The sequence below is a fragment of the Dasypus novemcinctus genome, chromosome 7, assembly GCF_030445035.2.
Source record: "Dasypus novemcinctus isolate mDasNov1 chromosome 7, mDasNov1.1.hap2, whole genome shotgun sequence".
NCBI lineage: Eukaryota > Metazoa > Chordata > Mammalia > Cingulata > Dasypodidae > Dasypus > Dasypus novemcinctus.
The window spans coordinates 25,124,327-25,196,415 of NC_080679.1; the positions used below are offsets into that span (position 1 = coordinate 25,124,327).

Genomic DNA, 72,089 nt, shown 5'->3' on the forward strand with positions numbered 1-72,089 from the left:
ATTACCAACTACTAGGGAAATGCTCATCAAAGCTACAATGAGATATCATTCCATACCTCCTAGAATGGCCACTATTAAAAAAACAACAACAGAAAACTACATGTGTTGGAGAGGATATGGTGGGAATGTAGAATGTGGAATGTGGAAGTCTGTTTAGCATTACCTGAGGAGTTAGATATAGCTCTACCATGTGACCCTGCAATGCTATTGCTAGGTATATATGCATAAGATCTGAGAGCAGGTACACAGGCACCTGCACAATCCAGGTGTCCATCAACTGACAAATGGATAAACAAACTGTAGTATATATATACAATAGAATATTACTCAGCTCTAAGAAGAAATGAAGTCATGAAGCATATGACAACATGGATGAACCTTAAGGACATGTTCAGTGAAGCAAGCCAGGCACAAAAGGACAAATAGTGTATTAATTTGCTGTTATGAGCTAAATATAATGAGCAAACTTATGGAGTTAATAGCTAGAATATTGGTGAGAGAATGTGGCTAGAGAACGGAAGGTTGAGGTTTAATCTGTACAGAACTGGTAAAAAGTTGTTTGTAAATGTTTGGAAATGAATAGAAATGGTGAAAGCACACCATAACTTTTGTAATTAGTAGCACTAACATATAATTTTTTTAAAAAAAAGATCTATTTATTTTTTTACTTTTTACTTATTTTATTTTTAATTTACCACCCTGCCGAGATGGTTCTCTTTGTCTGCCTGCTCATTGTTTGCCTCAGAAGGCACTGGGAACCGAACCTATAACCTCCCACATGGGAAGGAAATGCCCAACTGCCTGAGCCATACCTGCTTCTTGCAGGCTGCAGCATCTGTTGCCCAGTAGTATGGGCATCTAGCTCTCATTGCTGTGGGTATGGACATCTGCTTGTCTTCTTCAGGAAGTGAGGGACCTGAACTGGTATTTCCCATGTAGTTGGCGGATATCCAACTTGTTGAGCCACGTCTGCTTCCCTAACATATGGTATTATAATGGGTTTTTTTCTTCTTCTTCTTTTCAGAGCAGTGTAAATGCTCTAAATTTTTTTTAAGATTTATTTTACTATTTATTTCTCTCAGCTTCTGCCCCCGACCCCCACATTGTCTGCTCTCTGTGTCCTTTCACTGTGTGTTCTTCTGTGTCCACTTGCATTCTTGGCAGCACCATGTAACTGTGCTTCTTTTTGTTGTGTGATATAGCTGTGTCTTCTTTTTGTGTGTGCAGTGCCACTCCTGGGCTGGCTGTGCTTTTTTTGCATGGGGGGCTCAATTCAGGGTGCACTCCTGTGTGTGGGGCTCCCCTATGAAGGGAAAACCCCTGCATTGCATGGCACTCTTTGTGCGCGGTAGCGCCGCATGTGGACCAGCTCACCACATGGCCCCGGACCTACTATATGGTAGGTGGACAATCTATTAGTTGAGTCACATCCCCTTCCCTAAATGCTCTAATGTTGACTGAAGTAAAATTCACAACTAGATGATTGTACCAAAAGCCACCGTTTGTACACTTTAGATAAATTGTATGGTTTATGAACAAAAAAAAAAATAAGAGGAGTTGTGGATCGTGTCCTCTGGAGTAGAGTAGTTTTAATTCTTCTTTTCCAGTTTGGATGCCTGTTATTTCTTCACCTTGCCTGATTGCTCTGGCTAGAAGTTCACATACAATTTTGAACAGCAGTAGTGAGAGTAGGCATCCTTCACTTGTCCCTGATCTTAGGGGGAATGTTTTCAATCTTTCTCCACTGAATATTATGTTAACTGTGGGATTTTTCCAAAAATACTCTTTATCATACTGAGGAAGTTCCTTCTGTTTCTTAGTTTTTGTTTTTGTTTTTGCTTTTGTGTTTAGTGTTTTCATCAGAAAAAGTGTAGGGTTATGGCACATGACTGTTCTCCATCAATGGAGGTTATTATGTGAGTTTTTCCTTTGTTCTGTTAATGTGGTATATTACATTAATGGATTTTCTTATGTTGAGCCAACCTCTTTTTCTTTTAACCACATTCATATATCTTATTCAGAGCTGTTAAATACATTCACAATGCTGTGCTACCATAGCCAACATCCATTACAAATGCTCTTCCATTACTGCAAATAGGAAGTCTGCACTACTACTTACACATTAACTCCCCATTCTCTACCCCAACCCCAGCACTTGATAACCTGGGTTCTAGTTGCTCACCCTATGAATTTGTTTATTCCATTTATTTCATATCAGTGAGATCATACAATATTTGCCTTTTTCAGTCTGGACTATTTCACTCAACCTGACATCTTCAAGATTCATCCATGTTGCTGCATGTATCAGAACTCCATTCCTTTTTCTGATTGAATAATATTCTATTGTATTTATATACCAAATTTTGTATATCCATTCATTTAATGACAGACACTTGGGCTTCTTTCATCTTTTGGCAATTGTGGATAATACTGCAAAGAACATTGGTGTGCAAATATTTGTTCAAGTCCCTGCTTTCAAAACTTTTGGTTATATACCTGGAAGTAGGATTGTTGGGTCATATGGTAAATCTATACAAAAAATTCTGGGAACTGCCAAACTGCTTTCCACAGCAGCTAAACCTTTTCTTTTTTTTTTTTTTAAGAAGCTACCTGGGATTGAACCTGAGACATCATACGTGGCAGGCAGTCACTTAACCGCTGAGCTACATCCACTCCCCAAAACCATTTTATATTCCCACCAACAATGAACTGGTATTTCTATTTCCCCACATCCTCTTCAACACTGGCTATTTTCTGGGTTTTTAAAAAGAGTTAAAATGCTTGGTAGAAAGCACCTGTGAAGCCATATGGTCCTGGACTTTTCTTTTTTGGGAGATTTTTGATGACTGATTCAATCTTTTTTAATGTGATTGGTTTGTTTAGTTCTTATATTTCCTGCCGCATCAGTGTAGGTTGTGTGTTTCTAGGAAATCTGTCCATTTCATCTTAGGTTGCCTAGTTTGTTAGCATATACTTTCTCATAGTATCTTCTTATAATCTTTTTTACTTCTGTGGAATTAGTCATAATTTCACCCCTTTCATTTCTGGTTTCATTTACTTGCATCTTCTCTCTTTTTATCTTTGTTAGTCTAGCTAGGGGTTTGTCAATTTTATTGATCTCATAGAATCAGCTTTCAGTTTTGTTGATTTTCTCTTGTTTTTTTTTGTTGTTGTTGTTTGTTTTTTGTTCTCAATTTCATTTATTTGTGCTGCAATCTTTATTATTTACTTCCTTCTGCTTGCTTTGGGATTGGTTTGCTCTTCTTTTTCCAGTTTCGTTAGTTGTTCAGTTCGATCTTTGATTTTAGCTCTTTCTTCTTTCTATAAATTTCTTTCTATAAATTTTCCTCTCAATACTGACTTCCCTGTGCCCCATAAGTTTTGATAAGTTGCACTCTTGTTTTTATTCATCTCAATATATTTACTAATTTCACTTGCAATGTCTTCTTTGACCCACTGATTATTTAGGAGTGTGTTGTTTAGGTTCCACATGTTTGAATTTACCACTTTCCTGTCTAATGCTGATTTCTGTTTCATTCCATTATGATATGAGAACATGCTTTGGGTAATTTCAATCTTTTTATATTTATTGAGTCCTGTACTGTCACCTAACATGTGGTCTATCCTGGAAAAACATTCATGAACACTTGAGGAGAATATATAATCCACTGAGTTTGGATGCAAAGTTCTGAATATGTCTTCTAGGTCTAACTCATTTATCATGTCGTTCAAGTTCTCTACTTCCTTATTTATCTTCTGTGTAGTTGTTCTATCTAATGATGTGAGTGATTTGTTGAAGTCTCCAACTACTATTGTAGAGATATCTAGTTCTCCCTTCAGTTTTGTCAGAGTTTGCCTCATGTATTTTGAGGTACCCTGAATAGGTGATAGATATTTATGACTGTTACCCTTTCCTGGTGGATTGCTCTTTTATTAATATATAATGGCCTTCTGTATCTCATAACTTTTTAAAAATTTTAAATTCTTTGTACTTTTATTGAAAAGGTACATTTAAAAAAATACACAGACATTTTACCATTTACAGATTGCAGATACAGATGCTCTAAAAGAGTTCACTCTATTTTATTGTTTTATGCTACTTCTTGCCCCTGATTTCACAAATATTACAGTCTTGTTGATACCACCTTAGAAAGAGAGGCATTGGGGCACGATCTGTAATATAGTCAGTGAACAGAAAGACAAATTGTTCAGTTATAAATTTTTTTAATCTCCTGTACATTATTGCATTAGGGAGCCACAAAATTATGTAGCATCATTACATATGAAAACAGATTAAAAATGAAGGAGATAATTACGTAGAAATACATGGATTCATTGTCTTCTTGCAGGATACACGAGAGGTGCAAAAATGTGCAATTTAGGAAGCTCTTTTTCTGTGTGTAAATACTCTCTTAGCAACTCAAACTGGTGAGGCAGCAACAAAATAAGTTAAACAAAATTAGCAAACAGGTGGTAATTATATAATAGCTATGGTACATGGCTTTCTAGTTCTTTTAAATATCTCCAAACAAAATGTGAAATAAAGAAAACACTTTATCTTTTATTCTCTGAAAGAGAAAATTCAAAGCTACTTTGCTTCCTAACATTTACACAGCAATTAAAATGTTTAATTCAGACAAGAGATACAGATCTAGTACTACACAGGATACAACAGCACTTGGGTCTAAAACAGTACACAATCCCTGTCAACAATAGTTCAACAGAAAGAAAACATTGTGATCCGTTGGTAAGATGGTATCCACTTGTGCTCATCTGTGTTTGTTCCATGCTAGAATGTGCCCAGTTGGATTTACAGACATGTGAGGAAGACCCCAGTTTTCAAGTATGTCAGGAAAATACCCCATCTTGTTTCTAGGCCAGATCACACCCATGGAAAAGTAATCAGAGAATGTGTTTGCTTGTTTGTTTTCCTGACCAATACAATTTCAAGAAAGCAAGTATCCCAGCCACACATCTTGAATGGGAGTAGAACGAGAGGGAAGAATAGGAGTCCCTATGCTCCTCACAGATCCCTAAATTATAGGAGTGTTCCTATAATTCTTGAATTATAGGCTCTTGAAACTAGTGATATTTTTTTTTCCTTTGGAGTTGGGGAGAAGAGTAGTTTGCTACATTTTGTAGGTGGGTAGGGGCACTGCAACACAAAATGCTTAAGTTGCTGACTCCTTTTGGCTTTCCTTCTCAACTTTTCTACAGGCCTCAAACCGTCTTGTAGATTGCAGACGTTATCATGGAGCGAAGAGGATGGAAGCAGGAGTGGCCCGGATGGGCCCGTGCCCGGACCTGAAGAGGGCTGGAGTATGGCTGGAGCCTGGAAGAGTGAGGCAGATGGTCCTGGTGGTAGTGAGAGCAAAGAGGACACTGCTGCAGCTGCTGCCAGGGGCGAAGACAGGAAGGTGGGGGCGAAAGGCTTCATCATATCTCTCTGGAATGCAAATTTTGCTGCCAAAATACTTGGGCTCCTCTGGAGTTTGTTGTAAGGACTGTATTCAGCTTCAGTGGTTTCCCTGGAACTTGATCCTTAAGTCTTTGGCTAGAAAAATGCTGCTTGAGCTGAATTTCTGAATTAACATGTACATCACAGATTTCACAATGAAATGTCTTGTTCTGCAGTCCTGAACCCTTACTGCCATTCTGCATCTTTAATCTTGCTCCAGGTCTAGGATAGGACTTAATTGGACCACCCCATTACGAGCTTCAACCATGGTCTTGTGTTTAGATCCTGTGTTGTGTGCGTCTAGCTGTGTCAGGGAGTTCACAGTCACTTTGCATAGTAAAAAATAAAATACATTTTTGATTTTTCCTTCTTCTGATTCACAAACAGTACCCGCAGCTCCATTTGCGCTCTTGGAGGGAGAAGTGGCTGTTCCAGTTGGCAGGGGTATGGTGCCAGGTTAGCTTTCTGAACTTGACAGCTGACTGCTGCTGATGGCTTTTAACTTCCCTTCATCTTCTGATTTGTCAGAGCTCTGCCTGTGATTGGCGTGATGGTGCAGCTGGGATTAACCTTTGTCCTGTCCTTGGAAGAAACCATTTTTGGCTTATTATTCGTTGCCTCTAATGCTTCCCTTCCCCCCGAGTTGTCTGCTCTCTGTGTCCATTCACTGTGTGTTGTTCTATGTCCGCTTGGATTCTTGTCAGCAGCGTTGGGAATCTGTCTCTTTTTGTGGCATCATCTTGCTGTGTCATCTCTCCATGTATGTGGCGCCACTCCTGGGCAGACTGAACTTTTTTCATGCTGTTCGGCTCTCCTTAGGGGGCACACTTCTTGTGCATGGGGCTTCCCTATGTGGGGGACACCCCTGCCTGGCATGGCACTCCTTGTGTGCATCAGCACTGTGCATGGGCCACCTCATCACACAGGTCAGAAGACCCTGGGTTTGAACCCTGGACCTCCCGTGTGGTAGGCAGTTGCTCTATCCGTTGAGCCAAATCCGCTTCCCTACTTGAACCATTTATTGCTTGGCTATCATATGTCATATCTTATTTTTCTCTGTCTTTTTACTCTTTTGGTTACCCTTTCTGCTCTTCTTTCTTCTATACTCTCCTCCAATCCCCTCTTCTCTGTCTTTTTTTTTTTCATGCTATAAGTCTTCCTTTAATATTTCCTGCAAAGGTAGATTCTTTTTTATGAACTCTTTAGTTTCTGTTTGTTTGTGAATATTTAAAACTCATCTTCATATATGAAGGGCAATTTTGCTGAATAAAGAATTCTTGGCTGGCAGTTTTTCTCTTTAGTATCCTAATTGTATCCTACCACTGTCTTCTCACCTCCATGATTCCTGATGAGAAATCTATACTAAGTCTCACTGGGCATCCTCGTATGTGATGGTTTGCTTCTCCCTTGCTGCTATCAGAATTTTCCCTTTATCTTTGACATTTGACATTCTGAGTAGTATCTATCTTGGAGTAGGTCTATTCAGATTTATTCTGATTGGGGTGCTCTGTGCTTATTTAGACACGTAAATTCATTTCTTTTGTGAGAGTTGGGAAATTTTCAGCTATTAATTCCTCAAATACTCTTTCTGCCCTTTTTCCCTTCCCTTCTCTTTCTGGAACACCCATGACATGTATATTGTTGCATTTTGTGTAATCATTCAATTCCCTGAAACCCTGCTCATTTTTTCCCCATTCTTTTCTTTCTTTGTTTTTTCCTCCCTTCACTTTCAGCTGTTCCGTCTTCTGTATCACCAATTCTTTCTTCTATCATGTTGAGCTTGTCTCTGTATGCCTCTAATGTGTTTTTTATCTCACCTATTGTGTCTTTCATTCCCATGAGCACTGTTACTTTTTTATTCAGGTTTTCACATTCTTCTTTATACTCACTCAGTGTCTTCTTGATGTCTTTTTATCTCTTTAGTCATACTGTCTTTCAACTCATTAAGATTTTGGATATTTGTGCACATATCATTTATTAGTTGTCTCAAATCCTGCATCTCTTCTGGGGCTTTGATATATTCCTTTCTTCAGCCATTTCTTCCATTTTCTTAGTATAGCTTGTAAACTTTCATTGATGTCTAAGCATCTGATTAGAATGGTGAGTTTACTCAGATACTTGATTTCACTCTCTTTAGTAGGGTTTTAGTGGTAGCAGTTTGCCTATTACTGCTATTCCTTGATTATTCTCTATTGCACCAGGATCATTCTCCAGGACAGACAAGTCTGTTCTGATTTTAAGGATTGTCCATGTTGGCTGCTCAAATCTGGGCCCTGTACCCAATAATGGGCTACAGATCTGCTTCCTAGGGCCTAGGGAGGGACATTGTAAAAGTTGGAAAAACCTCTCTTGCTTATTTACTTTCAATTTCTTCACATGCGCTTCCTTGGTCTGCTAGCAGATGACACTCTTTTGCGGCCCTCTCAGTTCAATAACTGGTGGCAGTGTGTTTGCTGCAGCATTCACTGGATCAATGTGACAGAGGTTCTTGCCTGAATGCCAAGAGCCTCATAATTCAAACTTTCCCAGAAACAGTCCTCCAACCTTTGTTTGCTGTCCCCTCCCTTTTCCCCAGTTGGAAATAATTCCACCCCCCTCTGTGTCCTCAACAACTATTTCCAGTCATTTATCTCCATTCAAATCTTTGTTATTTCCTTCCTTCTGCTGCTTAGGGTTTAGTTTGCTCTTCTTTTTCCAAATCATCCAATTGTGTTATTTGGTCTTTGATTTGAGATCTTTCTTCTTTTTTTACGTAAACATTTTTAGCTGTAAATTCCCTGCTCAGCAATACCTTTCTTGCATCTCATAAGGTTTGGTATGCTGTGTTTTCAGTTTCCTTCACCTCAAGATATGTCCTAATTTCCCAGGTGAATTCTTCTTTGATCCATTAATTATTTAAAGGTGCTGTTTAATGTCCAGATATTTGTGGTTTTTCCACTTTTCCCTATTATTGACTTACACCTTTATTACATTGTGGTCAGAGAAGATTTGATGTAAGTTTCAATATTTCTGAATTTATCTAGACTTGTTTTGTAACCTAACTTATCATCTATCCTGGAGAATGATCCATGTGCACTAGAGACGAATGTGTATTCTACTGCTGTTAGGTGAAGTGTTCTTAGGTCTATTTATTTTATTACTATTTTTCACATATTCTATTTACTTAATTGATTTTCTTTCTGGATATTCTATCCATTATTGAAAATGGTGCATTGAAGTCTCCTGCTATTAATGCAGAACCATCTGTTTCTCCCTTCCAAACTGTCAATATTTTCTTCATATCTCTTGGGGCTCTGCCTTTATATCTTCCTGTTAAATCGGCACCTTTATCAGTTTATAATGACTTTCTATGTCCCTCCTAACAGTTTCTGACTTAAAGTCTATGTTTTAGTTTGCAAAAGGGAAAACTAAAGTACCAGAAATGGGTTAGGTATTATAGAGGAGATTTATTTGGGGGTAGAAGCTTACAGTGCCAAGGCCATGAAAATCCAAATCCAGACACCAAAGACATGCTTTCTCACCAAAATCAGCTGCCATGTGTTTGAAGCAAGATGGCCGTTGATCTCTGCTGAGGTTTGAGCTTAGCTGAGAGCAACCCGGCAGAGGTCTTGCCTTTTTCTGGGCCTTCTATATCATTCTTGGTTGCTCTGATTTCTTCCCGAAGTTTGAGCTCAGCTGAGACAATCAGGCATACAGCAGGGCACAACTCCTCTGAAGCTGCTCTGTGGGTCCAGCCTCTTTGGGCTTCTTGGGGATTTCTGTTTTCCCACAGTCCTCTCTCTCATATTGCAGAATCAAATACACTGGCTTCCTTTTCCTTTGTCTGTCAGTCTGTCTGTGCCTCTAGGTTTATAACAGACCCAGCAAGGAGGTGGAGACTCAACCTGAGTTGCCTCAGCAAAGCCCCAAATTGATCTTATCAAGTAATCTAATCAAATGCCCCACCACTGAATTTAATGCTATCAAAGGGTCACACCCAGAGGAATAGATTTATTTACAAACATTATCTTACTGTTGTGGGGACTCATAAAATAATCTCAGATTAATGCAGTCTATTTTATCTGATATTAGTATACCTCAGCTCTCTTTTGGTTACATTTGCACAGTGTATTTCTTCTAAGGTTTCACTCTCAACCTACCTGTGTCTTTGAACTGAAGGTGAACCCCTTGTAAACAGCATTTTATCCATTTTGCCTATCTCTGCCTTTGGCTGGAGAGTTTACTACATGTACATTTAAAGTAACTACTGAATGGGAAGCAGACTTGGCCCAGTGGATAGGGCATCCATCTACCACATGGGAGGTCCACAGTTCAAAGCCCGGGCCTCCTTGACCCATGTGGAGCTGGCCCACATGCAGCGCTGATGTGTGCAAGGAGTACTGTGCCATGCAGGGGTGTCCCCTGCGTAGGGAGGGTCCCACACGCAAGGAGTGTGCCCCATAAGGAGAGCCACCCAGCGTGAAAGAAAGTTCAGCCTGCCCAGGAATGGTGCTGCACACACGGAGAGCTGACGCAGCAAGATGACCTAACAGAAAGAGACACAGATTCCCGTGCTGCTGACAACAACAGAAGTGGATAAAAAGGAGAACACAGCAAATGTATACAATAAATAAAATAAATCTTAAAAAAAAAATAAAGTAACTACTGAAGGAAGCGAATTTGGCTCAACGGATAGAGTGTCTGCCTACCACATGGGAGGTCCGCAGTTCAAACCCCGGGCCTCCTTGACCCGTGTGGAGCTGGCCCATGTGCAGTGCTGATGCGTGCAAGGAGTGCCATGTCATGCAGGGGTGTCCCCAATGTAGGGAAGCCCCATGCGCAAGAAGCGCACTCCATAAGGAGAGCCACCCAGTGCGATAAAAGTGCAGCCAGCCCAGGAGTGGCGCCGCACACACATGGAGAGCTGATGCAGCAAGATGATGCAACAACAAAAAAAAGAAACACAGATGCCCAGTGTCGCTGACAAGGATACAAACAGACACAGAAGAACCCAGAATGAATGGACACAAAGAGCAGACAACCAGGGGAATGGGGCAGGGAAGGGGAGAGAAATAAATAAAAAAATTTTTTAAAAATAAAGTAACTACTGAGAATGCAGGGCTTTCTTCTGCCATTTGCTATTTGGTTTTTGCAAGTCTTATTCCAGTTTTGCCCCTCACTCCTTCCATTAATTCCTGTTTCATATGTATTTGATTTTTCTATTGTACCATTTTGAGTCCTTCTTTTTTCTTTCTGTATGTATTTGTCATATATTTTCTTTGTGGTTACATATTCACTGGATGCAATGCTTGCTGCGTTTCTTAGTCATGATTGTGTTGGTGTTCAATGCAGCATAGATATGTTTTCAAATAAAACAGATGTTTGTGTACAAATATAAGTTAACATCCTAAATCTATAACAATGTTTGATTTAATACCAATTTATCTTCAATAACATGTGCTGTTCCTAAACCCTCTATGTCCCATCACCTTTTTGTTGTACCTGTTGCAAAGTAAATCTTTATACATTATATATCCAGAGACATTGATTGGTCATTATTTTTTATGCATTTACATTTTTAGGACCTCTATAAAGTAAAATGTGGAATTACATACCAAAAAATGCAATAAAGGGAAGCAGACTTGACCCAATGGATAGGGCATCCATTTACTACATGGGAGGTCTGCGGATCAAACCCCAGGCCTCCTTGATCCGTGTGGAGCTGGCCCATGTGCAGTGCTGATGCACGCAATGAGTGCCGTGAAACGTATGGGTGCCCCCCGCATAGGGGAGCCCCACACACAAGGAGTGCGCCCTGTAAGGTAGCCACCCAGCACGAAAGAAAGTGCAACCAGCCCAGGAATGGCACTGTACACACGGAGAGCTGATACAACAAGATGATGCAACAAAAAGAAACACAGATTCCTGGTGCTGCTGATAAGTATACAAGTGGTCACAGAAGAACACACAGCAAATGGGCACAGACAGCAGACATCTGGGGAGAGGGGGAAAGGGAGTAAAATAAATAAATCTTTAAAAAAAAGCCAATACAATATGGATGGCATTTATAATTACCCACATGGTTACCTTTACCAGAGCTCTTTATTTCTTTATGACACTTCAATCCACTGTCTAGTGTCATTTTCTTTCAGTCTGAAGAAGTCCCTTAGCATTGCTTGAACGTGGTGATGAAGTCTTTCAGCTTTTGTTTATCTGGGAATATCTTAATTTCTCCCTCATTTTTGAGAGACGGTCTCAATGGATATAAAATTCTTGGTTAGCAATTGTTTTCTTTCATCCCTTTAAATATTTTGTACCACTTGCCTTCTTGCCTCCATGGTTTTTCTGATGAGGAATTGGCACTTAATCTTATTGGAGCTCTCTTGTACATATATTTTACTTTTCTCTTGCAGCTTTCAGAACTCTCTCCTTGTTCTTAGTATTTAACAGTTTGACTACTATGTGTCTGAGCATGATTCTCCTTGCATTTCTCCAATTGGGTATTGTTGGGCTTCTTGAATGTGCACATTTGTGTCTTTCATTTAATTGGGGACTTTCTGCCATTTTTTCTTTGAATATTCCTCTGCCCCTTTCATTCTCTCTAGGACATGCCATATTGGTATGCTTGATGATGTCTCACAGATCTCTTAGGTTCTGTTGACATTTTAATTCTTTTTTCTTTCTGCTCTTCAGTCTGAATCATTTCAATTGTCTTGGGTTTGAGTTAACAGATTCTTCCTTCTATCAGGTTCAATCTGCTATTGAAGTCCTCTAGGGAATTTTCCATTTTGGTTATTGTAATCTTCAACTCCACTATTTCTATTTGGGTCCTTTCTAAATTTTATATTTTTTTACTGAGATTCCCAAATGTTCACTCGTTATTTTCCTGATATCCTTTAGTTCTTTCTCAGTGTTTTCTTTATCTTCTTGAGCACATTGTAGATTTTTAAAAACAGTTTTTGTCCAGTATACTCCAAGTCTAGTCTTCATTTATGGTTTCTGGATATTTTATCTTGTCTCTTTGGATGGGCCACCATTTCTTGTTTCTTTGTTTTCCTTAAAATATATATTTTTTTGGGTACACTGTATGTTTTAATATTTTAAGTCTTAACTTTGAGAATTAGTCTCAGGGTGTTCACTTCCTTATTTGTATTCATCTAGTAATATGACTGCTATTTCCTTGAGTGCCGGGAGCTAAAACAAACCAACCAACCAAGGCAAAAACACCTTTCACAGTCTTTACAAATTAGCTCTGCATTGGCTGGTGCTCTCATTTAGAGTGTAGTCCTCCTTTCAAGAAGATCAGCCTGGTGCTCATGTGATGTACAGGATCCTCTCTGTCTTTTCTGACCTGAGTTTTGACCTGGGTTGGTGCTTCTCATGGCCTAGGGAATGTCCCTGATTACAGGACTTTGAACACCCTCACGACTCCTTGTGGACTTCCTCCCTGTTCTCGGGGGCTCTACTGTATGGCTTAAAGCAGGTAATCTTGTGCTTCAGTCCACTTAATTGTTTCTTATACTTTATAAGTATGCTTAAGCTGTCTACAAGTGGCTTCTGCCTGCAGTAAAAGTTCCGGGAAGGTCCAGTCTTCGAGGCACCTATACAGTAGGCTGGCATAAACATACAGTCACCCCATATGCACATAAAGGTTACTCTGCTCCTTCCAAAACAGAGCCAGAGATTCAAAATGGGAGCACAGGCAGCCTCCACAGTTCCTGGGATGGGGGTGGGACCACAAGGGTGCCACAAGCTTCTCCTACTGTTTTATTAATTAATTAATTAAATTTTTTGTGGATGAGGGTTTTGTTTAAAGATACACAGATCACACAAAATGTTACATTAAAAAATTTGTGGGAAGCGGACTTGCCCCAGTGGTTAGGGCATCCATCTACCACATGGGAGGTCCGCAGTTCAAACCCCAGGCCTCCTTGACCCGTGTGGAGCTGGCCCATGCGCAGTGCTGTTGTGTGCAAGGAGTGCCATGCCATGCAGGGGTGTCCCCACGTAGGGGAGCCCCACGCGCAAGGAGTGCGCCCCGTAAGGAGAGCTGCCCAGTGCGAAAGAAAGTGCAGCCTGCTCAAGAATGGCGCTGCACACACGGAGAGCTGACACCACAAGATGACGCAACAAAAAGAAACTCAGATTCCCGTGCCACTGACAACACCAGAAGCGGACAAAGAGGAACACACAGCAAATAGACACAGAGAACAGACAACTGGCTGGGGGTGGGGGAATTAAAAAAAATATGTAACACCCCACTCTCCACCCCCTCCCACTCCTCCCACTCCTCCCACATCAACAACCTTTTCATCAATGTGGCACATTCACTGCATTTGGTGAATATATTTTAGAGCAATGCTACACAGCATGGATATAGTTTACATTGTCATTTACACTCCTCCCCCAGACCATTCATTGGGTTATGGTAGGATATATAATGTTCTGCAACTGCTCCTGCAATATCATTCCAGACAACTCCAATCCCGAAAATGCCCCCATATCACACCTCTTCTTCCCTCCCCTGTCCTCAGCAACTCCCGTTGGCCACTGTCTCCACATTAATGACACAGTTTCTTCCATTGCTAGAGTCACAATAATTCTATAGTAGAATACCAGTAAGACCATTCTAATCTATATTTTATTCCTCCATCCTGAGGACCCTGGGATGGCGATGTCCTCTCCACTTCTAAATCGAGAAGTGACTTAGATCCCACATGGCTGATGGATTGTTTCTCCTGCTGTTTTTAAAGCTGTGTTTTCTTGGCTCAGCACTCAAAGCAGTTACTGCAATGCTTTTGCGGTCTTCTGAAGTTTGGAGGAAGATGGCTCTGCCGTTTTTTCTGGTTGTTCACAGATTCTGAGGAGTGTCTTATGTACCCGGGAGTGTCTTGTGCCTCCATCAGCTTTTCCTACAGCTTTTAAGTTGCCTTTTTCTGGATTTGGCATTTGCCCAGTTAGTAAAACCACCTAACTTTTCCAGATCTCTGAGGAAGATGGCTCTGTCTGTTTTTGCTACTGTTCAAAGCTTCTGTGGGGGAATGGAATCCTGGAGTGTCTCACACCACCGTCTGAGTTGACTGAAGTTGCGCTAAAGTTTTGAATGATTTCCACAGTTCTGAGAAGATTGGTTCTGGGTGCCGTCTGCTTGTTTACCATTGTTTCTGTGTGGGGATTAGAGCTTGGACCTTCTTACTCCATCATACTGCCCTTTTATACAGGTTTATTTTGCTTTTCTCTTAATATAAGTAAAGTTTAACATATTTGCATAAGATTGAGAACCACATATAATTTCTCTTCTATGAATTGTCCACTCACTATGTTTCCATTTTACTTAATTTCATTCACTTATTTTAAAATTTCATTCAATGATAAAATTAATATAACTACTTAAAGATTCTCTCATGAAGTAAAAATATGTATCTCGCTACATGCTATTTATGAGATAATTCTTAATCAAATTAACACAGAATGATTGAAAATAGAGGAATGAATGAAGAAATATCATGCAAATGATTACAAAAAATATAATAGGAGTAGGAATATTAAAATCTAAGAAACTAAATCCCAGGCAATTGTATATTTCAAATTTATAAAGTTGCAATCCATCAAAAATATGTAATAATCATGAGCCTTTATATACCAAAAAAACACAGATCTTCAAAATACAAAACAAAAACAGTTGGAAATCAAAGCCTATTTGGCAAATCCACAAATTCATTATATTTTTGTAACACTTGAACATGAACACACCTTTTTCAGAAGTTAAGAAATAAGAGGACAAGTCTAAGTAGAGCTATAGAGGATTTAAGTAACAAATTAATAAATTAGTGAACAAACAAGGCATACTTAAAAAATACACATGGATTTGCATTAAAAAAAATAAAGTTTTAAATCATCAAAAGTAATTCAATTATTCTAAAAAACTGCACACACACTTTGACCACAATGTAATATCATTAGAAATTAACTGCAAAAGAATGACCACATTCAAAACAAAATAATTAATTACTTGTAAATCAAAATAATTTTCTGTATGACTCAGATTAAATAGGAAATCACAATGGAACTTACAAACTATTTGGAAATGAATGACAATGAGGGAAGTAATGCAGCAAATACAGTTCGATATGGCCAAAACAGTTTAACAGGAAAATGTGTACCCTTAAATGCATTAAAAGGAAATAAAGATTCATTAGGCAATCAATTATTTGAAATGTTTAAAAACAGAAAGTATCAGTAAAATGGATCCAATAGGGGATAAAAGAGAGAATTATTATTTTCACATTAAAAACAGCATATATTTTATTTTCAAGCACACGATAAATACTGAACTTTTCCAATGACACCTTACCCTCCATGAATTCTTCTCGTATAGAATTGGGTATGTTGAAAGCAAGTTCTTTCTGGTGAGGTTTCTGATGATCAGGAATCAAGGCACAGGAGCCTTAAAGGTAATAGCTTTGTAGCTAACATACCCCAAACCAAAACAATACATCTTTTACTTTCAAAGTATAGGATAAATATTTTACCATATCATTTACTCTGGATTGGTCCATGTTGACTGCTGAATTCTTCTCACACACAATTCACTTTAAGCCAAAGGAAGTTCTACCTATAAAATGCAGTTTTGAATGGATTTTGCATTATTTGCAATATTCAAGGATGAAAGAGTAGAATTCTACAGCTTATCTTAAAAAGAAATAGCAACTTGCAGGATTGTTTTATTGTTTGATAACTGGACACTCAAAACCAGGCTGAGGAGTCCCCAAAGAAATGAGAGTCAGGTTTCACATTATTGGCCCTTTGGTCCTTTATTTTCAAAGCACTTATTAGATTTCCTTTTTATTATATCAGACATTTATTTTGATCACAAATGCAATCCAAGTGTGAATAAATAAATATATTATCTTTTAAATGCCTCCCTCATTCCTTTAAATAGAAAAAAGTGCTAAATGCCTCTTCCTAGACCATTTGACAATAATTGTCCAACCTATGGTTTTAAAAACAGACTGTAACTTGGTCTTTTGAAATTTTCCTTAAAATACATCTCATTCTGTTAAAGAATGTCTGAAGCAACAGGTGAACTGATATTGGCAATAATCTCCAGAAGGTGAGGGTGGTAAGTGAGTTGAAGTTGAAAGTGACTGGGAGGGATCTTCAGGAAACTGAGGACCATTGGGAAACGGTGCAGAGGCAAATCTTATTAACAAAATGCCGGCTTCTTCAATTAAATCTAGGAGAATACCGCCTGACCCAAACATGACCTCCAGTCCATTTCGTGCTGCCAGTCTGGCTCCTGGTAAGGCACCACTTGTTACGGAGTTCCAGGGAACTTCTTTCCCTCTGGCTTGAACCACACTGCAGTTAAACATAGAAAAGAGACCTTCCGGAACTGCAGAGCTGCTCTGGCCGGCGGGGGCAAATCCGGGGACCTGTGGAAAGAAGCAGGGTGGGGCAGGAGTTGAGAGAAGAATGGAGACAAGACAGGATTCTGATCAGGTCTCGCTAATTGGGGGCAAAACACGGGAATTTATAGGGAGGGGAGGGAACGTGTACATAGGTGATAGGCTGGTTTTGTGGGTGGCAGACGTCCAAGGAGGGGATTGGCCAACAGTTTGCGTCGGGTCTGGGGAGTCTCAAGCCTTGCGCATGCGTATTGCTGTGGTCGCCAGAGTTGTAGCAGGAAGGGGAGAACAAAAAAGCAGAGAGGAAGAAGAATAAGGAAATGACAGGGCAGATTTGTGAACTTCGCCATGTTGTGAGATCCGCCATGTTGTGGGAGGCTGTAAATAGGTCTCACGGTGGGTGGCTCCCTACACAGAGCTACCTCCCAACTGTGGAGCCCTGGTTTTAATAGCTGCCAACTTCCTGATGGGATCCGAAAGGACTAGCCCGGAAACAGACCAGCCCTCTGAAGGCTTCCAGGCATCTCACTCCTGAAACTGCATCAAGGTGATCCTGGATGGCTCTTTTTAGAGCTTTAGAAGGAGACAAGGATGAGGAGTGGGGTAGAAGCAATGTTTGAACAGAGAATGGCAGGACATTTCCCACCACTAATGAAAGACATTCTGTCAAGATCCAGGAAGGAAGGAGGACCCAACAGTGGGCTCCTGATACTAATGTCTATGCTTTTGAGCCTATACACCTGCAATAAGAATAAGGCCTAGAGTAGCACTGTGCCTGGGAGTTTCCTCCTGACAGCCTTCATGTTACTCAAATGTGGCCACTCTCACAGCCAAACTCAGCATGTAGATGCAGTGCATTCCCCCCAGCGTGGGACATGACACCCAGGGATGAGCCTCCCTGGCACTGAGGGATCACTACCACATACCAGCTGAAGATGCAACTAGAAAATGACCTTGAATTAAAGGTTCAGTACGGATCAGCAGAATATCCCTGTCTACATATAATAACATGACTTCAAAATGCTCTTTGACCTAATGTAAGGGGGAAATGGAAAGGAGAAATGAGAATATAAGGCTATGAGTCTCTAAAAAAGAGTCTGGAGGTTGTCAGAAGGAATGCCCTTATGCACAACTGAGCAGAGTCTAAGAGAGAGATAAAGTAGATACAACCCCAGGTATTGGTTCTATTGAGGGCTAAAGAGACCCACGGGTTCTATGGTCATGGCAGATGGGGTTCACTGCCATGGCAGATGGCCCTTCTTTGGAGCTGGTGTTTCTGCGTGATGGAATTGGACTCAGAGGGGATCTCTTTTCACAAGACTTGCATGCTACTTTATTGGAATTGTAGTTGGTGCTGGGGTTTTAGATATATTTAGGGGATTTGAATCTCTGGACTGATAATATGACACCCAGGCCCAGAGCCTCAACAGACTTCAGCTCCTACACTTTGATTTATTGGACTTACCCTACTCAGCTAACATCGAGTTGAAGAAGGTCAACCACCACACCATGGAGCCTAGAGTGTCTACAACTGAAAGCAGGAGGAGTGCATCCAGTATCCATGTGGAATCTAAGCCCCCACTTGACATAGATGTGCAATGGACACAACCAATCCAATGTCCACAGAGAAAATGTGGAATGGGTGTGGGAAGGGTAGCCATGGTGGCTGCTGGGTGCAGGGGAATGGGAGGAAGAGATGAGATGTGGAGGCGTTTTCAGGACGTGGAGCTGTCCTGGGTGGTGCTTCATGGACAATTACGGGACATTGTAGATCCCCCCAGGGCCCACTGGATGGAACGTGGGAGAGTTTGGCCAAGATGTGGACCATTGACTATGGGGTGCAGTGATGCTCAGAGATGTACTTATCAGGTGCAATGGATGTGTCACAATGATGGGAGAGAGTGTTGCTGTGGGGGGAGTGGGGGTGGGGGCGGTGGGGTTGAATGGGACCTCATATTTTCTGAATGTAAGTTTTAAAAATAAATAAATAATTAAAAAAAAAAAAAAGATTCAAGAAGCTCTAGGAACCCTAATGGGAAAAGTTGAAAAATCCCCAAAGCCACCTCAGCTGTCAGTCTAGTTGCCCCTTTCAACTTCCTATGCCCCCCTCCTATGCCAGGAAATACCAAGTCTTCAAGTGCTCTTGGAACCAGTTTTCTCTCCTGCTTGGTCCTCACTAGGGGGTTGAGTAGTCTTTGATATGTGCTTCTTTTATATTTGTATGAGTCGTGTTTTTAACTTTTTGAAAAGAATACTTTATATATGTAGCACAACATATATACAAAGTATTGATTTAAAAGATTCATGGCGCAACACTTTTTCTTCTGCAATATTTTCTGTACTATTTTATTCTCTTCCATTTTGTTAATAGTAGTTCTTGCCACAAACCACTAAATCTGGTTTCAACCTACAGTTTCAAAAAGCCCTGCCTTGGCAGGCTTGGGGTGGGTGGGGAGAATTATAGCCTAAAACCCTCCAATATTTAAATATTTTGTTTGTTCATTTGTTTTGCTCTCAGGCGACAAACCCCTCTGCTTCCCGCATTTGTTCTCCCCTCGCTTTGCCTTCTCTCCTCAACCCGGCGTTGAGACACGTGAATCTACGCAAGCTGCGTTTACGCAAAGCAGCCACGGGTTTAACCTCAGCCGCAGGCACCATACCCTGCAGGGAAGTGAGGGACACCAGAGGGTGCCAGCGGACAAGGAGAGCTGGTTTCTGCAACTGGGAGGAGGGGGAAGTAGGTCTCCAAGTCTCAGGAGCAACTCGACTTTGCTTTTTTTTTGCTTTTTTTCTTTGAGGTACCAGGGCCCGGGATTGAACCCAGGACGCCGAATGCAGGAAACCGCCACTCAACCACTGAGCATTATTGGCTCGCCTGAGCTGGCTTCTTTTTTTTTTCTTTCCCCGTTTGTTTTTCTTGTCTTTTTTTTTTTAAGTCGGCACCGGAACCGAACCCGAAAGTGGGCGCTCAACTTCTTGAGCCACCTCCGCTCCCCTCCTCCACTTTGAAGCCTTCACTGCGCTACCGCCAACTTTCCAGAGCAGGCGAAGAAGTGGCAGAAGAGCCCTGTGGGGCGTAGGAGGCAGAGATGGCCATCGGCAGAGCGCCGTGGCTCTCCCTACGGTCCCCGAGCCGTCTCCTGCCTTCGGGGTGGCCTGCCCTGACCGCGGCCCCGGGCGCTTCCAGCTGGAAGTGGGGCTGTGCACGCTCTCTAGGTCCTGCTTTGGAGGGAGTGAGGACCGCAAAAGTGAGCGGGAAGGGCCCTGGCAGACATTTTCCCTCCTGCTCCGGGCAGTCGCTGAACTTGACCCCGCCCCGCCTGTTCACCCCCAGGCTGGTCCAGGCGCGGGGCACTCGGGATCCGGAGGCGCGGCGGGGCGAGCACGGCCATGGCTGCGCTGCGCTGCGCGAGGCTGCGCTGGGCGCTGCTGGGGACGCGGGTGGCGGGTCCTGGGCTCCGGCCCCCAGGGACGAGAACCAAGGCCGCGCTCCCCGCTGCCCTCCCCGCGGCAGAGGCAGCCTCCGCTCCCGGAGCCGGGCCTGGCGTCCCGCGGCTGCGGAGCCCAGAAGAGCTTCCAGGGCCCGGGAAGCTGCGTTTCCTCTTCCAGCTGTTCGTGCAAGGCTACGCGCTCCAGCTGCACCAGCTCCAGGTACCCGGGCGGGGCATCGCGAACGGGATGGGGGTGAGCACCGGGGTGGAGAAGCAGGGGGTGGAAGAGTCGTTGGTAAAGTGAAGGACATGGGATCTTAGCTCAGGACCGTTTGGATCTTACCGTCATAAATTGGAACTCTATAGAGGAAGTGCAAAGTGCAAGGAGAACTCTTTGAACAGGCCTATCAAGGGTATGGATCTGAAAAGCAACGGGAAGAGGTGACCTGGAGGTTAGGTAAGAGAACAAAGGTTGAGAGAAGCGGGATCTGTCCTCCTATCAGAATGTCAGATGTGAGTGCATAATCTGCCAGATGCTGTGGTCACACTGGCTACCACAGATTTTTCCAAAGGAAACAACTTAAGAAGGATCATAGAGACTTCTTAGTAATTTGCAAGGTAAATTTCCCCTTGGAGGGGAAAAGATGTCGCTTCTCAGGCAGTGAAAGCAAACCATAGACTTAAAGGGAAAGGTGCATTTTTGTTATTAAGAAGTAGATTTCCTGTAAGAAGGGCTTATCTAGTGGAACCCGGAGGCTAGGCAGGGGTGAATGGGTAGCCCACCGTCAAAGGAGCCTGGAGAGCCCCACCCTGAGCTAAGGTGGGCTGAGGTGGAGAGGTTTTAGGAAATGGAGCCAAGGGGCTCCTGAAGGATCTTTGTTCTTAATGACTATTTGAAAAACTTATCAGGAGCTGTGCCCCAGGCCCTGTTCCAAGTGCTGGGGGCCCTGGAGATGAGGTTCGCCCTCCTGGGGTTGATAGGCTTCTTGGGAGAAGACAGAAGGCAGGGAGTTAAGAGCAGTTAATCCGTGAGAGAACTGGAGTGCCTGGGAGGAGGAACTGGCCAGAGGTTGCTGAGGGGGGAGAGAGGGCATAAGGACTGGTCCAGGGGGCTGGATGTGTGCCCTCCACAGGGACTTCCCGTTGACAGTGACTGACAGAAGGCAGGCAGGCCTTGGGCTGGGATGGTAAGCCATGAGGTCACTTTGGGGATGTAGAGTGAGCTCAAAATGTGGAGGAGCCGCGGGGTCTGGTGGACTGTCCTCTGAGGTCCTGGTGGCTTGGGGCAGGTGTGGCAGCCATGGTGGGTTCTTGCAGGGGTGGGGTTAGGGTGGCACCCGAGGAGCACAGTCCAGGTTGTGGTGTGTGCAGCAGGATGGACTGGACAGGTAGGGCCCCGGGAACAAGGGTCTGAGGGAATAGGGCTGGGGAATGGCAAATGGAAGCTGGAGACGCTGGTCTGATGGAAGATGGAGAAGCAGGTTTCTCTTCCAGTCCAGAGAGAGCTGGCCTGGGTCTTGGGTATGAGGGAGGAAATGACTGTGAGGGTTGCACAACTGACCTCAGCCAGGGCTGCCTCCTCTACCTGGAGGCCGCCCTCTCCTCTGCAATCCTGGCCCCTTCCCACGCAGTGTGGCCGGTCACAAGGTACTCAGAGATGGTTTAAATGACATTCCTGGTGGAACCGGCTCCTCTAATCCAAGAAAACAGAGTCCTATAAAGTTTCCCTGCATGATTTAACCATGGAACCTGAGTACCCAGAGAAAGTCCAAGAGTGGGGACTGAGGATTTGTCAGCTTTTCTCAGAGGGGGATTTGCTGGGCAGTTTTGCTCAGGGTTATCGCTAGAACAGTATCTACCATAGAGATTTGAAACAGGTCTATGAGGAGTCAGAAGCTGGAGAAAGCCAGAAACGGCTGGCCTTTTAAGTGGAGGCCAGGGCTGCTTTTTAGAAACCCTGGCTCTTCTACCCCAGAGATCTTGGGTCACATGTACGGGGTGCACCATGAGAAATGCACCAGCCCTTCCCACTGCCTGTTGCTGGTGTGAGTTAATAAAAAACACAGTGGCTTCCATGTATGAAATTCAATTAATATTACTGAGGAAGAGGGTCGAATTCAGTGACCACTTTGTACTTGCTAGAATTCATTTTTGGGGAGCAGATGAGCTCAAGTGGTTAGTGCCTGCTTCCCATGCACAAGGTCCTGGGTTTGATCCCTGCAACTTCCTAAAAACAAACACAAAACTAAAAACCAACTCTTATTGGGGAGCAGAAGGAGCTCAGTGGTTGAGTACCTACTTCCCATGCACAAGGTCTTGGGTTTAATCTCCTGTATTTCCTTTTTAAAAAAATTCATTTCATTCATCTCAAATTGGCTTAAACTATACAATAGTCTTAAGGGCTCATAAAACTGAAAAGTCTAATATTTGGATGCCTTTAGGTGCAGTTTGTCTAGAGTTCCATGATGTCATAAAGGTTACAGCTTTATTTTTCTGCCTTTCTTTTGGTTTTCTGCCTTGTAGACGTTTCTCCTTGGGCTAAGGACCTCTGAGGTACTGAGGCTACGGCCAGCAAGTCCACTGTGAGAATCCACTGGCCTACAGCTTGTCCCCAAGTCCTGGGCACAAGTCTTGGGCTTCCTTGTGATTGGGTCAGCATGCATCATGTCTTTACCCCCAGCCCGTTCTCTGTGGTCAGGGGAAGTGCCCTGACTCCCTGCCTGGGCCCAGGTTAATTGCTCATCCCTGAACTCTGCCTGTCTGGAGCCTCAGTTCTGGTTTTCAGGTCTTTCTCTTTTTTCTCCATGTCATATGTGCTGGGACTGGAATGTTGAAGGTGGCTTGTTTAACTGCATGTTTGGTGCCATGGCTAGTTTCCTCAAACAAATGGGCATCTTTCTCTCTCCAGGTGGAAAAATTGGGCTCCCTCACAACATGGTGGTCTCAGGATACTCGCACTTCTCACATGGTCCAGCTTCCCCTGATTAACGTCCTAGACATAGAAAGTGTAAATCGCCAGTTTAAGTCTAGACCTGAACACTAGCACAGAGTCATGTCCACTGTACTCTGCTGGCCAGTGCAATCACAGAGCACCCCAGATTCTAGAAGTGAAGACATAGATCCCCACTTCTTACTGGGACGGGTGTCAAGTAATTTGTGGTCAATGGAATCCACCACATCCTCTTCCTAGGATCCAGGTATCTGGGGAGAGAAATTCTAACTACATTAGTGAACTGCTTGGTGCATAGGGACCCAGAAGTACAGCAGCAGAATCCCGTGAAGGAAATGCATATAGGCCTTGGAGAGAACTGGTGGAATGTGCTTCTCCAGTGCCAGTCCATTAGATTAAGTAGCTCTGTTCTTGGATAAAAGAGAGAAAAGCGATAAATGCTGCCAAAGTCTGGCTCTGCTCCTTTGGATTTTGTAAAGACCATCCCATTCTGTTACCACATTCTTTCTTCAGTTTGGCAATACCATGGATTAGATGGTATTTCTGCCCCAGGACTCAAGTTACCATCAACTCTTCCAGAGATAATCTTCCAGTTAACTTGGCTGAACTTGAGTGTTTTTCAGTTATATCTGGCAGACATTTATAGGTTTTTGGGGGAGGGAAGAAGGGGAGAGGAGGCAGAGTATAACAGAACTGGTTACACTGCCTTTGAATCTACAGGGATGGGGAATTTGGCAATATATATCAAGGCAAAATGTGGGCCTCTTACCAACTCAGCAATTTCCCTGCCAGAATTCCCCTAACAGATAAGCTACTGTGGTGAAAGAGGTTCACAAATATTCAAGGTAACATTATTTGTGGTTGGGAAAGATTAGAAAGGCTGAAATATAACTCAGTAGGGAAATAATTAAATAAATTATGGTATATGCATAAAATGGAATTCTGTGCAACCATTAAAAATAACAGTGGCATATTTGTATATACTCAGGTTAATTGATAGTCAAAATATGGAGAAAAAGCCAGGTTGGAAAAGCTTGATTATAATAGCTATCATTTGTGAATAAAGAAAGAGCCTGGGGTATATAAATGTGTGTGTGTGTGTATAGAATATGCATAAAATATCTGTTGAAGGACCCACAAGAAATTGGTAGCATACTTGGCTCTGTGTATGTAAAGGCCTTTTTTTTAAAAGATTTATATTTTATTTATTTCTCTTCCCTTGCCCTCCCACCCCCCTCCCATTGTCTGCTCTCTGTCCATTCACTGTGTGTTCTTCTGTGTCCATTTGCTGTGTGTTCTTCTTTGTTTGCTTGTCTTCTCTTTAGGCAGCACCAGGAAGCAATCCTGGAGCCTTCTGGAGTGGGAAAGAGGCACTGTATCTCTTGTGCCACCTCAGCTCCCTCATCTGCTCCATCTCTTATTGTCTCTCCTTGTGTCTCGTTTTGTTGTGTCATCTTGCTGTGCCAGCTTTCCACGCTGGCCAGCACTCCTGTGTGGGCTAGCATGCCGTGTGGGTCAGCCTTCCACATGGGCAGCACTCTGTGTGGGCCAGCACTTGACATTACCAGCTCTCCACTCAGGCTAGCTTGCCACACAGGCCGCTGGGCCTCCTCTATGGTAGACCGGAGCCCAATCACTTGAGCCAAATCCACTTCCCCATAAAATTATGAGTTAGCAAATTGTTATCTGCTGTAATTCACTCCAATAAGACATGAAGAATTCCCAAATAGGAATTTGATTATTTAGAAACAATTATCATTTAAATGGAAATTAAATAATTAAACCAATAATTTATTTCATTCTTAGAGATTATTACCAATAGTTAGAGCTGCAATATAAAAATTAGAATTATGTTATAATTATTTTCTATTATATTTGAATTATTCTTTACATTTATACATGTTTGTTACTATGCTACCTATTAATATTTTTTACTTCCCCACCCCCTCCATGCCCTGCTACCTATTTTTCCTGTCTGTGTCCATTTGCTGTGTGATCTTCTGTATCTATTTCTCTTTTTGTCGTCTCTTCTCTCCTCTAGTATTCACTGGGTTTGATCCTGGGGACCTCTGATGTGGAGAGAGGTTCCCTGTCAGTTGTGCCACCTCAATACCTGGTTTCTGCTGTATTTCACCTTGACCCTCCCTTCCTCTCTCTTTTGTTGATTCATTATCTTGCTCCATGACCCACTTGCGCAGGCACTGGCTCACTGCATGGGCCCTCGGCTTGACGCATGGGCACTCCGCTTACCACATATACACTGGCTCACCGCGCGGGCACTGGCTCACCGCGCGGGCAGTCACGTGGGCACTCGGCTCACCATGCAGGTACTTGTGCGGGCACTTGGCTAACCACACAGGCACTCAGCTCGCAACGCAGGCACTTGGCTTGCCACGTGGGCACCCACATGGACACTCAGCTTGCTACCCAGGCACTAAGCTCACCACACATGCACTTGGCTTACTGCTTGGGTACTCGACTTCCCACGCGGACACTGACTCACCACGCCGGGACACTCTTCTTCTTTTTCACCAAGAGGCTCGAGGGGTCGAATCCAGGTCCTCCCATACGTTAGACTGAGGCCTTATCACTTGAGCCACGTGCACTTCCCTTAATATTTTTTGTAATTGATTGTTAAATCTAACCTGGCCTGGCACTCTCTTTTAAAACTTGTAATTTTTTTCAATCTGTTTTCTATTTGTTTTACAATTTACAATAAAGTACTTTTTAACAGCTAAAAAAAAGAGGCCATCGATTATACACTTTGAATAGATCATATGGTATGTAAATATATCTCAATAAAACTGCTTAATAAACAGAGAAATAATTGTGCAAGAACAGCCAGAAATAGCAGCTATGTGCAGCAGGGGAAACAGGATTTAGAGGTGATGAATTTTCTTATTTGTCTGTTTATTGTTTATTATTATTGAAATAATGAAAATGCTTTAATAGTGATCGAAGTGATGAACACACAATTATGTAATTACACCAAATACCATTGATTGTACGCTTTGGATAAATTGTATGCTTGATTCATATGTATCAATAAAATTGATTTGTTTTAAAAAAAGTTAGGTAAGATTTGATGGGTCTAACTATAAAGTTTTAAAAGTCTCAGTATCATATAGTACCCTGATACAAAACCAAAATTTAGTTCTCTCACTGTTAATGTAACAAAGTTTCTTAAATCATAAGTCTGCTTTAGAAAATTATAATGATATTTCTTGTGAATAATCAGTATATAAAACAGAAAATCTGTTTTATCAAAATAGCTTCTTGTACTTTAACCTTATTGTGCCTTTGGTGGTTTAAGAAAAACAAGTCTTCTCACTTATAAAAAGAATATAATATTCAAACCTAAAAACTATTAACATGTTGCTTTTTCAAAGACCAACATTAGAAAGTATCTTTTTATTTCAAACTCTTGCAAAAGATTTGTGTTTTCACCTTTAAAAAGTAAAGTGAAAAGTTCAGTTCATTTGATATGTTGTAAATTAAATAAAAAGTGTTTAAAAAGTGTTATAAAATTAAAAGGGATTTTCTAAACTTCTGTTAAAAATATAGTATCAATTTTTATGTTTTGCTGAGGGGATTTTAATGTCTTTATTTTTGGTGTTTTTTTTAATCACTTTATTGAGATATAATCAAATACCATACAATTCGCTCATTTAATAATTAAATGCTTTCCAGTATATTCACAAAGTTCTGGTCTTTGTGACTGACTTTTTTCAATTTATCATGTTTTCAATATTCAACCATGTATAGCATGCGTGAGTACTTCATTCCTTTTTGGTTGAAATAATATCCCCACGTATGGATATACCATATGTATTTATCCATTCTACTTTGGGCTCAGTATCACTTTCTGAATACACAACTCAAGGCTGCGCTTCCAAAATTTCTGAGAACTATGTTATTTCTCTCCAGAAAAAAAAATTCTACACATATTGCATTGCATGCTATTTAGGCCCTCCCCCTCCCTCTCAACCCAAGCCTGTTTGTACACCTCTTGTCTTGGAGGCAGATCCATGCGTTTTCACACTATGTGCAATTTCGGTAATATCTACCACGGGCTTCCTTGGAATACCAACCCTTAACCTATGGGCTGGCCACGCGCACCTATGAGGCAACTAGGGATGCAATTTCCTTGTTTAACTGAGGAGGAATTGTTAGGACAAGGCTTACAAGGTAAGGTTAGAGCAAGGCCTGAATGGTTCACCAGTAAAGAGACGATGAGCCACTTTTAGATGTAAGCAGTTTAATACTCACATAGAAAGAAAGGATAAGCCAAAGTTATTGGCTCCCCAGGAAACTTGTCCCACCCACCAAAAGGCCATATGTAGATAAACGGGGCCAGTGACTGCAACAGGAGTTGTGGGATACCCTGTTGCTGAGGAGCCACTTCTAGAAGGCAACCAAGCCGTTTAACACTGCAGCTCTGTTCTGAGAGCCTTGGAGCAGAAAGCTCACCCTCATCAGACCCCAGGAGGTGATGATGAGAACCTGTCTCATGGCAGCGCCTCAGAGGAGTTGAGAGACCTCCTCACCCGGAGAATCGTGGGAATTCAGTTGTCAAGCCTTAGGGAGGTGAGATTCCAGCCTTCCCCTGTGTGTGCACCTGCAGGCTGCACAGGGTGTCAGGGCAGAGCTGCTTCCCTACAGGGGACAAAGTGACAATGCCTGTTAGTGTTCAGTCTGGAGCTAGAACAACATCTCCTGCCAAACAGTCCCTGACCCCTCAGCTGATATCACTGGCAGTGAATGACTGCGCAGAGTTAAAAACATGTGACACAGGGAGAAAGGCGAGTTTTTGTTCTATAAAAATTATCTTTGTTTCCAAATGTCACAGAAATATGAGTTACATGCTAAATGTTTGTGATGACCTACTGCATTTAAGAGAAAATGCCATTTAGACTAAATTAATTTGCAGAAGTAATACATGTTTATTGTAGAGAATTCAGAAAAGAGAGAGAAAGAAAAAGTAGAAAGTTCAAATACTCCATAATCCCAACACCTAGCACATAGTACAGTGTCTTGCACCTCAAAGTGCTTAATAAGCATTTATGAAACAAATTTGTAAACATACATTCTCTTTATTTAAGAAAGCATTGTCTCGTCTTATGAATAGGCTTCTACATTTATCCCCCATGTATCAAGCATGTATATTTTTAATAAAAATACTATATTTCTATGTTATAACCTGTCATTACTACTAAAAAATAAATGTCAATATCTTTCTATAGCAAAAAACAACCATTGACCATGAGGTGCAGCGATGCCCAGAGATATACTTACCAAATGCAATGGATATGTCATGATGATGGGAGAGGGTGTTGCTGGGGGGTGAGTGGTGGGGTGGGGGGTGGTGGGGTCGAATGGGCCCTCATATTTTTTGAATGTAATATTTTTACAAAATGAATTTAAAAATTTTTAAAAAAAGCAATAAACACACTTCTATAACATAATTTTTATTAGCTGAGCAGAGCTCCATTGTAGGGAAATAATTTATTCAACTCTGTTGTTATACATTTAGATTTTAGATTTGACTTTTTGCTAAATATATCTGTCATTATATATCCTGTATATCCTCAAATATTTCTCTGGAATAAACTGCTAACCTGATGTTAAATATAATGAAAAATTGCTCTTGGGTTATCTGAGAATCATCACAAAAGTTAAATACCCCAAACTGGCATAGAGGATGTGACATACATCCTCTTCAGAAAGTCCCTATCAGGACGCCAGACCCTGTAAACCAATGAAGCCCCTAGTTAAGCACCCCTAGCCCAACTGAAGACAAAGCCTGCTTATATTTACCCACCCTTATAAAATGAAGCTCATCCCTGGTCAATAAAACCTAGCCCACTTCTTTCTGTTTATGAAACTGCCCACAAACTCCCTGGCCTCACAGGTGCTTTTTGTTTTTGCAGGTGAACAGTTTCCTTGTCATTGCAGCCATCTTGGTATCCTGAATAAAATACAATAAAATGTATACTGCAGCAGGAATCCGATTTGTCTTATGACACTAGAATTGTGGTGATGAAAGAGTTTGTTGGGAAGCACTTGAGGCTCAGTCAGTTGGGCTCCTGTCTACCATATGGGAGGCCCTGGGTTCACGTCCCGGGGCCTCCTTGTGAAGGCAGGCTCGCCCGCACACTGCGGAGCGCTGCCCAGTTCACAGATGCCACGGAGCACCTCCCAGCCCGCAAGTGCCGTGTAGTGCTGACTCAGCAAGGTAACACAACAAAAAAGGGAGACAAGCAAAAAAACACAGAAGAGCGCACAGCGAATGGACACAGAGAGCACATAGCAAGCAAGCCGCAAGGGGGGAGGGAAAATAAAATAACTAACTACAGACTCAGAAGAACATACAGCAAATGGACACAGAGCAGACAACATGCAAAAAGCCATGGGGGTGGGCTATTATCGAAAAAAAAGATTTTGTTAAGTTCTTCCATTTGTATCAACAAACCTTGCAATAATTCATAAATACAGTAGTTTTTCACAACGGAGGGTGTATTATTCAGCCAAAAGGGTGCTGAAGCAAAATACCAGAAATTGGTTGGTTTGTATAAAAGGTATTTTTGGGGGGGTAGGAGCTTACAGATACCAGGTCATAAAGCATGTTACTTCTCTCCATATTGTCTATTTTCACGTGTTCGAGCAATTGACTGCCGACATCTGTGAGGGTTCAGGCTTTCTCGGTTCCTCCCTTCCAGGGTCTTCTTTCTCTCTGGGTTTCAGGGTTCTTCTCTTCCAGGGCTTGCTTCTTCCTGGGCTCAGGATTCCAGTCTTTCTGGGGCTTGCTTCTCTTTGCTCTGTGACCTTAACTCCTGGGGCTCCAGCTTAAGGCTTCAGCATCAAACTCCAACATCATGCAGCGATGCCCAGAGATGTAATTACCAGGTGCAATGGATGTGTCATGATGATGGGAGGGAGTGTTGATGTGGGTGGAGTGGGGGGTGGGGGTGGTGGGGTTGAATGAGACTTCATATTTTTTTAATGTAATTAAAAAAAATGAATAAAAAATTAAAAAAAAACAAAAACCCTCAACTCTGGGGAAGCAGCTCTGGCTCAATCAGATGAGCTCCCGTCTACCATATACGAGGCCCTCAGTAGCATCCAGGGGCCTCCTTGTGAAGGCAGGCTTGCCCGCAGGCTGTGGAGAGCTGCCCAGCCCACAGATACTGTGGAGAGCTGACTCAGCAAGGTGATGCAAAAAAAGAAGGGAGACAAGCGAGAATACAGAAGAGCCTGCAGCGAATAGACTCTGAGAGCAGACAGCAAGCAAGCCGCAAGGGGGAAGGGGAAATAAAATAAAATAAATACAGACACAGAAAAACGTACAGCAAATGGACTCAGAGAGAGGCAGTTTGCAAAAAGCCACAATGAGGGGGATTAAAAAAAAACAACAACCCCAACTCTGTCCTTTGCCATGCCTTTTATCTGTGATTCCTCACCCACCAAGGGGTGCAGACTCAATGCCCTAATGATGTGGCACAATTAAAGCCCTAATCATAACTTAATCACACCCAGAAAGAGACCAGATTACAAATAATCCAATATCTATTTCTGGAATTCATAACCATATCAAACTGCTACAGGGGGACATTACTACTTTTACAAAATCTGTGCAAATATCAGTTGAAATTGTATACATTGTGATATAAACAACATGCCTTTATTTGTGAGAATAACCTGTTTTCCACATGTATTTACTATTTGCATTTATTGTTTTTTCAATTTCCTGTTGATGCCCTTGGATCTACTTTTCTAAGAATTTTTTTTGTATTTTCCATATAGATTTCAGTTCCCTCTTTTTATAAGGAGGATATTGATTCTTTGACGTACCGAGTGAAAATATATTTCTGGATTGATATTTTTATAACATTATGTCATCAAATCAGGCTTTTCATTATGCTTTTTCACTTTGGGGATCCTGCCTACCAAGTCCTCTCCCAGCCTGCTTGCTGCTGCCAGGGGAAAATACATCCTAGTTCCTGCAGAAAGGCAGTCTCCACCAGTTAGTTCTTCTGAGAGCAAAGAAACCAATGAACAAACACCCCTTAAAGCCCTGGTTGGGAGCTGTGTGATGGGGTATAATGGGGGCCAGAGCTGGGTGTCTCTGGGGTCCTCTCTGGTTCCTCTCTGAGCATGGCAAGGAAGATTTGATCTGGTCCTCTTTCTCTTTGATCTGCATAAGAGGATACCTTGGACTCAAGGAAGGACCAACTCAGGGAGAACATCCCTCAGTGCCTTTCCCATCTCTCTTTTCCATGGGATGATCAACAACAGGTTGTTATGGAGGTTCTGTGCTTTTAAAATTCACAAGTTTTAACCACACAAGTGGAACATGAACACCTTCTTGCAAAACCTTAACAATATAAGAGAAGCAAAGATTTCCCTTCATAGTCCGTCCATTCCCTACCCCACCCCTCTGTAATGCCTGTTTCCTATGAGTCCTTCTCTCCACCACTTCTCTCTCCATCTGGCTGGTAGTCTTTGTATTGTCCGTAACCTTTTTTTCTCCACTTGATTGGCAACTGAGAAATATGTGTCAAGTGTCTAGAATGTGCCTAGCAGCATGTCGCGTGAAGCACGATGTAATGAAGAATCTTTACATTCTGGTTCCTGCCCTCAAGGAACTTTGAATGTCTAGTCCAAGAGACAAGACATATGCATGAAATAATTAGAGAACAGTTTAGAAACCTATGCAATCGAATACTCAACCGCGTGGCTCACATAGCAGGATGTAAATGCTACAAGGGCTGGCCTGGCCTGTTGTGTTCACTGCAACTGATGTGTGCCTTTGGTCTTAAATGAGTGTCTTCATAAAAAGCATGTGGTTGGATCATGTTTTTAAAAATCCATTCTGCTAATCTGTGCCTTTTTTTTTTTCATTCAAAGTATTTATTGATAAGGGAAGACTTACTTCAAACATTTTGCCATTTGTTTTTCGTAATTCTTATTTCTTTTCTGTCCTGAATTTCCTCCATTGCTGCTTTCTTTTGTATATCATTGATCTTTTATAATGAAACAGATTAAGGTCATTCTCATTTACTTTTCCATATATATTTTAGGTGTATATTTTTGGCTACCATGGGGTTTACATTGACCATCATTAATGTTGAAAAATCTGGTTTGAATTGATACCAACTTAACTTCAGTAAGATTCACAATCTCTGCACCTATACACCTCTTCCACCTTTATTTTGTTCTTGTCACAAAATGCATCTTTATTCTTAGTTGCCTCAAAACATAGAATTATGATTATTTTTATGCATTTCTATTTTAGATCATGTGAAAAATATAGAGTTACAAATCAAGAATACAATGATTAAGGCACTTATATTTACCCATATAGTTACCTTTTCTGTGGAACTTATTTCTTCATGTGACTTCAAGTTACTTTCTAGTGTCCTTTCCTTTTCTTCTGAAGGACTCCTTTTAGTATTTCTTGTAGGACAGGTCTAGTGCTAACAAACTCACTCATCTTTTGTTTCTCTGAGAATGGCTTGAATTCATCATTTTGAAGGACCGTTTTGCCAAATAAGAAATTCTTGGTTGACAATTTTCCTTTTCATAATTTTACATATACCAACCCACTGCTTTCTGGTATCCATGGTTTCTGATGAGAAATAGGCCCTTAATCTTATTGAGGACGCTTGATTGTGACTGTGAGTCCATTTACTTTTGCTGTCTTTAGCATTTTCTTTGTCTCTGTCTTTCAACAATTTGACCATAAAGTGTTTTGGTATGGCTGTCTTTCAGAGTATCCTATTTAGAGTTCATTGAGCTTCTTGGATATGTATATTCATGTCTCTCATATATTGGTATGCTGGATGAAGTCCCACATGTCCCTTAGGCTCTGTTCACTTTTTCCCATTCTTTTTCACCCCTGGTCTTTAACCTGAATAGTCCCAATTGTCCTGTCTTTAAGTTTGGTGATTCTTTCTTTTTCCTGTTCAAATTTGCTGTTGAACCCCTTTAGTGAATTTTAAATTTCACCTTCTGTTGCTTCAGTTTGTTCCTTGGAATGGGGCATCTCTTCCTATCTCTTTAAACATCTTGTGATTTTTTTTTTTGTCGGAGTCTGGACATTTTATTATTTTGATGTGCTAAGTGTGCAGACTGTTTTTTCTCCCTTCTCCAGGGTTTGCTGGTTTTTTGTTTTTGGGCTGTCAAACACTGTAATATAATTTGTCTCTGTTTTGAAGCTGTCCTTCAATGCCCAGTTTATGCTGAACCTATAGATCAACTCTCAGTGAATAGTTAGGTTCACCTCTAGTTTTTCAGAGCATGTGCCCTGCCCTATGTATGCTTAGTAGCTTTCATATATTCCCCAATTTGTCTAGTCCTTCCTCCCCATCCCATCTCCCCCCCCCCCCCCCAAACTCTCTTTAACTTCTCTTCTCAGGCCCCAGGTTCTGTCTTTTATGTCTCTACCACAAATATTTCCCTCTGGCAGCTGTGATTTGCTATGTACTGTGGTGCTTCTCTGCTCTGCTTTTCTGACTGCTTCTTCAATCTGCTTGCTTTCTGGGTAAGGCAAAACTAATGATGGCCTTGAGTCAGGCTTTCATGGAGTTAGTATGGGTAGACATACAACACACTAAATGGGAGCTGCACTTGGAATGCACACCTCCCACACTGTAAATGTGGGCCTGTGTCACCATTTCTGCTGTGCTAAACTGGGGCATCGTGCCAGGGTCAGTGAAAGTACCCAGCAGCTTCCTTAGCATTTTCAGGGTTTCTTTTTCCTGTTTCTGCATTCACTTGGGTATTAACCCTTGAGTGCCTTCAAGACTTCTGAGAACATTGGTTCTGATCAGTGAGATTTGTTGTTTCTGGGGGTTGGGGTGCCATTTACCCAGAACATCTTACTTTGCCATCTTGCTGATGTCACTTTTCTCCTTTTCATGTTTTTAAAATTCATCCATGCTGTAACATAAATCAGTACTTCGTTGCTTTTTATGGCTGAATAATATTCCACTGTGTGGATATACCACATTTTGTTTATCCATTCACCAGTTGATGGACATTTGAGTTGTTTATACTTTGGAGCTTAATTCATTTTTTGCATTTTCAAGGCACACACACCTCAGAACTGAGCTTCCAAAATTTATTTGGGTTCACAACCCTTTGGCAATCTGAAAACTATCATTTTCTTTCCAGTAATAATGAGTTTATGCACAACATGTTACACAAGATTTCAACTCATCCTCCTTCATTCCCAGCTTCTCCGCACACCCTAGGTTATGATCCTTTCCTTAGATTCAGGTTCATGCAGTCCAAGCATTATATTTACAATTCGAGTAATGACCACCAGAGGCATCTTGAGTTATTAACCATTAACTTTGGGTTAGCCACAGTGTACCATTGGGATCAACTGCAGTCTAAGTTCCTTTTTTAACTGATGGGAAATTGTCAAGTTCACGCATACAAGACAAGGTTAAACCAAGATTTGACTGCTAACAATACAATGAGACACTTTCAGTTTACATACTTATTATTATTCCCCTAGACAGTGAAAGAAGAATAAGCCAAAGGTGCCAGGTCCCCATGATCCTTGTCCCACATGCTGAAAGTTGACACCTAACAGCAGGATCCAGGTAACTATGCTTTTGCTGAAGAGCCACTTCTAGACTCAAGTGCAGCAGTTTTACATTCTGCAGCTCAGTTCTGATGGGGATGGGCAGAGAGCCCCACAACTCATCAGAACCCAGTAGGCTATGAGAAACTGTCTTACGATAGCCTCCTATGGGAGCTAGTGGCTTCTTACAAGTCATCTATTCTTTTCTGCTCCACAAGAATCACAGGATGTTCCACTATCTTACAAGCTGTGGTTGAAGCCACTGTCTGTGTGGATATGTACAAGATCACCAGGGCACCATGGTGGAGCCATTCTTCTACAATTTTACTCTTGGCCTTTTCCCATCTCCAACTAAGAATTTTCAGGAACAAAGGCCACCCCCTCAGATATCTGTTAGAGTCTTGTACCAAATCCATTCTGTTTGTCAAGGCAATATCAAACAAGAGGACTGTGACTGATGCCCAGTAGGCTAATCAGTCTACTTGGAGGATAGACCTCAGCCAGGTTCCATGTTTGCACTGCAGTGGGGGTTATTGACAACCACACATACCTGCCTCGACCTGCCTGCAAGAAGTCGTGGGCAATATGATTGTCTATTACCACCCCTGTTGAAGAGTATAGAACAAGCTGTGATGAAGCATACTAAAGAGGCCAAGAATAACAAAATAACACCAAAGGGACCACATCATTGTCCAGAAACTTAATCTTGTTCTGTCTTCTTTAGTGGTGGCTGAGCCTTTCTGAATCCAGTGACTGTTGTGAGGTATTTGAGTTCTTAGATTCTGCTCTCAATTTGGCAGTGGTCAAGTTGAGGGTGGTAGCAGAAGTCTGGGTTAAATTGGCCATATCCACCTTAGACAAGCATTGAGAGAGATTAATGGTCCTTCTCTGTCCCTCTCCTTTCTGAGCTTGACTCCTGATATTCCAGACGCAAAAATTGCTCTGTTTCTTCCTCAGCCACGTGTTAGTTTCTCAGTGTCCACTAGTGCCCAGTAACGAGATAGTAATTTTCTCTCAAAAGGAGTGCATTGCATGGTAGTTTCAGCCAAGCGCCATGTCCAAAATGCCGTTTTACCCACAGTCTGCATCAGTGTCAATCACTGACACTTGAGATGCTAATGGCTCATTAAGACTGACATTCACTAGGGAAAGGGCAATCTGTGAGATACTTTTCTTAAGCACTTCTACCTCCACTGCTTCTTTAATCAATAAGTAATCCTCCCTTTCCACCCCTCCCTTTCCCTGGCATGCTGAACAGGCCAAACTGGTGGAACTGGTGGGTTCCAAGTTGGTTTCACAGCTTGGGAGGAACTGTTAGTGGGGAGGCCAGGGATGCTCTCAGCCTCCCAGGCACAGAACAGCCGCCACAGTAAAGAATTTTGCAGCCACAAAAGTGCCTTGGTTGAGAAACCCTGGGGTGTTGTTATATTTATGCATATATTTTAAATGGCATATGTTTTTAAAGGACTTAAGTTTGTTTCCAGTTTATAGGACAGAGTTAGTGTCCTCAAGGATCAGTGGAGTAAGTGGTTGAGAGCATAACCTTAGCCAGGTGGTCTGAGTTTGAAACTTGACTCTGCCAGTTACTGACAAAGTGACCTTGGGCAGCCACTCTGGGCCTCAGTGTCCTCATTTGTAAAATTGTGGTAGTGTGAAACTACCTAACTCAACTGTTGTGAGGATTGAATGAGCTAATATAAGAGCTTGGAGTGGTATTTGCCACCATTATCATTGATGTCTTAAATGGATTTTGAGGTCCAAACTGGAAACAATTCAGTCTTATGTTAGGATAATTTTCCTATGGAGTTTAACAGAAAGAATAGTCCTCTAATGAAGTATTTTTAAAAATGGAAACTTTAGGGAAAATAAATAAAATTCTGTTATGGGAAAATAAATATGCCTGGGGCCCACTTATAAAAGAGTATATACGTTAATTCAGAATTTCACCTAGGCTCCTTTTGTCCTCTGGAATTACCGGATGAATGGTGGGTTGACTTATTTCAGAAAACAGTAAACTTTTCCCCTTTAGGTTTAAAAATTGAAGAGGTAAAATTTTCGCATAGTTCAAAAATAAAAATAATATAACAAGATATAAATTAAGCAGTCTTACTGACATCATTCCCTCTACCACACTATTCTATAGGTAACTAGTTTTATCAGTTTCAGATGTATCCACACAATGTTTAGTTAAAAAGCAAATACAAATACCATGTTTAATTTTGCCCTACTTTTTACACAAAAATATCACGCTTTTTTTTTTTTTATTTATTTAATTCCCCTCCCCTCCCCCGGTTGTCTGTTTTCTGTGTCTTTTTGCTGCGTCTTGTTTCTTTGTCCGCTTCTGTTGTCGTCAGCGGCACGAGAAGTGTGGGTGGCGCCATTCCTCGGCAGGCTGCTCCCTCCTTCGCGCTGGGCGGCTCTCCTTATGGGTGCACTCCTTGCGCGTGGGGCTCCCCTACGCGGGGGACACCCCTGTGTGGCAGGGCACTCCTTGCGCGCATCAGCACTGCGCATGGGCCAGCTCCACACGGGTCAAGGAGGCCCGGGGCTTGAACCGCGGGCCTCCCATGCGGTAGACGGACGCCCTAACCACTGGGCCAAAGTCCGTTTCCCTATCACACTTTTTTAACAGTCTATTTTGGACATCCTTCCATATCTATATATTGGGAACTTCTTCATCCCTTTTTAGGGCGATATATCATTCTAGTATGGGTATGTGACATACTTTGTTTATAAAATTCATTTATAATTTTTAAATACTAACGAATTGTTCTTTTTTAGGGTTGTGCCGTTTTAGATCCAAACCAGAAGATTATAAATATACCTATTGACTTACAAGAATTACCTTAGTTTGACTTTGTTTATAAAATTCATTTATAATTTTTAAATACTAATGAATTGTTCTTTTTTAGGGTTGTGCCATTTTAGATCCAAACCAGAAGATTATAAATATACCTATTGACTTACAAGAATTACCTTAGTTTGCAGATCACAAAAATCATGGTATGATGAAAATCATACCACATTGCCTACTTATCACATTGGAGCCTACTTTCTCATTCAGCTTCTTGTTTTCCCTGGAGTTTCTAATTGGGTTTCATACTTTTGTTGGTGAGATGAGACATTTTTCTTGATTGCATTTATAGAAGGCTGCAGTCTGCGGTCTGGAGTAGATTTAGATGCTAAGAGGTGGAAGGGGTCATAGACAGTCTCCCATATTTCTCTGAGGCCCTCATTTTCCCTAAAACCCTGAACCCAAACATCTGCACCTTAGCATACCTCAATTTGCTATGTTTTCCCAAAATCTCACTTTTCTAAGGGCATCAGTTCCTCTAGTCCCATCAGATACTCATTGTCCTCAGTATTCTAACTCCTTCTGTTTATTTTTTCAGTGTTCTCCCACTGGGAGAACTCCAGTCCAGTGCCAACCTCCTATAGAATGTACTTTTTTTCCAGTCCATGTTTTGTGACGTGGCCATCAGACCTCCCTACATCATACTTGCTCTCTCCAAGGGCTTGCCTGGCTGGGCCCCACTTATTCAGCTTTGGTTGAACCCCACAGATGCTGAACAAGGCCAAGTATGGGCCAATATGGATATCCTACCTAGGGCCTTACATCCATGTGAGCTTGGCCAGTGCCCAGCTCCTGGAGCAAGTGATGCGGCAAGAAGACAAGTACCCAATGCGGAACGATATGGTGGAATGGAAGGCGCACCGGGACCAGCGGGGCCTGGCCTATGGGCCCTTCACCATGTGAGCTGGGACCTGACCTTCAGGGGCAGGAGCAGGACAGTGGGCACTGGGTGGTCAGTTGGTCAATGGGCAGGAGGGAATCTCCCTGCATCCTGTGGGCCTGATACTTTGAAAGCAGAGGTTGAGATGGGCTGAAGCCCAGGCACCATTCATTGGCTCTTCCTTTAACAGGCCATGTGGCTTAGGACAAGTGAGTCATTTTCCCTTCCTGGAACTTGTGTTTTTCATCTGTGACAGTAAAGCATATCTGTTTATAGTTGAAAAACCATCATCACCATTTTAGCTAAAAGGGTTTAATTTAATAATGTTCCTAATTATACATTCGCTTTGTTTTGTCATCATTACAGGACACCATTCCCAATGCCACAGATTGAAATTGGGGTATTCCTCATTTCTTTTTGCTGTACTCTAACAGCAGAGCTCAAAAACAATGGGCAGCTTTTTCCCCTAGTTACTTGACATTTATGCTTTAGTCACTTCTAAGGGGCTAAAGGGGATCGGGTGACAGTCACAGCAGTGACCATGATAATAAGTATGTACTTGTGACATATCAGGTCTCCAGGGATGCTTTTTATATGTATTATTTCATTTCATCTTCACAAAAAGCACACAAAGTAGATAATATTATTTTCCCAATTTACAGATGTAGAAACTGAAGCCTGGAGAACTTTACATCACCCATGCTTCATTCTCCCAGTGCATATTTTTTTTCTTGGATCTTTCATAGGTAGACACCTTCAAAACTAAAACAATTTTTCACCCTTTGTATTCAAGCTTCAGGAGAACAGTTAAAAATGTCTTTTCTTTAAGGCCTCTTTATGATGACGTCTGACTCTCAGGTCAAGATTTGGGCCCCAGGTGGCCTTCCATCAAACCACATCTGTACTTGGTGGCTCTGATTTAGAATTGGAGCTGACCATGAAGTACAAGCTTTAGTCACCTATTTATATTTTTAATTTTCTAAATATAATATATCACATGTATATATTTAAAAAGCTATTCTAACCCATGACAAAATTTAAAGAAAGTTTACTGTACATATTTATAAAATCTCATTTTATGAAGCGTTTTTCTATATACAAAATACTTTTAACAACCACAAAAATGATTTCATTTAAATTCTGCAAATATGATTCCTACTGTTGGGAGAGATTCATTCTTGGAGAATTACTGACAGCCCAAAGTTCCAAGACAATTGTCTATTGTAATTTTCATTTCCTCTTCAGCAGCACTTTCCATTGATCCTTTTGCAGTTTCAGCCAACCATAACAAATGCAGAGCACCCAGCATTCGACATTCAATTTCATAAATTATTTTTAAAATGTGATTATTGACGTAAAACTTTTCTATGGTTTTCTTTTAAAATACTTTATTGGGAAACTAACCAGTGCTCCTTGTAAACATACAAATAAAGGAAAAATTAGGCATCCCTCTCCTCACTCAGCCCATCCTCCTCAGTAGCCCATCTAGGAGTTAGGTGTATAGAGTTAGCAACGTATTTAGTCATGTACAGATACACATATATTTACGGAGGGTTTCCCATCTATCTGTTTTATATTAAAATTCAATCACACTATATTTCTACACTTTACTGCAACCAGCTTTAAAAATAAGGGCTTAGACTCAGCTTGCTTAGGAAAGGTAACAGGTTGGGGGACAGCTAGGGGCGCCCTCGGAATGCTAAGCCGCTGGAAAGGAAGCCTGTTCCCCCCCAGGAGCATCCCTGCCTAACCAGGGAGGGGGCCCAACCGTCTCCTGGGTGCAGGGGCAGGAGGGCCTGGGCAGCAGCTGGTGGGCCCTCCTGTGCCCTTGAGCCACTGCAAACGAGGGCATGGAGATCCAGGACCTGAGCACCCAGGAAGTGAGCCTTTTTTCCTCTATCTCCTCACTGCAGGGCTGGAACCACCCAGACACCCTCATCTCCCATGGAGAGGATTCCGGAGTTGTATAATTCTCAGAAACACAGTCCACATTGATTAAGTGTTCATCATGTCCAGGCAGTGATCTGAGCATTTAATCACCTGGATGATCATACACGTCAGGGCCCTAGAAATCCCTGTGTTAGAGATGGGGAAGCTGGGTCCCGGGAGGGTCTGTCACCGAAGGTCACTCACCAAGAATTCCCGACTTGTGATTTGACCTCTGCAGTCTGATTCCAGAAGCCCACTTTAACCCCTTGGTGGTGCAGCAGTGTGATTCTGTAGGTTTGTGATTCTAAGAGTCCATCATTCAAATTTTGGTGATTGCATAATCCTAAATTCTAGGAATCTGATTTTTGTAGCCCCCCATAGAGATCTAAGGGTGAGATGAGCCATTGAATTCAGCACATCATATGCTTACACTCAGTCTTCTTCTCCATTGCCCTGCAGGGAGGGGCATGACTGGTACAGGCTGCGTCACGCTCTGAACCAGCGGTTGCTGAAACCAGCAGAGGCCGCGCTGTATGCAGACGCACTGAATGAGGTGGCCGACGACTTTCTGGCTCGATTGGACCAGCTGCGGGCACAGAGCATCTCGGGGGACCAGGTGCCCGACATGGCTCAGTTCCTCTACCAAGTGGCCTTGGAAGGTACCCCCACTGGGGAGGAGGGCTGGGGTGGGAATGGGATTCCCTGTGCCTGGCCGCCTCCTGTTATGACCTGGGTGCATGGCCCCCAACCCTCTGCCCTGACCAGCTATTTGCTACGTCCTGTTTGAGAAACGTGTCGGCTGCTTGGAGGAGTCCATCCCTGAGGACACTGCGGCCTTCATCAGATCTGTGGAGGGCATGTTCTGGAACTCGGTCTATGTGACCTTCCTCCCTAAGTGGACCCGGCCCCTGCTGCCCTTCTGGAGGCGATACCTGGATGGCTGGGACACCATCTTCTCCTTTGGTGAGGCATCCCAGACCAGAGCCAGGAAGGGAAGCTGGGCCCCAGGATCCCAGGGTGCAGTCTCTCCCAGGGCCTTCTCCCACGTGCTTCCAGCTGCCAGGGTGGCTCTTGGTCCATGCAGGTCGTGAGTTAAACCTGGTTCTCTCCACCCTCCATTGTCCCCCTTGTAGGGAAGAAGCTGATTGATGAGAAAGTCCAGCAGGTCGAGGCCCAGCTGCAGGCGGGGGAGCCAGCTGGAGTCCAGGTGTCTGGCTACCTGCACTTCCTGCTGACCAGCGGACAGCTCAGTCTTCGGGAGGCCATGGGCAGTGTGCCTGAGCTGCTCATGGCTGGAGTGGATACGGTGCGTGAGGAGGCCAGAGAGGGTCCTGAGGGGCTCCCAGCTCCGGTCCTGAACCGTTTCCCCATTAGCCCCTACTGTTCCTGACCTTCGTGCCTTCAGGTGCCTGCTTCTCTGTCCGTGACATGGACACAGAGCTGGATGGAAAGCAGACGGGTCTTTTGGGCCAGCTGAGGCAGGACGGTCCTTTCATGAGGGGGAGTCCACCGCCTCTTCACTCTCTCCTCTCTCTGATGGCTGCGAAGTTCCATCTCACATCCAATGCAGTTCCCTCTTGCTGAAGTTTAAGCCCACTTCTCATTTTATCCTCTGGAGAGTCAGAGAGCTGTCCACAAGCTCCTTTCCTGGGGGCCCCCAGTCTTTGGTCATGTTGGCTTGCCTTTGTTGCCCCCTCCGCCTGATGGTAAAGCATGGACCTTGTGACACTGATACTCGTGCTGCTTAGCTCAGAGGTCTCCATGGACCCATGGCTTTTCCTGTCATGCTGGTGGCACATGGTTTATCGCCTTGTGCACCACCCACTCACAGCCCCTCCCATTTCCCAGCTGGCCTCGTTGGTAGAAATCCCCTCACTTCATCTCCCCTCACTTCATCTCCCGCTCTTCCTCCCAGACTTCCAACACACTGACGTGGGCGCTGTACCACCTGTCCAGGAGCCCGGAGGTGCAGGCGGCCCTGCACGAGGAGGTGGTGGGGGTGGTGCCCGCCGGGCAGGTGCCCCAGCACAAGGACTTTGCCCAGATGCCCCTGCTCAAGGCTGTGCTGAAGGAGACCCTGCGGTAGGATGCTGGCCCCGGAGGGCGGCGAGACATCAGCGATGGGAGCGGGAAGTGGGGGCTGGTGTGCTGGGGTAGGGATGGTTGAACCTGGAAGAGGGGATCTGATAGGTGGGGTAGGTGGAGCGGGCACCTGCCCTCCTGGGATGTCAAGACAGACCCTGAACTCCCTTCCCCCCGCAGCCTCTATCCCGTTGTCCCCACAAACTCGCGGGTCATCATGGAAAAGGAAATTGAAGTGGGTGGCTTCCGGTTCCCCAAGAACGTGAGTGTGGTGGAGAGACCGGTCCCCCCACCCCACCTTAGGTTGGCCTCAGCTCACGTGCTGCCCATTCCTCCTCTGCAGACCCAGTTTGTGTTTTGCCACTATGTGATCTCCCGGGACCCCAGCACCTTCCCTGAGCCTGAGAGCTTCCAGCCCAGCCGCTGGCTGAGGAAGAGCCAGCCTGGTGCCATCGGGGTCCAACACCCGTTTGGCTCCTTGCCCTTTGGTTACGGGGTCCGGGCCTGCCTGGGCCGCAGGATTGCGGAGCTGGAGATGCAGCTGCTGCTGGCAAGGGTGAGGGGGAGAGGCTGGAGGGGAGCGTGGGCCAGGGAGGCTGAAGCAGTTGGAGGTCGTGGGGAGGTGTGTGCAGAGGGGGCATTGGGGGAGGGCACAGACTCTCATCACCCCGTGTGCCTCTCACTCCCCAGCTGATTCAGAGGTACCAGGTGGTTCTGGCCCCTGAGATGGGGGAGCTGCACAGCTTGGCCCGCATCGTGCTGGTGCCCCACAAGAAAGTGGGCCTGCGCTTCCTGCAGAGACAGTGCTGAGCTGGGCCCCTGCCTTCCTGGGCTTGTGCCAGATGTCCCCGCCCTGGTTCTGCCACAGCTGTGTCTCCGGTGAGTTGGGGAGGAGGAGGCTGCCTCTGCAGGGTAGGAGGAGCTTCGCACATCTCCCGTGGAACCTGGGGTTTGCCTCTTTTGTCTGTGTTGAGCATCTGCCTTTGAGATGAAAGGCCCTGCCCTGTCAGCATTGCTACCTTGGCAACATACAGAATAAAGTGACTGTCATTGATTCGAGGGGACTTTTGTCATTCTTTGTGGCATCCCTGCACCTGAACTCCTTTCTTGTTTAGGCAATGCAGTCCCCCCACTTAGGAACCATGGTGGGAAGCAGAGCCACCTCCCTCCATGTAAACTGAGATGGTCCACTGCTTCCCCGGGATACACAGAGAGGTCTTAGCTTCACTTGGTGTTGGCTACGGTTCAGCGGGGTGGAAAGTTCAACACAATTCTCCTTCCCTAGAGGGACACTGTATCAGTCAGATTTCAGTTGTAAGGGATAGAAACCACCCTCTTAGCACCAGAAGGAGCTCACCTAAAGGAAAGGGGTGTTGTAAACAATGCTGGAAGGATGACTAGAGCACCACCAGGGCCATGACCATCCTGGAGAACCCATGTTGGCCTTAATTGGTAGGATAAGAAGTTGGGGACATACTTGGCTCCAGATCTCCATGTCCTCCCATCCATGCTGGTGAGAAAAAAAAAAGAGAAAAGGAAAAAATACACCTCCGTCCTGCCTCTCCTGTTCCTGTTGCCAAGAGCACTGCATTGGAGCTCTGCTAGGGCCTCCTGCCTGCTCCTGACCACAGAAGCTCCCCTACCATACAAATCCATGCCTGTCCGTGTCATGTCATGCCTGTCTTCCTAACTTTAAAGGAATCTGAGAATTTTAGTTTTTAGCTTTCTGGCCTCTGTAGGAGAGGATGGCAAATAGAAGGACAGCTAGTTGGCTTTGAACCCCAATGCTCTCTATCACAAGCTGAAAATTCTATGAAATCCAGCCACCTTTATTGTCCATTCCTCCTGAGACATGGGAAAATAAAGAGAAAACATAAACAATTCGACAAATGTTGTTAAAGGAACTAGTTGATCATTTGGAGGCAAAATATACTTAGAACCCACCTCCATGGTCGTTGCTCACCTCATTTGCCAAAAGTAGGAATTAGATAATTCTAAGGAGGTCATATGGCTAAATATACTTTCTCTATAACCCTGCATCATGGGTGGTCTTGGTAGGCAGGACACCCAAAGTGAAAAAACACAATGAAAAGATGGATGACATAAGGTTATAAAAGCATCAACCCAGGAGCATATTTTCACTTAGTATGTCAGAAGGTTGATATACCCTTATATAAAGCAGGAGTTGAAAACCATGTGAAAAATAGAAAAAACTCTTAAAAATAGACCTAAGTGTGACACACGAAATTAAAAAAACACTAAATGCAAATAGTCAGGGTTTGCAAGAAGATGACAGATTAGAGAAACACAGGACTCACTTGACTCCCAAAAAAATTAGCTAGAAGTCAGACAGAAAGTGTAAAAATGTTTTAGGGCCTAAGACACCAGGGGAAATCTGAACACCACCAGAAGAGAGAAGGAAAAAGAGAAAAACAACTCAAAAGACAGGAAAAGTATGGGAGTAAAGGCTGCAGCTGTAGCGGCTGGCACCCTTCCCCCCACTCTCAGGGCACAGAGCTTTGTGTCCTCTGGCTTCTGGCAGGAGGCTATGGAGAGAGGTGCTGCAGAGGTCCCCTTTCTCAGGAAAGATGAGATGGAAGGGTACGGCTTTTGTCCAGCTTTTGCTCAAAAAATTTGGTCTGCTGTGTCCCATGAGCCCTCCCAAGCTAGATGGGGCCGTACAATTTTTTGCCTGGAAACTGGCAAGAGATCCTACTCACTCAAACCTCCGCCCAACTGAATGGAACTGGTTGTTGAGGACACCAGGGGGAATAGAATTATTTCCTACCTAGGAAAAAGAGGACTGCCAGCAAAGGTAGAACAGCTTCAGAGAAAGTTTAATTTGTAAGGCTCCAAATAGCCCTGAGGCAGGATCTTCTGTCACATTGTTCTGGTCAGGTTACATTGAACACATTCTGACCAGGGTTTGAGCTGAGAAGTCTGGCAAAGAGTTCTAACTACTGAGAGACCAAGGAAGTACATGCAAGCAAAAGAAAAGTAAATAAATAAAAGAGGATTTTTCGGGCCTTTACAGCTTCCTTCCCCAAACCCTTGCAAACTGGTCTGCAACTCATTACTGGGTCCATGGCCTCAATTTCCACAACTAAACAGGACAATTCTAAAGAGCTAGAAAAGGTAGAACAAAGAATCAAAGAACAGTAGTAACACACAACCTCCTGCCATTAAATCCCTACACAAGAAAGAAAGTGAACATCAAAGTAAATTCACCATCATAATCAGATGTCTAGACATTAGCACCTAATTATAAACCATACTAAGAATATGGAAGAAATGGCCCCAGAAAAGGAATGTCTCAAAGCCCCAGATGGGACACAGGATTTGAGACAACTAATCAATGAGATACATACAAATCTCCAAAATCAAATCAGTGAGTTGAAAGGCAATATGAATAAAGAGATAAAGGGCATTAAAAAGACACTGAGTGAGTACAAAAAAGAATTTGAAAACCTGAATAGAAAAATAACAGTGCTAATGGGAATGAAAGACACAATAGGTGAGATTAAAAACACATTAGAGGCATACAATGGCAGGCTTAAAATGATAGAAGGAAAAAAAAGTGATGCAGAAGACAGAACAGCAGAAATTGTAGAGAGAAAACAGAGAAAGAAAAGAATGGAAAAACTTGAGCAGGGGCTCAGGGTATTGAATGATAACATGAAGTGCTACAACGTTTTTGTCATTGGAGTTCCAGAAGGATAAGAAAATGGAAAAAGGGCAGGAACAGTATTTGAAGATATAATGGCTGAAAATTTCCCACTCTCGTGAAAGAAATGAACTAACATATCCAAAAAGTACCATGGACTTCATTCAGAATAAATCCAAATAGACCTACTCCAAGACATGTAAAACTCAGAATGTCAAATCAATGGAAATTTTGAAAACAGCAAGGGAGAAGCAAACCATTACATACGAGGGATGCCCAGTAAGACTTAGTGCAGATTTCTTACCAGAAAGCATGGAGGCAAGAAGAGAGTAGTATAATGTAATTAGGATGCTGAAAGAGAACGATTGCCAGCTGAGAATACTTTATCTGGCAAAATTGTCCTCCAAATATGAAGGTGAGCTTAAAATATGCACAAATAAGCAGAAACTTAAAGAGTTCATAAAAAATAATCCACCTTGCAGGGTGTATGAAAGGGAGACTTACAGCCCAAAAGAAAAAGACAGGAGAGAAGCTTGCCGAAGACTGTAGAAGACAACAGTAGCAGAAAGGATAACCAAAAGAGTAAAAAGACAGATGAAAATGAGATGTGACATTTGAAAGCCAAAGAATTAAATAAAATGATGGAAGTAAATAATGCAGTTATAGTGATATTACTGAATGTGAATGGATTAAACTCCCCAATTAAAAGATATAAGCTGAAAGAATGTATAAAGAAACATGAATCATCTGTGTGCTGCCTACAAGACACTCACTCAGGGATACAAATCAACTGACAGTGAAAGGGTGGAAAACTATATCCTATGCAAATAGTAAGCAAAAATAGCAGGGTAGCTATGCTAATATCAGGGAAAATAGACTTTAAATGCAAAAAAAGTTATGAGATAAAGGAGATCATTATATATTAATAAAATAGACAATCCATCAGGAAAGAGTAACAGTCATAAATACCTATGCAACTAACCAGGGTGGCCCAAAATACATGAGGCAAACTCTGGCAAAACTGAAGGGCGAAATAGCCAACTCTACAAGAATAGTTGGAGACTTGAACATGCCATTCATATCAATAGATAGAACTAGACAGAAGATCAACAAGGAAACAGAGATCTTGAACAATATGAAAAATGAACTAATCCTAACTGACATATACAGAAAGTTGCATCCCAAACCAGTGGGTTATCTATTTTCCCAAAGTGCTCATAGATCTTGGGTCAGATGTTAGGTTACAAGCAGGTCTCAATAAATATAAAAAGACTGAAATTCTAAAAGCCCCTACTCTGATGATAATGGAATGAAGCTGGAAACCAATAATAGGTGGGAAAAGGGAAATTTTGCAAATGTGTGGCAGCTCAACAAACACTCCTAAATAATCTGGATCAAAGAAGAAACTGTAAGAACAATCAGTAGATATCTTGAGATGAATGAAAATGAGAACACAACTTATAAAACTTGTGGGATACAGTGAAGGCTGTGCTGAGTGGGGAATTTTTAGCCTTAAATGTCTATATTAAGAAAGAAGAAAGAACTAAAATCAAAGATGTAGCTGAACACCTGGAGAAACTGGAAAAACAACAGCAAACCAATCCCAAAGCAAGCAGAAGGAAAGAAATAATAAAGATCAGAGCACAAATAAGTGAAATTGAGAACAGCCTAGACTAAGAAAGAAAAAAAGATAAAAGATGCAAATAAATAAAATCAGGAATGAAAGGGGAGACATTATAACTTAGCCCACAAAAATAAAAAGAATCATAAGAGGATATGATGAGAAACTGCATGCCAACGACTTCAACAACTACATGAAATGGACAAATTCCTAGAAATGCACAAGCAACATACACTGACTATACAAAACTGTAGGAATGCAACAAACCAATCACAAGTAAAGAGATTGAATAAAATATGTTCCAAAAAAGAAGAGTCCAGGACCAGATGACTTCACAGGTGAATTCTACCACATATTTTAAGGAGAATTAGTACCAATCCCATTTAAACTCTTCAAAAAAAAAAAAAAAAAAAGAAAAGAAAAGGAGGTGAAATTACCTAACACATTTTATGAAGTCAGCATCACTCTAATACCAAAGCCAAATAGATAGACCAATCTCGCTAATGAACATACTTGCAAAATTTCTCAACAAAATACTTGCATATCAAATCCAACAGCATATTAAAAGAATTATACACCATGATCAAGTGGATTTTATTACTGATATGCAAGGGTGGTTCAACATAAGAAAATCACTAATGCCGTCGAATAGAGAGAACTGTATCTCTCGTGAGAAAGGACGGCTCCCAGGGTATTAGATTGGCAGGCGTTGTGGGCCCTAAGGGGAGGGGAAAATGGATGTGGAATGGATGGAACAAAGGTAAATAAGGGGGCAAAAGAGGAGTTATGTGAGAGTACACGAGGATGAATATAAAACAGCTAATATTACACCAAAAACATATAGGGGACGACAGACTAATAATGAAAACCATAAGACAAAACATAGGATAACTAAAAAATTTAGAAAACTGTACAGCCTAAAGTATGGACCACATAGTAAGCACAAATGTCACCTTGTTTGAAAACTATAGTGTTGGAATCTGTACATCAGTTTCAGGAAATATGATATGAATAAGTTAAAAGATTATTGCTGTGCAAGGGAAAAGGTTTTATGGTGGATCTGGGGAAATACTGTATATTGTATATATGAATTTCAGTGATCTAAGACTCTTCTGAAGCTGACATTATGTTGGGATTCACTTTACGGGAAGTTTTGGATCACAGAGTGGTTCAACAATGGCAGCGGAGGAATACTGATATGGGATGTTATTGACAGGATATATATGGTTGACAGGGAGTTATACAGGGCATATGCCCAGGGTATATGGTAATGTCTATATATACTCATAGTGGAAACAAAAACAACAGCTGGGGGGGCACTGGGCTCCTGGCCGGGGGGTCACTGTTGTGGGCCCTGGGAGAGCAGCGGCAATCCTCCAGGTGCAACGGCAAGAACCAGGAATGAAGGAGGGCCCAACAGTGGGCTCATGATACTAATGGTTACGCTTTTGAGCCTATACACCTGCAATAAGAACAAGGCCTAGAGTAGCATTGTGCCTGGGGGTTTCCTCCTGACAGCCTGCATGTTACTCAAATGTGGCCACTCTCACAGCCAAACTCAGCGTGTAGATGCGATGCATTCCCCCCAGCGTGGGACATGACACCCAGGGATGAGCCTCCCTGGCACCAAGGGATCACTACCACATACCAGCTGAAGAAGCAACTATAAAATGACCTTGAATTAAAGATTCAATGCGGAACAGCAGAATATACCTGTCTACATATAATAACATGGCTTCGGGAAGATGTTTGACCTAATGTAAGGGGGAAATGGAAAGGAGAAATGAGATTATAAGGCTGTGAGTCTCTAAAAAAGAGTCTGGAGGTTGTCAGAAGGAATACCCCTATGTACAACTGAACAGAGTCTAAGAGACAGATAAGGTAGATACAACCCCAGGTATTGGTTCTTTTGAGGGATAAAGAGACCCACGGGTTCTATGGTCATGGCAGAAGGGTTCACTGCCATGACAGATAGCCCTTCTTTGGACCTGGTGTTTCTGCGTGATGGAATTGGACTCAGAGGGGATCTCTTTTCACAAGACTTGCATGCTACTTTATTGGAATTGTAGTCTGTGCTGGGTTTAAGATATATGTAGGGGATTTGAATCTCTGGACTGATAATATGACACCCAGGCCCAGAGCCTCAACAGACTTCAGCTCCTACACTTTGATTTATTGGACTTACTCCACTCAGCTAACATGGAGTTGAAGAAGGTCAACCACCACAACATGGAGCCTAGAGTGTCTACAACTGGAAGCGGGAGGAGTGCATCCAGTACCCATATGGAATCTAAGCCCTCACTTGACATAGATGTGCAATGGACACAACCAATCCAATGTCCACAGAGAAAATGTGGAATGGGTGTGGGAACGGTAGCCATGGTGGCTGCTGTGTGTGGGGAACGGGAGGAAGAGATGAGATGTGGAGACGTTTTCGGGACGTGGAGTTGCCCTGGGTAGTGCTTCACGGACAATTACAGGACATTATAGATCCCCCCAGGGCCCACTGGATGGAACGTGAGAGAGTCTGGGCTATGATGTGGACCATTGACTATGGGGTGCAGTGATGCTCAGAGATGAACTTACCAGGTGCAATGGATGTGTCATGATGATGGGAGAGAGTGTTGCTGTGGGGGGAGTGGGGGGCGGGGGGCGGTGGGGTTGAATGGGACCTCATATTTTTCATAATGTAATTTAAAAAAATAAATAAATAATTTTAAAAAAACATAAGAAAATCATTTACCAGAATATACCGCATCAAGAAATCGGAGGGAAAAAAACAACACATGATCATCTTGATTGATGTAGAAAATGCATTTGACAAAATCCAGCATCTTTCTTCATTAAAAAAAAAAAACACTTTAAATGTTTGATATAGAGGCTAAGTTCTTCAATGTAATAAAGGGCATATATGAAAATCCCACAGCCAAAATTGTACCCAATGGGGAGAATCTGAAAGCCTTTCCTGCAAGCTCAGGAACAAGACAAGAATGCCCACTGTCAACACTCTTATTCAATGTTGTTCTAAAAGTTCTAGCTAGAGCAATTAAGCAAGAAAAAGCAATAAAATGTATCCAAATTGGAAAAGAGGAGGTTAAACTCTATTTGCAGATGTCATGATCCTGTATTTAGAATATTCTGAAATATCTATAACAAAGCTGTTAGAGACAATAAATGGGTTTAGCAAATAGGCAAGATACAAGGTCAACATGCAAAAATCAACATTTTATAGATTAGTAATGAGAAAGCTGAGGAGGAAATAAAAAATAATTCCATTTACAACAGCAACAAAAAAACTCAAATATGTAGAAATTAATTTAATACTAAATCTAATACAGATGTAAAGGATCTGTATTAGAAAATGACAAAACACTGCTAAAAGAAACCAAAGAACACCTAAACTATAGAAGGACATTCCATGTTCATGGATTGGAAGACTAAACTCTCATGATGTCAATTCTACCAAAATTGATTTATTGATTCAATGCAATACCAACCAAATTCCAACAGCCTAGTTACAGAAATAGAAAAGTCAAATACCAAATTTATTTGGAAGGGAAAGGGGTCCTGAATAGCCAAAAGCATCCAAAAAAGAAGAGCAAACTCAGAGGACTCATGCATTCTGACCTTGAAGTCTATTACAAAGCTACAGTAGTCAGAACAGCATGGTATTGGCATAAAAATTGAAATTTTTAAAAAATTTTATAGTTAATTTTACTTAATAATATTGTGGTTATATTTGGGGGGGGGTTTCTCTTGATTTATTTTTTTAATATTACATTTTAAAAATATGAGATCCCCATATACCCCCCACCCCCATCACCACACTCCTCCCCCCATAACAACAACCTCCTCCATCATCATGAGACTTTCATTGCACTTGGTGAATACATCTCTGAGCACCGCTGCACATCATGGTCAATGGTCCAGATCATAGCCCACTCTCCCACAGTCCACTCAGTGGGCCATGGGAGGACATACAATGTCCGGTAACTGTCCCTGCAGCACCACCCAGGACAACTCCAAGTCCTGAAAATGCCCCCACATCACATCTCTTTCTCCTATTCCCCACACCCAGCAGCCACCATGGCCACTTTCTCCACACCAATGCCACATTTTCTTCGATTACTAATAACAATAGTTCATGAATAGAATATCAGTAAGTCCACTCTCATCCATATTCTATTCCTCCATTCTGTGGACCTTGGAATGGTTATGTCCACTCCACATCTATATCAAGAGGGGGCTTAGATTCCACATGGGTGCTGGATGCAATTCTCCTACCTTCAGTTGTAGGCACTCGTGGCTCCCTGGTGTGGTGGTTGACCTTCTTCACCTCCATGTTAGCTGAGTCAGGTAAGTCCAATAAACCAGAGTGTAGGAGTTGCAAGTCTGCTAAGGCTCAGGGCCTGGCTACCACATGGTCAGTCCAGAGATTCAGGTCCCCTGGGTATACAGTAAACCCCAGCACCAACTATAAATCCGTTAAAAGTAACAGGAGAGGCTTGTGGACAAAGATCCCACCTGAGTCCAGCTCCAGAAACACAAACTCCAAAGTAGGGCCAACTGAGATGGCACTTAACTCCATCTGCCATGACCATAGAAACTGTGGGTCTCTGTAGCCCTCAGAGGAACCAATACCTGGTGTTGTATCTACTTTATCTGATTGAAAATTGATCAGTGGATTCAAATTGAGTGTTGAGACATAGACTCTCACCTCTATGCTCAACTGATTTTTTTTTTTAGGAGGCACAAGGGCCTGAACCTGGGACATCCCGTGTGGGAAATGGGTGTTCAACTGCTTGAGCCACACCCTGATTTTTGATAAGCCTACTAAGTCCATTTGTATAGGACAGAACAGTCTTTTTAAAAAATGGTACAAGAATCTGTACAAGAATCATCTCCAAATGGTTCAAAGTCCTAAACATAAAAGTGAGGACTATAAAACTCCTAGAATATAATTCAGGGAAACCTCTATCAGACCTGATAATAGGTGGGGGGGGGTCTCTCAAACCTTACACTCAAAGCATAAAACAAAAGAAAAAATAAATAAATGTGACCTCCTCAAAATTAAACATTTCTGCACCTTAAAAAACCCTGTGAAGAGGGTGAAAAGGCAGCCTACTTATGGAAGAAAATACTTGGAAATCACACATGTAATAAAGGTCTAATATCTGTGATGTATAGAGATCATACATCTCAACAATAAAAAGACAAATGGCCCAATGAAAAAATGGACAAAAGACCTGCATAGACATTTGTCCAAAGAAGAAATACAAATGGCAAAATAAGCACATAAAAAAATGTTCAACATCACTTGCTATTAGGGAAATGCAAATCAAAGCTACAGTGAGATATCATTACACACCTTCAGAACAGACACTATAAAAAAAAAAACCCAGAAAAATACACGTGTTGGAAAGGTTATGGAAACGTAGGAATGCCCACTGTTGATGGGAATGTAGAATGGTAAACCATTGTGGAAGTCTGTTGGAGTTCCTAAGAAAGTTAGATATAGATCTACCATGTAACTTGGCAATACCATTACTAGGTATATACCCAGGAGAACTTAGAGCAATGGCACTAACAGACATCTTCATGCTGATGTTCCTAGTGACATTATTCACAATTGCTACAAGATGGAAATAACCCAGATGTCCATTGTGACAGTTTGGCATTGTTTTCTGAATTCCAAAAATAGATATTGGATTATGTTTGTAAACTGATCTGTTCCTCTGGGCATGATTAAATTATGATTAGGGCTTTGATTGTGTCACATCAGTAGGACATTGAATCCCACCCCTTTGGTGGGCAGGGACTGACAGAGAAACTGCACTGCAGAGAAGGGAGGTTGCAGTTTTGAAGTTGGAGTTTTGATGTGGAGCCTGGGGAAGTAAAGATACAGAGAAGGAGAACAGAAGAAGTTTTGATCCACGTAGAGAAGCAGATACATGAGGAAGGATAGAAGAGTCACCTGGACACAGGAGAGGCCCAAGGAAGAGAAAGAAACTGTTTGCCTCATAGTCTATAGCTGACCTTGTAGAGCCATCAGAGGAGCTGAGGCTGGAGAGAAATGAGCCCTGAGAAGAGAGGAACCCAGGAAACCTGAGGCCTTGCAGACATTGGCAGGCATCTTGCTCCAGATTTGGCACTTTTGTCAAGCACAATATATTACATAGGATTTCATCTCTCCTAGCCCCAACCTAGGCCACATCTCCAGTCATAAACTCTTGCCAAGAGACCTGTCCATGCATTCCAGGCACTATACCTACAATTTGGGTAATAACCTCCAGACGGAGCCTTGGGTTGTCAACCATTAACATATGGGCCTCCACCATGCACCATTGGGATCAACCAGTAGTGCAATTCCCTTGTTTAAGTAATGAGGAGTTATCAAGCTCTCACATACAGGAAAAGCCAAGAGCAAAGCCTGACTTAACCAGTAAAGAGATACTGAGACACTTTTATATTTTGACAGTTTATTATTTACATAGACAACAAAAAGATGTATAAGCCAAACTCCCCATGATCCTTGTCCTACACACCAAAGGGTGACACCAAAACAGATGGGGTCATTGGCTGCAAGGAGAGTTGTGGCATACCCTGTTGCTGAGGAGCTAGTCCTAGAAGGTGGTGAAGCTATTTTACATTCTGCAGCTTTGTTTTGAGGGTGCTAGGGCAGAAACCTCCACCCCTCATCAGATCCTGGGAGGCCATGAGGAATTGTCTTATGACAGCCTCCTGGGGAGCTGGAGGGATGAGGGGAGGTGGGCGCACAGCCGCTCCTACCAGCTGCCCTTCCTCTGGTGTCCCCAGAGGAGACCATAAGCTGCCAAGACTCAATCGCTGCACTTGAAGACTTTTCCTTGTGGGAATATACAGGGTTGCCTGAGCACCACGGTGGAGCCATTCCCCTACAATTCCACACCGATCTTTCACCTATTCAAGTAAGAATTCCCGGGAGCATAGACCACCCCCATCAGATAGTCTACTTAATTGTACTGATAGAATCTTGTACCAAATTCATCCTGTGTGTCTGAGGCAATAGCAGAGGCAAGTGACCATGACTATGACTCCCAGCAGGCTGATCAAGCCCAGTGGGAGGAGAGACCATAGCCAGGTTCTCCATCTGCAAGACAGTGAAATACGTCGTGAACCCAGGCACGGTAAGAGGTGTTAGCAACAGGACATACCCTGCCTTGACCAGCCCACAGATGTCCAAACAATATGATTGTTTATTACCACCCATGCTGAAGATTTTAGAACAATCTTTGAAAAAATTTTCAAGAGAAGCCAAAAATAATAGGGTGATTCCCAAACACCACCAGCGTCCAGAAAGTTAATCATGTTCTGCTATCCATAGTGGCGGCTGATCCTTTCTTCAGTCAGCGGCTATTGGGAGGTTTCTGAGACTTCTTTGATTAGCATCTTCATAGTCCAGAGGTCAAGATGAAATTGGTGGCAGAAGTCTGGGTTAAATTGACCAGATGCCCTGCGGACAAGAGTTAAGGATTAATGGCCCCACCCTCTTCCCCGATCTCCCAGGGTGAAGGCCTGATGTCCCACAGGCAGGAATTGCTCTGCTCTTTCCACAGCCCCGTGTTCAGCATTAACAGTTCCTTCAGCAGTCCCTTTGCCCTCTTCTCCAGTCCTCCCACACTTACCAATATATGTGTCCTGCATTTTTACTCCTTGGCTTGGTAGTTTCTTCCTTATATACCTTGCTCCATCCTAGAACATCTGTGTGGGAAAGATTCAGTCAATATTCTGACCTTAGATGGAATGAGAGAACTCATACTACAAAGGTTTTGAATAAGGAAGAAGCTCAGCCATAGATTTAACCTTCAAATACACCAGAGGACTCACGTATTGAAAAAACAGTTTTTTTACTCAATATGAAAGTGCCTTTAGTCACTCATACTACTTCAGTTAAATTAAAGAAATTCATGCAGGAGACGTTTCATATGAATGTCGTCTATGTAGGAAAGCCTTTAGGAGCTCAACCAGTGTTATACTATATGAGAAAAATCACAATAAAAATATATCGGAAGTGGCGGGTCCTTTTTAAAACTTTAACTGATAGGAAAACCAGAGAAATCACGTGTGAGAAATTCTATGCCTGCACTCAATGTGGGAGTGCCTTAATTTATAAGTCATCCTGTAATAAAATGAGTGAGCTCCAGAGGAGTGAAACACTTAAAAAAAAAAAAAAAAAAAAAAAAAGGCAGGGTTCCAATGCTGGGTTCCTCACAATGTGTTCTGCTGACCAGAGCATCAACTTCACCTTGTTGTTGGTTAGAAATACACTCTCAGCCCACTCCAATCTGAATCTTTGGGGTTGTGGCCCAACAACCTGTATATTAACAAGTCCTCCAGAGAGTCTAATGTATGCTTAAGGTTGAGAACCCCGTAAAGTACTGCTATTGGGTAAGGCAACGCCAACTCCTCCCAGAGTTGCTGTAACAAGGAATGCAGCCATCTGGGCTGATTCAGCTTAAGCCTCCCCATTTCTGGAAACAGACATTTTCCTGCAGTTGTAGACCACCTGTTTAGCGAGAGCTGAAGAACACTTAGCAGAATAAAATGATGTTCAATTAGTTGCTTAATTGGGGGATGGGGCGGAGAGCTGCGAGGTGCAGTGGCAGGTCATATGTGTGGGCCATGTTAGGCTCTACCAGTGAGGTTGTCATGATCATTATCTCCAATATCCTCGATTGTCCCAGGCCAGCAAGCATAGCCAGGGGATAAAAGAAGCACCAAGTTAGAATTTCCCAGGGTTAGTCATTGGAAGAAAGATGATAGTCTGAGAAGAGTTAATTATATTGCTTGGGTCTCTTAAGACAATATGCTTCCTCCTCATCATTAAACATTATATTGAAATGGGGTATACCCTTCTAGGAACTGCCACATTTATATTACAAACTGATTTTAAGTGTGTGAGCCACTGGAAGGTGAGGTTTGGTTGTTATCTCTTTCTGATTCTCTTTTTAAGAGTCTATTCGGTTTTTCAATGGCTGCTGCCTGGGTATGATCTGGGCATGAAATGGTCAGCAAATGAGCCACAAAGCTGCCCATTGCTGGGTACTGTTTGCTATAAAGTTATCTCCATATCCATGTTTTTTTTTTGGATGTGTTCGGGAAATCGAAACCATATAGCATAGCCCATTCCAAGGGTCCTTGAATAGTGCAACCCTCAACTGGTATGTGGAGGGGAGAGCTGTGCCATATTCTGAAAAGGTGTTTACTGCAGTCAGTGCCTACCAGTACCCTTGAGAGGAAGTTGGTGGGCCTATGTGGTCTATTGGCCAGGCCAGGTCCAGTAGCCCTGACTATGTTCTCCAAACTTTCCTTTACTGGACTGGGTAGCTGGCTGTCTGGGCACATTTGCCAGGCTTCCTTGGCCTCACGTGTTAGACTCACTAGGCCTCATTTTTGGGCCAAGTCTTGAATTAGAGATGGATTACCTTGTCCTGCGTGAGGTATATCCAGGTAGTTGTGCTCCTTACCTGGATGCTGCAGCAATGGCTGGCTGTTGATGCCATTGAACTTCATCTCTGAAGAGACCTTTTTCATAGGCATCCACAGGGTTCATGAACAGGAGTCATGGCTCTTGTATGATCTGCTGTCATTATGTTTTTTTCCACAGAGGCTGAGACTTGCTCATCCTGTCATCCTGCTCTCAGACACCAACCTGCCCAGCCATGAGTTAGGGAAAATGCAACAAGATCCTTTCAGGAGAGGATTCTCTCTCGTGGCAAATACCATAGCTCTCACGTCTACCCACTGATGAGAGTTCCCTTCTGCACACCTTGTTTTAGACAGTTTTCTAAAACTGGGTTGCATATCATCAATGCCCCAGTTCATCTTTTGGGCTTCTCCTTGGTTGTTCCATCTGTTAACCAGGCCAAGCATCTCAGGAATCTCATTGTACCAAAGTCCCCAAGAAACCTGAGGTGTTGGCACAGACTCCATATCTGAGTCAGCACATCTTGAGGGTGAGTAGCCACTTTTTCACCTAACTGTGAGATTCCCCTAACACCAATTTACTTCTTTCCTGGACATACCATTGTCACATAATAGGGGATGTTTGTCAGGTAATACCCACCTTGTTGGTGTGGTAACTTTTGACCCACCCCATGGTAAGAATGTCAGGTCATAACAACACTTGCTTTGACTTTGTTACTTTCTCAGTGCCCACCACAATCAATAACAAGGCAGTAATCATGTCTCAAATGGGGTATACCAACTGGTGTTGTCAGGCAAGTGCCATGGAGGGCCATAGCCTGGAAGCCACATCTTTTTGCCACAGGCCCCAGTCTGCATAATTATCAGTCACTGACATCAATAGTTCAACAGGCTCAACAGGGTAACCAACCCTGTTGTGGAAGTGGAAGGGTTGTCTGCACAGTCTGTTGGATGGTTTTCTTAAGCATGTACAGTCTCTACTAATTATTTACTCAGGACAATGATCTTCCCTTCCACCCTCCATTTCCCTAATATCCTACACTGCTTTACTGATACCACATGGCAGAGTTGAGAGAAGTGGATGGGTTTCAGGTTTTCCACCCTTCCCACTACCTCTCTTCTAATTGGGGCATTTCTCCATTGGGAACATCCCTTACAATCAAGAGAAGAACGCACATACTTAACACATCTATTCCCATAATCTATTCAAGAATGTCAATTTCAACCGTATGTGTGTATGTATTGGCTTAAAAGGACCCACCTACACACAACAATGGACACAACCAATCCAAGGTCCATAGGATGGAGGAATACAGTAAGGATTAGAGTGGACTTACTGATATTCTATTTATGAACTATTGTGGTTAGTAATTGAGAAAATGTGGCATTGGTGTGGAAAAAGTGGCCATGGTGGCTGCTGGGTGCAGGGAATGGGAGGAAGAGTTGAGATGTGGAGGCATTTTCGGGACTTGGAGTTGTCTTGGGTGGTGCTGCAGGGACAATTACCGGACATTGTAGATCCTCCCATGGCCCACTGGATGGAACGTGGGAGAGTATGGGTTATGAAGTAGACCATTGACCATGAGGTGCAGTGATGCCCAGAGATGTACTCACCAAATGCAATGGATGTGTCATGATGATGGGGGAGAGTGTTGCTGTGGGGGTAGTGGTGGGGTGGGGGCGGTGGGGGTGAATGGGGACCTCATATTTTTTTAATGTAATACTTTTTAAAAATGAATTAAAAAAAATAAAATTATTTTAAAAAAAGTCTGTCACCTACCAAAAAAAAAAAAAAAGGACCCACCTAAAAATTACACCAATCCATTGTCCAATCTGAGGTTTACTTTCAAATCCACTTAAAGTGGGTTTTTTTTGTTTTTTGTTTTTTTGTACCGATAGGTGTTTCCCATCAATAATGTAGATTGTCCTTAGAGTTAAAAAGGACTGAAGGAGTTTGACAACTTGGTTGCCATCAAGTCCACAACACACCTTGACCAGTGCGTAAGGCCTCTGGCCCTCCTTGAGGAAGCGGGACTTTGGCCTCTGCCCTAGTCTTGCTTGTTCTGGAAGGGGATAAGTTCAGAGTAGAAACGTGGTGTGCAGGTGTTGAATCCACACCAGTCCCAACTTCACAGACCTCAGCAAGAGGGTCTAGGTCTTTTTCCAGGTCTTACTCCTATTTTACACAGAGTAAATGGCAAAGCTGAATAGGGAACCTCCCTATTATGGCCAGATTTTTAGGTTTGTGACTTTCTTATTTTGTGATAGTGAGAGAGAATTTCCCTCATGGGCAAACCATCAATCTCTTCTTTGGGGATCCCCTGACGTAATAGATTCACATGTTCCTATAGTCTGTACCTTCATTTGGTTTCTTTTTCCCCCTTAGCTTGAAGGGAATTTACCTTGGTCTGTGTCCAGGCATTCATTTGGGGATGTTGTTGTCCTGCCATTTTTACTGAGAAATAAATATGAACATAATTCTATACCTCTGAATACACTTTTATTGCATAATTTTTAATGCCTGAATAGGGTTCCATTGTATGGACACAATGGAATTTAATCAATTCTATTGTTATTCATTAAGATTTTATTTTTGCACATCAAGTTTTGTTAAATGTAACTGCCACCATTTATTTCTGAATATCTTCAATATTTCCTTAGAATAAGCCCTTAAAATGGAATTATTGTGGTAGAGGATTTTATTAAGTTCTTCAGTATGAATTAACAGCCAAATTGTCCTCCAGATAAGATATAAATGCAGAAGTTTTCACAACAGAGGGCAGTACCATTTTTTATAAAAATCTCTGCAAATATCAGTTGAAATGGAATACTTTTTTATATACAGTGCAAGCCTTTATTTGTGAGAATGAACCTATTTTTCACATATAATTATTATTTGCATTTTTCTTCATTTTTAATCAACTTTATTGGTACATATTCATAAAACATACAATCCATCCAAAGAGTACAGTCAGTGGTATTTGATATAATCACATAGTTGTGCATTCATCATTTCAATCACTATTAGGGCATTTTCATTACTCCAATAATAATAATAATAAAGACAAAGAAACAAACGAAAAACTCTACCCCTTAATAATCACCTCTCAACCTATCTTTCCCCTGACATAAATAGCTGCTATTCTCTTTCTGTCCTATATTTTATATTTTATATAGGTGGAGTCAAACAATATGTAGTACCTTTTCTCTACTTTCTTTCACTTAGAGTATTTCCTGTTTTTTACCTTTAGTTGAAGATTATTAATATGTTACTATATACAACTGTCCATGGTTTGCTCTGGTTTTATTTTTGCCTGATAGTACAACTTGTAACATTAAGGTACATTTGTTCAGTTCCAAAGAAGAACAGCAATATATATGCGATATTACCCATACTCATATTTCACAATAAGGTTTTTCTAATACTATGCAATCCCAAGTTATACTTTTTAGCTTTCCTTCTAGTAATATACAGAACCTTAGACTTTCCCTTTCAACCACTATTGTACCCATATATTAGCACTGCTAGCAAAAAACACCATGATGCGCTTTACCATTTCCATTCATTTCCATTTTTACAAACAATCTTTTACTAATTCTGCAGAGACTAAGCCTCAGCCTTCCATTCTCTAAACTTAATCTATTTTCTGGTGACCTATGTTCTAGTTACTAACACCATGAGCTTACACAACACATTTCAAAATCATAATATTGCAAACATACAGTATTTTCTCGTCTGCCAACAGATGCTGCTCTTTGGCCGACCTCTGAGCTCAACCCCAGGTGCTAGAAGGGAATAACAAGTCCATGGTGGCCTGCCAGTGCAGAAGCAGTGTCCTCAGAGTGGGTCAAGCCCCACAAACTTTCTCAAGTTCTCCTCCCTTGGTCAGGCTACACCTTTCCTCCCTCTGACTCTTCAGCAACCAGCCCAAGGCAGTAGGGAGGGTGTTTGAGAAGTCAAATTATCTTTAGCAACCACCAGCTCTCAGTGCAAAGAATGCTGTGACCCCACCAAACCTGGAAGTGTGCAACCCCTCCAATGTAGCCTATCAAGTTCACTGGCTCAAATCTGAATTTCCTGAATGCTATGTCCCTCCCTCTCCCCTTTCTTGGGAAAGAGGTCCCCTGCAACCCCCTCAATCTGCTGCCACTGTAGTCCACAGGTGCTACAGCCTGCAGGCCGCTGTTTGCTCTGATAGTGGGAGGATGGGTACCGGCTGCTGCTTCTGCAACTTTATTCATGGGATTTTTCAGCCAGCTGAGATTCCTTTCCTTTGTCTCTTTCTCTTCTCGGTAATATCTTGCCTTCCCCTGGTGTTCTGAGCCTCAGAGCAGCCCCACAGGCAGTCTCTGCCTGCACTCTATTTTTTTCTGGGAGAGAAGTGATCCCTCATCCTCTAATCCCCCTAGATGTCCCACATACCTTTTTTATTCTGTTTATGTAAAATGTCCACAGCAGTCAGATCCATAGAGACAAAAAGGAGATTACTGATTACCAGGGGCTGGGAGAGAGAGGGAACAGGGAGTTACTACTAAAGGTTCAAATTTCTTTGGCGGAGGTGGGGCAATATTGAAAATACTATAAAAATTCTAGTATTTTGAATATACTGAACTCCTTTTAAATGCTAAATTGGTGGTATAGCATGTTATTATGTCAGTAACCCTCCAAAAATAAAATCACCTGAAATCCTTGAGCACTCCATAAGAACTGTACGGCATTTAGATATTCTATTGTTCCACTTAGTGGCCTGTTTAGCTTACTGATAGCAGATTCCATAAGGGAATACCAGCACAGCAAAGGAGCTCTGCACAACAAGCAAATAGTCCTGAGGACAAAATCAAATGCACAAATGTCAAGTACTATTTTACCAACATCAACAAACCTATCCCTAAAAGCTAAGGATGAGCAGTTTTTAGCATGAGCAGGAGAAATGAGACTCCAGGCACAGGCTGCTCTTTTGCCTGTGCTGATGGATGTCAGAAGGAAGGCCCATTTGGGTGAGAAGTTGTCCAGCTGGGACTGCAGTGTAATTGCTGAGTTACTAATTTTGGGCCCTGGAACTCAATGTCAAGTTCCCTATCCCTGTGACTCAAAGGTAATGTATGCACTTCTGCCATGGCTCTGCCCCAAACCCTGTCAATACCTATCCAATTCAATGGAAAAATATTCATGAAGGGGAAACTGAGGGTTCTCTGGGTCCTTGCCCAGCACAGAGAACTGAGGTCTACACCAAGGCTGATCATGCAAGGGGAAAAGTTTATTAAGCCAGCAGAGGCTAGGAGAGAGACAAAGTCTCAACTCTGCCTCCCCAAATAAAGGAGGCAAGGGTTTTTATTAAATTGGACACCAGAGATAGGGACAGGGATGCTTTTGGCTGAGTCCACCTGTAAACTAAGGTCTATAAAGTGGGCATCAGAGGAGAAGGAAGAGGGGTGAATGCAGAGCCATGGCTTCTCCCACTTTAATTACGTTCCCTGAAGAGTCCTCTGTCTCAAGTTTCTCTGCCTAGGCATTTTATTACGTTTTATATAAGGGGAAAAAGAAAAACAGGAACTTTTTTAGCTAGGGCAAAATAGGAACTTGCTAAGGAGTGGGAAATAGGCATTTGCTAAGGAGTGAAAAACTTTATGACTAAAGATAGTTTTCACTAATAATTTACGGATGCACAGCTACATGCTATGAATTACAGCAGTGAGATTACAGAGTTAAAACTAAGATGTCATTCATTAGTTCAATCTAAAAATTAAAGCTAAAAAAAAAAACAGAAAAAAAAATTAAAGCTGTGGTGTAACACATATCATACGAGGGTTTTTGGTCTTTTCCACTCACAACCATTAAAGGTAAGGGGAATATAATCTCTGGAAGGGTTGACGGTAAATGTTGGAAAAATCCATAGTAATAGCCAAACTGAAGTAAAATGTGTTATCAGAATGGTGGTGGTCTTTACAAAATTCAGAAGAGGGGAGCCAGACTTTGGCAGGCCTTTGGCAGCACTTCTCTCTCACTATCCAAGGACAAAGCTACTTAACCTAATGGACTGGCACCAGAGAAGTATATTCCACAGGTCACTCCCAAGGCCAAAATGACACTTGCTACATGGAATTCTACTGCTTTAGTTCTGGGTACTTGCACATCAAGAAATTTATGAATTTAGTTATAATATCTCTCCTGAGGTACCTGTGGTAGATTAAATATAATGACATATTCTTTGACATCCCTCTCAATAAGAAGTGGGGGTCTGTGTCTTTGCCTCTAGAATCCGGGGGTTCAGACTCCTCTGACAGTAGTGTACAGTGGAAATGCAGGTGTTCAGGCCTAGGTGATGAGAAAGTAGCAACCTACACTTTCCAACTCTTGGACTAGTCACTCTGGGGGAAGCCAGCTCCCTGTGAAAAACCTGGATATCTTGAGACCACCATATTGTGAGAAAGCCCAAGCTAGCCAGGTGAAAGGGAAAGAGAGTCCCAGCTTTCCAGTCAAACCAGCCCAGGCACCAATGAAGCAATGAAGAAGCCATCTTCAACATTCCAGCCTCAGCAGCTATGACATGGAGAAAAGCTGAGGAAGCCAGCCAAAAGCCAGAACTGAGGGCCAGACGTAGAGGTCCATTTGAGCCATCCCAGCCATCTTCATCCATTTGAACAATGCCTGCTGAAGTCCCAGTCCCCCCATGGAGCAGACATAAGCCATTTCTGCTGCACCCTGCCCAAATTCCTGACCCGCAAAATCATGAGCATAACCAGATATTTGTTGTTTTAAGACACTATTGCGGGCAGCGGCGGGCCTCTGGGAGGGTCGGCGCGGTTGGCCGGGCGGGCTCTCCGGACGAGGGCTGCCTCGCAGTCAAAGGAGAGGAGGGGGTTCGGCACGAAGCCGTTGGGCCCTCGCTCTCTCCGCTCAGGCACGGGGGACACGCGGTGCAAGCAAGAACACCACGGAGACAAGGTCTAGGCACAAGTCTACTTTATTGTTGAAGGGGACATGGTTTTATAGGGTCTAGGGATAGGTAAAGGGACTTGATTGGTGCCGGCGGGTGCTGTTGCTTGCATAGGCGGTTACTGGACAGTAAGCTGGCTAAGAGGTTAGGAGCAAGGGAGGGGAAGGGGAAAGTGTGGGCTGTCTAGATAACGGCTAGGCGGAAGACTGAGAGGGGGAGAAGGAGGGGCAGCGCCGGCTGCCAATACTGGGCGGGAAGGAGACGGGGACACACTATGTTTATGGGAAGTTTGTTACACAGCGATAGATAACCGGCACAGAGGGCTCCTGTGAGAAGGCGTGGGAGCATCCACGGGAGATCTGGACTCCTCAGTAAATGAACACTTGGGCTCTCCTGTCCATACCAGGTTTCCATGCTTTGGACGCAGTGAGTCAGTTCTTGCTGAATGTGCTGACAAAATTTAGTTTCTGGACCTGAGAAGCAAAAACTGAAGGGCCTACACTTGAGCAATCTGCCCACCTCCCCTGCTGATGTCTCCTCTTCACTCTCCCTAATGTCTAAATCCCAGATCAAGGAGCTGGGAAAGAGTCTCACAAAGAAGTTTACAGTCCAAGGGATCCAGTGCTTGGTACCACTCACGGCCCTTTGGCTGGTACGTGGCATTTCCCCGTTTACCAAACATGACTTAGAACCTCCCTGTGCTCAGGACCTTGGCTGGTGCTGGAGGTGCAGAGGTGGAACAGACAGGGCCCAGTCCTTGGAGCTCCACAGGCCCGACCCTAAGGAATGCATCAGGATGGTGGTAAACATGATCAGTGGTCAGAGAAACAGGGGCCTGTGGCCCTGGTAGGCACAGGAGGAGTCTCCAACCCAAGTAGCCCACCCATGAGAGCTACAGAACAGGTGTCTTTTCTCATTCTCAGAGTAGACAGCTATGAAAGATATAAATTTATTATAGAATCATATGTAAAGTTAATGTTATGTTCACATTTCATTTTTCCAGCATTTTGACATTAGTTTAGTTAGAAAAAAATGATTGGCATTTATTTATGAAATAGTGTGATTATTACTTGTCTCAATTCCCCACCCCCACTCTCCTTAAGTCCTACAATGTTTTTATAAACCAGTGTTTTGTTTTGTTTCTTTTTGGTAATAATTAGTTTTTGACACCTGAGGATCCAGGGCATATTGCAGGCAATGCTATTACTTCCATTCAGCTCTTCCCATTGTACAGGAGTCACATGGATTGGTGGGAGAGACCCCAGGCTGAGCAGAGGCATGCGTTTCCATGGGTCTAAGCTCATTAGAATAGGCCACATCTTCCTGGCCACTATGACTGGTTCAGGGATGGGCAATTAACCCTGGCAAACTGGTCAGTCATGGAAATTCCCATGACTGCAGAGAATGGGCTGGGGAGAGAGACATGACCCAAGCTGACCCAGTCACAGTGAAGCCCAAACCCTGCGGCCAGAGCCTGGAGAAAGAGGTGTCGGCAAGTGGAGTTTCACGGTGGAGCTGCTGGCAGCAGCCTCAACACCTCCAAGGACCTCAGCTCAAAGACATACTTCTGCTGGACAGCAGAGCCAAGAGGACAGCAGAAAAGCAAAGATGTAGCCCTGATGAGATCTTGAATTTCTAGATCAAACTACACCCAACTAGTGGACTTGTCAGTTATATGAGCCAGTATATCTGCTTTATTGTTTAGACGAATTTGAGTGGCATTCACATGAATCCTAAGTCATACAACATAGCCCCATGCACCCTGGAGAGACCGAGCCCCTGGTATGTGCAGGAGGGTTACTGGGCTCCCTTGGAGAACCAGGACCAGGGACCCCACTGGAGTGTGTGCCAGTTCCTCACTCTGCAGGTGAGGCAAGGGGTGAAGGGCCAGAAGGCACCTGGAGGTCCTACAACTTTTACATTGCATTTTTTTTTCTTCTGCACCTGCCATTACTGCAGTCCTTTAAATGTTTCCTGAAGATTTGAAAAAGATGTTTCTATCAGTTCTTGCAAATTGCTAAGAATTCTCTATAATATTCCTAATGTTGCTTCCTTTGGAAAAATCTGTGGTAGCCAGTATGAACCCAGAATTAACCACTGATGCTCTAACCTCTGACAGATTATGCACTTATATCTGCCATTCTCTTAGAGGACAGGTCCCTCCTCTCTCAACCTTTGTCCTCTTTCTGTCTAGCGTCCAAGTCACCTTTTACCTGGTGTCCTTCTAATCATCCCATGCCTGGGTCTCTTCATTTCAGTTCAAAGGGTGCTCCTTGCACTTTGCTGTTCCCCTTTAGATTTCCAATTTAGGATAATAAGACCTATTGATTCTTTTTTTTTTAAGATTTATTTTTTTATTTCTCTCCCTTTCCCTACCCACCTCCCCTGCCCCCCTCCCCAGTTGTTTGCTCTCTGTGTCCATTCACTCTGTGTTCTTCTGTGTCCACTTGTATTCTTCTCAGCAGCACCAGGAATCTGTGTCTCTTTTTTTTGTTGCGTCATCTTGCTGCATCAGCTCCCCGTGTGTGTGGTGCCACTCCTGGACAGGCTGCACTTTTCATGCTGGGTGGCTCTCCTTATGGGGCACAATCCTTGTAAGTGGGCCTCCCCTATGTGGGGGACACCCCTGTGTGGCACAGCACTCCTTGCATGCATCAGCACTGTGTATGGGCCAGCTCATCATGTGGGTCAGGAGGCCCTGGGTTTGAACCCTGGACCTCCCATGTGGTAGGTGGATGCTCTATCTGTTGAGCCAAATCCACCTCCCAAGACCTATTGATTCTGAGCTAAATTTCCGTGCCCTTCATGTTTCACCTAATGTCTCCTCCATCCCCTGCTTCTCTACCCCAGGGCTCACCTCCACCTCCAATGCTGATGCCCGACCAAGGTACCTGGAGCTGGTACAGCTGCAGAATGTAGCCTTGCAAGAACAGCTGGAATAGGAAGTGCAACAGCCTGAACCCTGGAGGCCCTTCTGGATTCTACATTCTTTGGTTTTGGTTGCCAGGTCCAGCTCTGGGAGTGGAGGCTGCCTTGACTTTGGGGAGGGCAGTGGAGAGTGTAGCCTTGGCTCCTGTCCCCAGATGGATCAACCACCTGTGTCCCCAACAGCACCCAGGCTACCTTGTGCAACCCAGTGCAGCCATGGGACATGCTCGCCTGCTGCAACTTTGAATCCCAATGCCTCATGCCTGGACAAGACATGGAGTTAAACAAGAGGGCAGGTTCAAAGTCGGGGCTGCCTTGGGGTGGGCAGGTCAAAAGCCAAGCAGGCCTCTTCTCACTCTCTTTTTTTGTGGTCCTTGCTCCATCAAAGCAGCAAGGCAGACTAATTTAGGGAATGGGAAGATGAAGCTAAAACCTGGCAGGAAAATATGGCCATGAAACACGTGGTGGCCATGGAACCCTGCCTGGAAAACCCCTGAGGGAAAGACCCCACCAGAAGGCTGCTGGATGAACCCGAGAGAACTCAGCCATGGGAACTCCATGTGGAACAAGATTTCATCTGGGGTCAAGGGAAAGCCCTGGATATCCTCAAGAGGCCTGATCATTGGGCCTCCTGGGGAAATGGTGTGTGTGGTTGTCAATCAAAACAGCAAAGACTGGGACCCCTCCTCTGAACATTAGCAAGGGGAGGATTTATTAATAGTTTAAAAAGTAACCACACAAGCCAAATCTCTCTCTTTGCCTGGAGCAAGCACCTACAAGTGGGATGGGTAATCTGTTATTTTTTCCATTTCTGTTCTCTTCTCCCATTTTCTCAATAAACTACAGGCCTAACTAAACGGGCATGTTCTTAAATTCTTCGATGTAACATCACCATGAACTTAGAGGAATCCTGCTTCATTTGATGAGCCAGTCAGGAGTTCTAGAGTCAGGTAACCTTCCCCAAACCAAGTGCAGACCGGTGAGTCTAAACTAAGAATTATAGCCTGTTTAGTGCCCTGTTTTGGTTATCCATTTTAAAGGAGGTCCCCTATGTATCCCCTCCCCCCCAACATAATCATGGACCGAGAACAAGGGCTGGGGCACAGGACCCCTCCATGTCCATGCCGTGTGCCCAGGCTTGCCAGACCTGATTCCAGGCAGGAGGGTGGGGTTGCAGGCCAGGGTTCAAAGTATTTGTCCTGCTATGACAGGAGTCCTGGGCCAAGCTTCAGGGGGCAGCAGGGATGCCTTTTCTGACCTGATCGGGGCTTTCCCCTCTACAGCCCCAGCTCTTTTAACAGCCGGTCGCATTCCCAGCGCTGACTGCTACCACCTTCTCCCGCTGTCAACCCTCCAGTGGTGGTGATGGTGGCAGAGAGCTTCTGGGGCTTGTGCTCCTCTTGACAGCTTGGCCTCATGCACACGCCTCCCTGCGCATCTGCACCTTGCTGACCTGCCTTCTTGCCAGACCCACCCAGCTCCCCAGTCTGGGACAGGGTGGGAGAATGGCAGCGGGCAGGGCTGAGGTGGGTGCTGTGGGGTGGCCTGCATTCTTTTCTGTAGGGGTGAGGGTCACAGACCAGGGGGCTATGCCCATAGTTCAGCTGCAGTGTACATTTAATCTTCCTACTACTAAATTCCTCATTTCGGGTTTGTAAAATGCTTTGGAATGTCTCAGAAACTGAAAGTGCATTTCCTAGGAGGTTTTGGTCCCACCCTTGGTGCAGGGAGGCCCTGACATTGCCTCAGAGCCCCAAGGTTGTTGGCTAGAAACATTGATCTTTAAATCTTGTTTTTTTTTTATTAATTTCCAATTTCATTTATTTTTAATTTCTTATTGTCATTTTTAAAAAGATAAATACATTACACAAAATGTTACATTACAAAACTTAACAGGTTCCCATATATCCCACTCCCCACTACCCCCTCCTCCTAACTACAATGTAAACTATGGTCCATGTGGTGTGGCAGTGCTCCAGGATGTATTCACCAAATGCAATGAACGTGCCTTACTGATGAAAGGGGATGTTGATGTTGACCTTTAAATCTTAATGAACCTTTAATGTCCAGTTTAACTGTGAAACTCCCAGGCAAGGCCATAAAATGTGACCTCTTTTTTTTTTTTTAATGTCCTTTTCTAAGGTTTTGTTGGTTGTTTTATTTATTCATTTATTTTTAAGATTTATTCGTTTATTTATTTCTCTTCGCCCCCCCCCCCCCCAGTTGTCTGCTCTCTCTGTCCATTTGCTGTGTTTTTCTGTGAGCACCCACATTCCTGGTAAACTTGAATTAACATACTGCCAACATTCTAGGTAAGCTTGAATTAACATATCACCCATATTCTTCTGGACGTAAGTTTGAGTACACATTCAGTCTACATCCTTTCTGAATATTCAAAACCTATAGGGTTTATATCACTTAATAGGCTTTCTAGAAACTAGGTAAAATTGGATACAGAATTAGATAAGTTTGAATTGATGTACAGGCTATGTTATTACCTTCTTAAAGGGACAAGTATTTTGGAGTTTCAGTTCGGAGGGTAAAAGTTTAGGCAGTCTCTGGGACACCAGAACAGCTTCCTAGAGTAATGGGCACGGTATCTAGCATTCCAGCAGTCTCCCCATAGGGGTGTCTTCTCAGGACCCAGGACACATGCCGACTGATGGTCTTTATGGCTGCAATATGGCTGAGAGTGGCCTCTACATGGGATTCTAAGTTCCAGTTAAACCTGTGTAAGAAAAAAGGAGAGGACAGACAGATTTGAGGGCCAGAAACCACATGGTCATGTCTCCTTAAAGAGATGAGAAAATGCAGCACCCAAACTGGTCAAATTTAAATAAGCTGAGAGAAATTACTCTGAGGTAGAACCTGGAAATCCACCCAGTCTACTTCAGAGGTCCATAAAAAGCTGCATAAACTTCCCTGGGCCTTCAAACTTCCATTTACTCCCTTTTATTTATTTATTTTTTTAAAGATTTATTTATTTACTTAATTTCCCCCCCCCCCCCCCTCCCCTGGTTGTCTGTTCTTGGTGTCTATTTGCTGCGTCTTGTTTCTTTGTCCGCTTCTGTTGTCGTCAGCGGCACGGGAAGTGTGGGCGGCGCCATTCCTCGGCAGGCTGCTCTTTCTTTTCACGCTGGGCGGCTTTCCTCACGGGCGCACTCCTTGCGCGTGGGGCTCCCCTACGCGGGGGACACCCTTGCGTGGCACGGCACTCCTTGCATGCATCAGCACTGCGCATGGCCAGCTCCACACGAGTCAAGGAGGCCCGGGGTTTGAACGGCGGGCCTCCCATGTGGTAGACGGACGCCCTAACCACTGGGCCAAAGTCCGTTTCCCTACTCCCTTTTAGAAATAGCCTTCCCAGTTTCCAATTTATTAGAATGCTGATGGCCAAATCCAAGGAGGACTCTGAATATTCATGTACCAGCCCTTCACTACCACCGACCTCTTTAACTGGAAAAGACATATCCCACCTTCATCCTCAGAAGTCCCACCTACCAGGACTGTGCTGGTGGAAACCATGCCCTCTTAAAACATCTGCAACAAAAGGTTTTTCAGATGTCTAAAAAGAAAGCCCAAATCTGCCTACCTCAGGTCAAGTATCTAGGTTATAAAATAGCACAGGGATTCTGGGAATTAGGACCTGAAAGAAAAGAAGCAATCTGTAGCCTCCCTGAGCCAGCATTCACCGAAAGTTGCAAGAATTCCTCAAAACAGTTGGACTCTGCTGCATTTGGATCCCCAATTTGGGGTCTTTATGTGCCCTTTCTATGAAGCCACAAAGGGGGGAAATTGTGAACCCCTGCTCTGCGAGAGCCCACAGAAAGATGCTTCTACCACCCTCAAGCAAGCCCTGATGGAAGCACCGAGCCTCGGGTTTCCAGATCTCAGGAAACCATTCTACCTCTATGTTCATAATCACCAGAGCATCACAGTAGGAGAACTCACTCAGTATCTGGGTTCCTGGCAAAGACCTGCAGCCTACCTACCCAAACAACTGGACACTGTAGCCCAAGGATGACCCTCATGCCTGCAAGCTATAGCTGCTGCAGCAGTGTTAACACTAGAAGCCATGAAATAAACTCTTGGGAAGCCTATGATTGTTCAGATTCCACACATGATAATTACAATCTTAGAAGCCAGAGTAACACACTGGCTTACTAAAAGCTGCCTGGTTAAATATCAGACCCTATTATGTGAAAATCTGTCCATCCAACTGGAACTCATAAAAACTCTGAATCCTGTTCCTCTGCTACCTGTCAAGCCAGGGGTTCCAACCCATAAGTACCTGGAGATATTGCAAGAGGTTTATTCCAGCAGACCGAATCTCCAAGACCAGCTACTACCAAATCGTGACATGGAGTTCTTCACAAATGGGAGTAGCTTTGTTCAGGGCAGTGACCAGCAATTGGGATATGCTGTGGTGACCTCCAAAACCACAATAGAAGCCCAGAGTCTCCCAGATAACACATTAGCACAAAAAGCCAAATTCATTCCTTACCTGAGATGTACAACTTGTGACTGGAGCCAAGGTTAACATCTACACAGACTCCAAATATGCCTTCCTTACCCTGCACACTAATGGAGCATTATAAAAACAAAAAGGACTCATGGACTCAGGAGGAAAGGACATTAAATATGGCACACAGATTCTGGAACTACTAGAAGCACTATGGGAGCCCACCCAAGTGGCTGTGATGCACTACAAGGGACACCAGACAAGCCACAGGCCTGTTGCTCATGGAAATCAGAGGGCAGGCAGTGAAGCAAAAAGAATCACATGGGAGGGATCCCTATCTGAAGACCTAATTGCTGCCCTCATTCCCCAACCTCTCAATTATCAGAAATTCCAGTATATGCAGCCTGCTGTCATCTCCCAGCCTCTGAATCAATGGGAGCCACAATA

The 72,089-nt window shown here is 43.2% G+C and overlaps 1 protein-coding gene and 1 pseudogene across 1 annotated transcript; one reads left to right on the top strand and one right to left on the bottom strand.

Moving 5' to 3' along the window:
- Positions 1-5,249: 5,249 nt before the first annotated feature.
- Positions 5,250-20,237, bottom strand: LOC101412838 (zinc finger protein 385B pseudogene; annotated as a pseudogene).
- LOC101411838 (sterol 26-hydroxylase, mitochondrial-like) lies at positions 19,605-43,618 on the top strand. The gene is made up of 9 exons (XM_004467725.4): positions 19,605-20,496; positions 38,382-38,572; positions 40,942-41,141; positions 41,248-41,445; positions 41,616-41,788; positions 42,398-42,564; positions 42,745-42,826; positions 42,908-43,120; positions 43,255-43,618. The coding sequence occupies exons 1-9, from the start codon at positions 20,236-20,238 to the stop codon at positions 43,372-43,374; spliced, it is 1,605 nt and encodes a 534-aa protein (XP_004467782.1). The 5' UTR covers positions 19,605-20,235; the 3' UTR covers positions 43,375-43,618.
- The last annotated feature ends 28,471 nt before the right edge of the window (positions 43,619-72,089 follow it).

Excerpts from the sequence above, each read along its gene's own strand:
- LOC101411838 (XM_004467725.4), top strand. The coding sequence starts at position 20,236 with ATGGCTGCGCTGCGCTGCGCGAGGCTGCGCTGGGCGCTGCTGGGGACG. Across the intron at positions 20,497-38,381 it reads TCCAGCTGCACCAGCTCCAG|ATGCTGAACAAGGCCAAGTA; the intron begins GTACCCGGGCGG and ends TGAACCCCACAG. Across the intron at positions 41,142-41,247 it reads CTACCAAGTGGCCTTGGAAG|CTATTTGCTACGTCCTGTTT; the intron begins GTACCCCCACTG and ends TGCCCTGACCAG.